The 72,089-nt window shown below is 43.1% G+C and overlaps 1 protein-coding gene across 2 annotated transcripts; it reads left to right on the forward strand.

Annotated features, from left to right (window-relative positions):
- Positions 1-502: 502 nt before the first annotated feature.
- PROS1 (protein S) lies at positions 503-44,342 on the forward strand. Of its 2 annotated transcripts, none has more exons than XM_030581566.1 (15): positions 503-870; positions 4,277-4,434; positions 6,233-6,257; positions 6,621-6,707; positions 9,925-10,047; positions 11,306-11,437; positions 12,911-13,036; positions 18,870-18,991; positions 22,803-22,921; positions 24,900-25,089; positions 29,280-29,447; positions 33,552-33,720; positions 34,650-34,798; positions 35,770-35,992; positions 41,565-44,342. In XM_030581566.1, exons 1-15 carry the CDS (start codon positions 792-794, stop codon positions 41,729-41,731), a joined length of 2,037 nt encoding a protein of 678 aa, XP_030437426.1. In that variant the 5' UTR covers positions 503-791; the 3' UTR covers positions 41,732-44,342. The 2 variants fall into 2 exon arrangements, with proteins under 2 accessions (XP_030437426.1, XP_030437432.1); XM_030581572.1 differs by having other exon boundaries at positions 790-870; positions 4,291-4,434.
- The last annotated feature ends 27,747 nt before the right edge of the window (positions 44,343-72,089 follow it).

A 72,089-nucleotide genomic window follows, 5' to 3' on the forward strand; every position in this document is an offset into this window, starting at 1 on the left:
CCCTAAGGGGCTGTCTATGGCTGGTGATCTGTGCCTGGGGTCCCTAAGGGTCTGTCTGTGGCTGGTGAACTGTGCCTGGGGTCCCTAAGGGGCTGTCTGTGGCTGGTGAGCTGTGCCTGGGGTCCCCAAGGGGCTGTCTGTGGCTGGTGAGCTGTGCCTGGGGTCCCTAAGGGGCTGTCTGTGGCTGGTGAGCTGTGCCTGGGGTCCCCAAAGGGCTGTCTGTGGCTGGTGACTTGTTCCTGGGGTCCCTAAGTGCTGTCTGTGGCTGATGAGCTGTGCCTGGGGTCTCTAAGGGGCTGTCTGGCTGGTGAGCTGTGCCTGGGGTCCCTAAGGGGCTGTCTGTGGCTGGTGAGCTGTGCCTGGGGTCCCTAAGTGCTGTCTGTGGCTGGGGAACGAAGCCCAGGAGTGAACTTTTGTAGGCTCCTGTTTTACTTTATGCGATTTCTTTCTCGCCCACCCCAGCTTTCCTGGCAGCTGTAAACTAGCGCTTGGCGCTCAGCAGCCTCCTGGCTCTGGCTGCACTGTAAACTTCGCGCATCCTGTTTATGCTGCATGAGAAACACTTAGGAATGCTTCCTGGAAGCGTCCAGCCCCCCCATTATCATTCCCTCCCCCAGCTCTCCAGGACGGCTGGAACCTAGCACCAGCTCTCCTGCTGCTGCGGTTCTGCTATTTCACAGAAGCTGCAGGCACACAGCGAAGCTGTGCTAACTAAGGCGACTTGTCTGTCCATATCTTCCCAGCACCAGCCACACGTGCCTGGTAACCCCTTCCAGCTGCTTTCTGTAAGAATGAGGCTGCTAGGCAGGCGCTGCGTCGCTTTCCACACTTGTTTGATTGTGGTGATTGCTCTCTCAGAGGCCAGGACATGTAAGTAAATTCGGCAACTTCAAAACTTAGGCAAAGTTCACACTTGCTTGTTTGTATGAATAATTCGGGTTGCTTTTGCCCCTTCCCTTATCCCTTGTTATGCACAGCACTTGGAAACTTACTATGCATAACAAGGCGATGGTGGCAGCCGTCTATTAATCTATAAGGCTCCTAGATTGCAGTCATAGAAAACAACATTACTGCTTTGTATATTTGTGGAAATAATTTGCTGCTTGCCTGTTTTCTCCTGAGGACAGATCAAGTGCCATTAAGATAGCAGAATTCAGAGTGAGTTAGGCCATTAGCCGCCATTTGTGTCAAGTTCTCTTCCAGTTTTTGCAAGGATAGTTCTAACTTCTTCCCCCGTTTTTTTACAGACGAAACAGACCCCTTATCATCTTTGTGCAATGCCTGAACTTTGAGCTTCAGCATTGCTGTTTTTCTTTTTCTTCAAAGTGCATTAATATGAGTTGGCAAACCAAAATAGACTCCCTGTACATTGTTTTCGCTAAATGCGGAGATAACTTTTGTTGCAGAAACAGGTTTATGTTGCTGATGTTTTTAGCACTAAAAATATGCAGTCCTGTGACTAAAGTAGTCTCTAAAGGAGACTTGTTGAATTCAAGTTGGGGCCCTTCTTTGCTCCTGGTCAATATTTTGAAAATTACTTACTTATTTCCAATGAATTGTTAATACAACTGTAGTGTTGAGAAAATGCTTTAGTACCGACAAGTTTTACTTTTGATTTATTATTCATTTGTTTTCTTAATTCAAATGACTGTGGTCTGAAGGTTGCCTGAGCAGCATAACTTCAAATCTGATGCTTTGAAATTAGGCAAATGCCACTGGTAATGTGGATTAGATGAAAAGACATGCCCATATAGGCTTTTGTTAACGTAGAGAGAGGAAAAATATTCTAGAAGTAATGGGGGTGGGGGTCAGTTTGCACTCAGGTCAAACATCACTTTTTTGCTGGTGCCAGAGTAAGAACATTCACAGGGAAGTAATTTGTGGCACTAGCAGAATTAACACCTTTAATATGTAAGCATGTTTATGACCTGTTTAATGATTAAACAGTTAGAAAAAAACCTAATATTTACCATTCAACCTTTTGTTTAAATGCTAGAGAATGATGAAAGCTCATTTTATACCTTATTTCTGTGCAGAGCCTAAAAAAAAACCATTTTTCATATGCCTTTTTCTTCTTTGTTCATGCCTTCCTGCTTAGTTTTCTCTCTTCCCTTACTCTCCCATGACATTACTCTCCCACTTATCTTTCCATGAACATTTATATTTGAAAATTAAAATTGCTTTCTAGGCTAGTATTCCAGTTCTGGCTCTAACCAATGTCAGGTGTTTTCAAAAGCATCCCCAATAATTCATCTTGTTGTTATGGACTCATTAAATTTAAATCCAGAAGGGACCTCCAGACCATCTAGTCTGACTTCCTTTTTCTCACAGGCCACCACAACCACCCAGCACCTGCCTAAACCCAACAACTGACATTTTACAGCCCACAAGTGACTAAACTAGGATGTGCCACAGGCAGAGAGTAGGAGGACCTGAAGTATTCTCAGGCCCCTATAATATCAGGAAATTCATCCTGCAATGGCAGAGAATTGTGTAATACTATAACCATCATGGAAAGTTTGCTTTTATGTATGGCTGCTAATCGGTTTACGCTTTGAAGCAAGAGGATGGCCAGCCCTTATAAATTTTGTTATACGTACTATAAATATTTATGCTGTTTAAATTCATATAAGTGGCTAAGCAATTTTAACTAAAATATTTTTCTCAATAATATCCTGCGGCAGTGAGCAGGATTAGTTAGTCCTCTTCAGAGCTGGTTGGGAATTTTCTGGTGAAACAAAGTGTCATCAGAAAATGCCAGCTAGTTGAGCTCAAAATATTTTGTGAAAACATCTTGGGTTTGCTAAACTTTCGTTGAATCACACCCAGGGTTCCATCAGAAACCTGCCCAGTTTCCTGGTGGGCTGCTTGGGACCCCAGCTCTTACAGGGCTTGTGGCTCTGGGACAACTGCTCTGTGCACTGCCCCAGGGCCACAGACCCCTGGGAGTCCTGGCAGCTGCTGATTGAAACTGATGCAATTCTTGTCAATTCCAACACTGCTTTACAGCAGTGGTGAAACTAAAGTCAACATAGTTCTTGTTAATCAACTGCTACTGGCGTCCTCTGTCTGACCATAAGTTACATCTGCCTGAACTGATTCTCATAGGACAGTAATTAATATTATGCACACCCTGTCTGATTATGCAGTGCAGGCCTCATACATTCATTCTAATCTGATAAGGTAAATTGTGAAAATGCTAATTAGTGCAATGCAGGTATAGAACGGTTGTGCCCATCAGCTAACATGTCAGCCTCACCCTCTAACCCTATGACTTGGACTTTTTCCAGGTTTGTTTATCCATATCTTTCTTGTTAACTAGGAATAGCCAAAAACAAATACAGCAACAGAAAAACCCTAGTCTAATTTAGGTGCTGTATCTGCAGTACCATGTGAGGAATGTATTAAGGGTTTGATTCAAAACTCATTCAAATTAGTGGGAGTTTTTCCACTTTGAATCAGATCCCAGTAGAATAGTGATTATTGCTACAACAAAATATTCTCCAACTAATTCATTTATTCACAAGAAATTTAAAATTAAAAGTCAGTAATAAGAGCAACATGGAGATGTTCAAAAAGTAAATAGTGATACACATGCAGCATTACACCTACAAAATATATAGATAGTCCGTAAGTATCTCCATTAACATTTGTAGAGGGACATGAATTTCCTTTCACAACATCAGCCCAAACATTTTTCAAGCTGTGCCACTAGTGTCATCTCCTGAGATTTTGCATTGTGTACTGGGTTGTTAACCTTAGGTTGTGAAGTGTTCATAAAGTATTTACTTTAGAAGTATTAGCAGGCTTCTCTTGGCTTATAAAAAGCACTTATAGCCTCATATAAAATAAGTGGTTCACAGAATACATTACTTATATGTAATTAAAACAAGTTATTCTAACATATTGTAAGATTCTGCATAATTTTTCATCCCGCTTGTCAAGTCTCTCCCTTTTTTTAGAATACCCAGGATTAAAACAATGTTTTCCAGTAACACAGTGACATTTAAATGATGCTTTGGGCATGGCTTTGTACAAAGAGATCTAAGAATCCCTGTAAATGTCAATCAGAATATTTATTTTGGCAACTAACACACAGACAAAGCAATCCTGAAATATCCTTCCTCTTTCCCACATTGCCTGACAATGTTGCACATGGCTACAGCATGACTACCAACTGAATTCTGATTTTTGTTCTAGCACCTCACTCTAAGTTAATTTTTACCCTACCACATTGCTGAGCTGTACAATGTGAACAATGTTTGGTTTTACAAAGTTTTGTCTCAGCAGTATGCCTCCGAGTTCCTGGTTAGGAAACGTCGAGCCAATTCTTTTATGGAAGAAAGTAAGAAGGGAAATTTAGAAAGAGAATGCATTGAAGAACTGTGCAATAAAGAAGAAGCCAGAGAAATATTTGAAAATAATCCTGAAACGGTAAGAATTTGATAAGCATTTGAGAACTGGAGAACAGTTTTGTGCAGAGGAGGAAGAAAAAAACCTGGAAATGCATAGGTTTCTATATAGTAGGGCTAAAAAGCATTCAGACCAGGAGTGAAATTCTTCCACGTGCAGAGTGCCAGCCCAGTGCATATGCACATTACCTATTAAGGGAGACAGATGAGATGCACAAAGTATGGCTGTGTGTACTTTCTTTTTATTTTATTTTTTAAAGGCACAAATTTCCCAGCACTCCATGCATGGAACACCCATTGGCCTCAAATGAGAATTCTACAGAGAGACCACTTGCACAACAAAACATCTCCTAACAAATTACTGGTGCAGCCATTTTTATCATAAAGATATTGGGCAGCCTTACTGGAGGACTTTCTTCTAAGTACAAGAGTCTAGTGCCTGAGTTCATACCCAGCACACTGGATCTACGATGTTAAATGTTTGAGACATTAAATTTGCATTACAGAATGGACCTTATTCGGTAGATATATAAAGTTAGAAAATGAATTATTTTATTTTTGGTTGTAAATAAAGTCTGTATTGTTTGCATGATCTGCCTTTGATCAAATAGCACAAGCTATTGGGCTACTTTTAGTGTTAGGATTATAGTTTTTAATTAAAAAATACCACATAAGGGTGCAGTATTATTAATCACTTTGTTAAATAAAAAGCCAAAACATTTTTCCATTTCATTTTAAATATAAATACATGTTCAAAACTAGATTTTTAGTACCTGTCATTATTAAGTGCAATTTTATTTCCAGGATTAATTTTGGGTGAAAATCTTGCCATATGGGGGCGGGGAGGGGGGGAGATTTTCAAAGGCAGAAAGGACAATTCTGTCCAGCTCCCATTAATTGCCCTTTATACCTTCGAAAATCTCCTTCTAGGCATCCAAATATCTGACTGCACCTGCAAATCAGGCACTTGTGTCTACAAAAAGACAGGTCAAGATTCCTTTGAAAAAAGTCTGAATTATTTCTCTTTTAGATCTTATCTGTTGTAAGGTTTGACTTGGACTGCCACTCTGTACAAGACTTTTAGGCAGGGCCGGCTTTGGCAAGTGCGGGACCCGATTCCTGGGGGATAGGGCTTGTACTCACCGGGCGGTGCTCCCAGTCTTCGGCAGCACTTTGGATTGCCAGCTGGGAGAGTGGGACCGTTGGGCTGCCGCGCTCTGGCCGGGGTCACGGGGCTTGCCGCGCTCTGGCCGGTGCTCTGGCCAGAGGAACGGGGCCACCAAAGAGTAAAAAAAATTCAAAAGGCACCTAAGGAGTGGGCCTTCTGAGGCGCAGGGCCCGATTCCTGGGAATCGGGAGAATCGGCCTAAAGCCAGCTTTGCTTTTAGGCACAAACAGTACAAAGACAATTTTGCACCTCGTGATTTTTGGGACTGCTATAGTGTGCGCTGACTCAGCAAAGGACAGACTGGTCCTTTCTCCCTCTCTGACACAGGGAGAGAAATGCTATTCAGTGCTGAATCCTAATCTCCAACTTGGAGAGCAGAACCATAAAGGCAGAGGATTCCTCACCCATTTTTTTCTGCCCCTCCCCTCCCTTTGGTAATCTGGAGCCCTGTGTTTGAATGTAAAAGCAAGTTTTATAGAAGATTCCTAGTTGATTCCATAGATGAAAGAAAGAAGAGGTCCATCAATTATCATTTTTATTCATCTCCTTTTTCAATTACAGCACAAATACCTTTCAGTAAGTGTCTAGTTAACATTTTATAATAATTCCAATTATCTTAAAACTTACTAAACTTCTCTTATTCTTTTTACAGGAATATTTTTACCCCAAATATTTAAGTAAGTACTAATCCCCATCAACCCATAAAAAACACACCTCCTTGCGTGCTGTACTTTATCATAGAGTTTGTATAATACTGAGGGCTTTCTTCCCACTTGCATACTATCAGTTGCAATAGCTGGGTGTTTTTCTTTTGAATTCTGATGTCCAGTAGCTCACAAGCTCTTCTGTACAGTTAGAACCTGACTGAGCCATTCAGAATGTGAGGCTGTGATTAGGTGTCCTTAATGTGTCAACTGGTTTTCTAGCTCAAACTGTGAGAATAAGCTCTTTGAAGGTGCAGTGCTTAATTTCTGTTGTGATGATTTCAGTCTAAATGGGTGTTTGGCCCATAAGCAGATTGTGTTGGTTTGTATTTACAGGCTGCCTCGGCTCCCATCGAGCAGGGATTTTCAGGATTACTGATGTTATTTCAGATTCCTCAACTGACCTGAGAAACTGTGTGAAAGGTAAGAATTTATGATATAAATTTCACAAACAGTACTGAGACAGAGTTATGGTGTATCTAATACTGATTTGGGTTTAAACATACACCCCTCCCTTCCCCGAGCAGTCCAGTTATCTAGAAAGTAAAATTATATTCAAAATAGTAGAGCAGGGGTCGGCAGCCTTTCAGAAGTGGTGTGCTGAGTCTTTATTTATTCACTCTGATTTAAGGTTTTGCATGCCAGTAATACATTTTAATGTTTTTAGAAGGTCTCTTTCTATAAGTCTATAATATATAACTAAACTATTGTTGTATGTAAAGTAAATAAGGTTTTTAAAATGTTTGAGAAGCTTCATTTAAAATTAAATTAAAATGCAGAGCCCCCCGGACCAGTGGCCAGGACCCGGACAGTGTGAGTGCCACTGAAAATCAGCTCGCATGTCACCTTCGGCATACGTGCCATAGGTTGCCTACCCCTGTAGTAGAGTTTACTCTCACTCTTGAGTAATACTCTGGGGGAATTCTGCACCAAAAAAAATAAAAATTCTGCCCACAGTATTTTAAAATTCTACATATTTTATTTGTCAAAATAACACAATATAATCATGACCGTTTCAATTATTTTGGTAATTTATTTCAAAATATCTGTCAGGAAGTATGTCTGTAATAATACAGACCCCAAAAAAGATTCTGGTAAATTTTTTTTGACAAATAGATTCTTTACTAGGCATATTAAAATAGAACTTGGCGTTAGTTAATTCACCCTATTCTCTCTTTCCTCATGCCCCCCCCCCCACCTCCCAATTCATCTCAGTCCTTCCATTCACCCACACTCACCCCTGCCAATCCAACCTACCCTCCCCTGGCTCAGAACCCCCATAAATTCCCAGTGATCTCTTCCTTCTATCCAATCTCCTCTTGCTCAGGAACACCCTTCCCTTTTAATTCCCCTCCCTCCACACATTTCCTGCCCATCAAGCTCACTTGTGGTTGGACCTAAGGAAACAGAAGGAAAGAGGCAGAAAGGAAGGTCTTTGGCTGCAGAAAGAATGTGTAGAAAGTCCCATAGCTTGCTTTTGTGGAGTTAATCTGTGTTAGCCACTCATCGGCCATATTCCCTTCCCTGTGCCTGCACCCTCTTCTGCCTGAGCTGGAGTCACCTATTTGCAGCAGGTAATACTGCACCCTGCAATGCAGCAGCCTTTCTATGGGTGCTATACCCTTTCTGTGGTGTGACATAATCAGTGGGGCTCACCTACAGCAACCACTCAATGACCAGCTGCCCCTGGATGTAATTGACAAATATGCAAACAAAAGATTGTTACTTTCTGTTTTTCAGTTCTTATGAGCAGGTTAAAGTCAATGGGGGTACTGCAGGGTTGGGTCTATATAATATGATGGTAACCATCCAATTCACTGTTCTGAATCATCTGATATAACCAATCCCTTTTTTCCTTCCCTTTCTATTATTACTAGGGTGACCAGATGTCCCGATTTTTGGGTCTTTTTCTTATATAGCCCTACTCATTGGAACCCTAACCCTATTACCCTCCACCGCATCCTGATTTTTCACATTTGCTGTCTGGTCACCTTAATTAGTACTTGTGTTTTAAAACACCACATTTTAAAAAGCAAGCCTCAAAAAGCTACAGGCCCACTCTTCACAAATATGTAATCCCAAAGTAGGAGCAAGACATTTGTAAATATGGGAGACCTTGGAAAAAACTAATCTGTAAAGCTATCAGCAAACTGAAGCAAGAATAAACTCATTCAGCACCCCAGCATGTTGATGTAAGGCAAAGAAAGCGGGAAAATAGTCAGAGTATAAACTTACCTACCAACTTAGGGGAGTACAGGGTAAAACGATAGGCTCTGCGTTCTCCCTGTGGTAGACATGTTGCACCTCGCTTTACATTGCCACGCAGGGATGCACACAGGAGCGGCGCCAGGGTTTCTGACGCCCTAGGCGGATGGCCATTTCGTCGCCCCCTGCGGGTCCGGTGGAGCTGCCGCAGTCATTTTGGTGGATGGTGCGCTGGTCTAAAGGCTCCAGCAGGTCTACCGCAGTCATGCCTGTGGCAGGTCCACCGGAGCCTTTAGACCAGCGGACCACCCGCCGGCATCACTGCCGCAGCTCCACTGGAGCCTTTCCAGCAGCGGACCGTCCGCCGGCATGACTGCGGTAGGTCCACTGGACCTGCATGCCGCCCCCCCCGGCAAAATAGTGCTCCCCAAAAATTCTGGCGCCCTAGGCCATTGCCTAGGTCACCTAAATTGTAGCACTGGCCCTGGATGCACAGAACGTTCTCGATTCCTCTCCATGCTCCAATTTTTTATTTTTGTAAGTGAATTTAAAGTTAGTGAAAGCTGCCAGTTGGATAGCACTGGGAAGTGAAGTTTCCAGTTTGTCAGTGGAGCATATACAGCACAGGCAGCAGGCGTGGGAGCTTCCACACAAATGCATCACCTCTAGCATGACAAAGGAATTGGTCTCTGTAACCTTTCAGACCTTGACCTCTGCTGAGACAACTGGGATGATGATTGATGATGCAGACAGCTATTGACTAAGAACAGACCTGAGACCTCTAGGTTAATTTACCTATGCCACTGAAGAGCCATCGTTTGGTAATGGCTTGCTGCTATTACCAACCTGGGCCTGTCTGCACCCACTAGTAACAAGCACTGTATACCAATTCCCATGAGCCATTCATTTCATAATGGTCTTCTCTTGGTGAGGGGAAAATGTTGCTGATCCATAACTGGTAATAGCAGCAAAGAGTCCGGTGGCACCTTATAGACTAACAGACATATTGGAGCATGAGCTTTCGTGGGTGAATACCCACTTTGTCGGATGCATGTGAATGCAACGAAGTGGGTATTCACCCACGAAAGCTCATGCTCCAATACGTCTGTTAGTCTATAAGGTGCCACAGGACTCTTTGCTGCTTTTACAGATGCAGACTAACACGGCTACCCCTCTGATACATAACTGGTAATGTTGTCTTTGGACTAGCTGCCAAAGGGGACAAAGTGCGTTGTAGCTTTTGAGGTAACTTATCTCTGGGCAGAATTAATAGAAGGACATGTGCTATGTGGATGCTTTTTCTTGTGTGACAAGCTTTTTCCTTCTTGTGAAGGGTGACTATCAGAGGAAAGGAGATAGAAAACAAGATTATGGAAAAGCAGAGTGTAAAAATCACCTTTTTTTCCACCTAATCTTTTCCCCTCTGCACACACAGAAATTTCAGACCAATGTAGCCCTCTGCCATGCAATGAAGATGGATATATGGAATGCATCGATGGGCAGGCCAAATACACATGTGTCTGTAAACCAGGCTGGCAAGGAGAGAGATGTGAAGAAGGTACAGTTCATATCGTGACTATGGGGGTAGTAACTGTTACTATGGCTGAAATTAGAGCATTATTAACAGTACCATATCTTTAAATACATAAAAGAAGCAGCAAATAGCCTATCTTAGATTAAGATTTCTTGGGCTCCCTCCCTCCCCTTCTGTGACATACCGGGGCACAATCCAGATAAATGAATTGCTGTGTTACCCCAGGTCTGTAACCCGGGGATGGAGGTGTCCTTCACAATGCCTTGCTGCTGTAGCCTCTAATCTGGACTGCTCACAAACTGCCCCCAGCTATGTCTGTATGTGCTGCAACCAGCCAGCTACAAATTGGCTCTTATCAGTCTTAAAGATTACCACAAGGTGATCCCGACACATTCCCAGTCCCAGATTTCCTCTCAGAAACATATGACCTGTACTGCCCAGCCCTCTCCTGGACAGTACAGATACATTGAGTCGATTATTCCTTTAAGGCAATGTTTCCCAAACTTGAGACGCTGCTTGTGTAGGGAAAGCCCCTCGTGAGCTGGGCCAGTTTTTTTACCTGCCATGTCCACAAGTTCGGCCACTGGGAGCCGCGATCGGCCAATCTTGCTGATGTGGCAGGTAAACAAACCAGCCCAGCCCGCCAGGGGCTTTCCCTGCACAAACGGCATCCCAAGTTTGGGAAACACTGCCTTAAAGGGAATTACATGCACAACTTTTTACCCTAAATGAAATTACTCAGACAGTTCAGTTTAAACACACTGGATTAGATAAAACAATAAAACAAATTTATTAACTACAAAGAGAGAGAGATCTTAAGTGAGTACAAGTAATGAAAGATAAAAGTCAGACATGTTTACAAGAAAAATAAAGACTAACTTAACAAACTATATTAGATTCAAAGCAAAGTTCTCTCATCTGTGTCAAAGGAAACTCCATGCTGTTTCTTTGCTAAGATGTAGATTTTTGCCCCTGCCCTCTTTCCTGTCAAAGAATGGCCACTTTGCTGGTAATTGTCCATCAACCCTGTGTACACCTGGCTGAGGCATCATCTTGCCTTTTGTCTCTGAGGGACTGATTTGATCACTCCCCAAATTCATCTGGAAAATATATTTTTAGTCATGATTTCAGTTTATAACTTCACATATCACGCTACTGCCATGACATTACCGATCAGCAAATTATGAGTTTTTAAATGATACTTCACAAGACATGACTTGTACAGAAGTTACTACAATAGTGTATGGGTGTGAACACGGATATATTCTGTTTCACCTTCTAGATATAAATGAATGTGAAGACCCAGCAAATAAAAATGGAGGTTGTAGCCACAGCTGTACTAATTTTCCTGGAAGCTATCGCTGTTCCTGTGACAATGGATACTATATGCTTCCAAATAAACAGGACTGCAAAGGTAAGAAATGACACTTAAAACATCATTGTATGAAAAGAAATTATGTTTGGATACTACCAATTAGAGAATTTAGGCTGAACTATAGCTACTGTCCCTTTACATTTTCCTCTCCTATTTCGAGCCAAATTTTGTTATCCGATGCATATTTGATTCCCATTGATATGCCCAACTTATTTCACTATTACGGTTGTGTAAGCCTTTTTACATGAACCCAGGCTAGTTAATTAATGAAACCTGGGCTTGGGTCACAAACCCCAGACTTAAACCAGTTTCATAGCCCAAGTCAAGTTTCTAGAATGCAAAGGGCAGTTAACGTTGTTAGCCTGAAACACAGTCTGTGAAAATCTGTGGCGTTGATTGGATTTCACTCTGAGTTTTGGATTCCTTCACTTGAAAGGAAAATATTAATGAATTCTGAGGATGCGCTTTATTAGGATGACCAGATGGCCAGATTTTACAGGGACAGTCCTAACATTTAGGGCTTTGTCTTATATAGGTGCCTATACCTCCCACTCCTGTCCTGAATTTTCACACTTGCTATCTGGTCATCCTATTCTTTATATAGGGAAAGGCTTGTGCTGCATTGCATCACTATAATTACTTGCAGGGTGTAGCCCAAAGGCCTTTTCATTGACTATAGATTTAAGTCTTTATTTTGGAATAAAATTCCAGGTAAAGGGCATGTGTTAATATAGTTAGCAGAAAAATGTCATGGCATTTTGGCAAGAAAATAGCTTACTTCATCCTAGTATTGCATTTCTTTACTATTCAAAATTTTTCTGTTGAACTGCACTAACTGGTATGGATACCGTCGTCAGGGGATAAAGGAACAGACGTTCAGGCTGGCTTTCACTGGACTTCTGTTTAGTGCATGTACTTTTGTGGACACAAATAATCAATGATATCGTGACTCCTGTATAATCCCATTGCAATACTGCAATCTGACAAATGCAGGCTCACAAGTTGGTTGAACGGAGCCTGTTCATATACTTTCCATCCTTTAGAGCTAGATTGTGCACCCTCTTGGCCCATGTTGGTGAGCCCTTGTTCACACAAGTAGTCCTTCTGATGCCAGAGAGGTTACCTGCCATTAATGAGGGCTCACCAATATGAGTAACAGCTGCACAATCTAGCTCTCAATCAGGAATGATGATGAACAGAGCATTACAGTAAACACATTTGTGCTACTTTTTCCCCTTTCAACCTCTGACACATTGTCCCTTTTCCTTGGATCCTTAGTACAGCCTACAGAGTATCAAGGTACATAGAAGGAGACCGCACTTGGGGGCAGGGTAAAATTTCCTGCAGAATCTTCTGGAAGTCTCCCTTACAAAGGAGACTATGCCAAACCTAGCAAGATCTGCCAGAATTGTGAGCCTTTTTTTGTTGTTTTTGTTTTGCCCTTACAATCTTGAGGCAGGGTAAAATGTCATGAGAAAAACTTTATTCTCAGTAACACTTCTGAATTTATAGACCGGGATGAATGTACGATACATCCAAACATCTGTGGGACAGCACAGTGCAAGAACAACCCTGGCAAATATAAATGTGAATGTGCAGAAGGCTACACATATAATTCAACTTCAAAGAATTGTGAAGGTAAAAGGTGTTTTTTTTTTGTTTTTTTTAAATAACTGCTCTGACAATTTGGGAAATCTGTCTATATGACGCTACAAATTCTAGTTGATTTTATGAAATTGTTGCATCATTAAATGCCTCTATGAACATGGAATCAGCCATCTGCTACCATCTCTCCCAGTTCAAGGACAATAGAGAGATAACTTAAACCAGTTCCCATTCAATAGGAGCAGGGTAGAACAATGGGCTGGCTAAAGTTTAGACAATCCAGTTATCTTATGTGCTTTGCAGAGAGTGGGGTTTGGAGCAGTGGAAGGGAACAAAGACACAGGATGTGTCAGAGTAGGGGTTTACAAACACAAAGGGTACACCCATCTCAGAGCCCAGGTCAAACTGACTCAGGCTTGTACTTTGGGGCTGAAAATAGCAGTGTAGATTGGAGGGTCAGCCCGAGCCCAAATATCTACACTGCTCTCTTAGCCCTGCAAGCCTGAGTCAGTTGACCCAGGCTCTGAGACTCTCTGTTGCAGGGGGGATTTTTTGTTTTTGTTTTTTTCTGCTGTGTAGATGTACCCAAAGGCTGAGCAGGGACTCAAAAGGGAAGCTTTTTGATTACCAGATCAACTGGAGGCGAAGGATACTGACTGCAGGGGTCAGGGAAAGATGCAGTAACTGGGAGAAGCCCTAAGCTGGGGGAGTGAAATTCAATACAAGGGACTTGGAGCCCTGACACAATACCAGCTGAAATCCCAAAGAATGCTCAAGGGTGGTGAGGAAACTGAAGAATGGCATACAGGTGGTTCATTGTTTTGCCTAGATCTGTATATCTTTTGTGCTGTCTAAAGTAAAGAGTGAGCGATTTAGAAATCCCTCTGCAAAGTCTGTTATTTGTTTGTGTTTCTGAAAGGGTGAACTATAAACCAGTGGGTGACTACTCACAAGACAAGCTCTAGGGAAGGGCTTTGCTTATACTACTGAAGTGTGTTGGGGGTCAGCACACGTGCTAAGGGCCGCGTGCAGCTGGGCTGTGCAGTCCATCCTCCATGCAGGGGTATATGAGACAGAGTTTGTGCCCAAAAAGTGTGCCAGAGAGTCTGCAGCCAGAGATTGTAGCTGGAGCCTACCCTGTGAACCTGGGGGGGGCTTCAAGGCACACAGGCCCAGCAAGTGGGTGTAACACAGCAGCCTGGTGAGGGTCCAGCAGGGGTATCTCAACCAGGGCTGTTACAATTGCTACAACATATAAAACAACTTTCTACACACTTCTATGGGTATATTAATCACCCCATTTTGTGTCACTATCCTTCAAATGTTGGGTGCTCGTTGATATTGAGTCAATCTGGCTACTCTTCATAAAGGGTGCAAATATAATACTGGAGGGATTCACTCTCAAAAAATTGGGACCTGAGACCGCCATTTAAAAATGGTCCATTCCTCTCCTCCACCCCCATTACACCTCCTCCATGCAATCTAATACACCTCTACCTCGATATAACGCTGTCCTTGGGAGCCAAAAAATCTTACCACGTTATAGGTGAAACCGTGTTATACTGAACTTGCTTTGACCCACCGGAGTGTGCAGCCTCCCCCTGGCCCCGAGCACTGCTTTACCGCCTTATATCCAAATTCGTGTTATATCGGGTAGCGTTATATCGAGGTAGCAGTATATATGAGTTGTCAGAAGAAGACTGTCCTTTCAGAAATTTTCTAGAGAGAGAAGAACATTTCTTTATGAAATCAGCATGTGGAAGAAAGCGTCCCTCCAGAGAAAGTTACCATAACTATTCATGCTGAAGGTGAATATATAATTTAGCTAGTGGTAGAGCTCTGAAAAGGCACTGTACAAATATTCAAATGTCTAATTTGCCTTTAAAAAATATTTGAGTATTTGCAGATTTGATTCTGGATCATTTTAATTTATCCCACCAGCTTTAATGTTTACTATACAGTGGAAATAATGAAATTCCAGCGGGTGGGAAAAGAAAAAAAAGAACTTTTAGGATTTTATCTTAGGAGGAAATTTGCCATGTTTGCAGTTTAACACAAGCTCTTTATAGCACAGAGAGTGCTGTAAACACAAATGGTGACCTGCAGATACTGCCTTTTTATTATCACACCAAAAATAAATAAATAAAGACAGACTTACAAATAGTTCTTTGCTAGCAGTGACATCTGTTCTCCCTTGCCCAATTACTGTGGAATTAAAGAGAGGATACTAACAGATTTGTAACTGTGTATACTGGGATAAAAAAAAGACACTATGGTTTCAAGGAACAATCTGAAATAGTTTCCCCCCTCCCCTCTTGTGTACATTTAGGTTGTGTGGGGTTCTCCTTAAGTGTAAATTTTACTTTTAAAATTGGGATCCTGAACAGTTGTGAGACTAGGGCCATGGCTACACTTACAGTTCTGCAGCGCTGGTAGTTACAGCTGTGGTCGTACAGCTGTTTAGGGCCAGCGCTGCAGTGTGGCCACATTTGCAGCATTTGCAGCGCTGTTGGGAGTGGTGCATTGTGGGCAGCTATCCCAGCATTCAAGTGGCTGCAACGTGCTTTTCAAAAGAGGGGGGTAGGGTGGAATGTGACAGGAGCGTGGGGGAGACAGAGAGAATGGATTTTTGGAGCTGACACTGTTCTCAGCTCCCTGCCTTGCAAGTTCTGAGGACTGGAAGACACACAGTGCCTACCTTCAATCATTTTAAAAGTTCTGACCCCTTCCCCCACCCCTCTCTCATTCACTAAATGCAAATTATGCACTCCTAAATAGCCATCAGACCAGATAAGCATCTGCTCAACATGGACTTCCCCCTCCCCCTCTGCCGTGTGAGCGTGCTGTTTCTCTCTTCAAGCAAACAGCTGTGAACATTCCAAAGTAATTCCCCTGCCTGCCTCCGCTCGCTCAGCAAACAGGAGCTGTGTTTGTTTTTTAAATAAGCAGTTTGGCTGAACTCCGAGCTCCCCCTTTCTTCCGGTTTGTTGTGGACAGGAATTCTGGGATACCTCCTTATACCCTGGAGGCCAATAAAAGCGCTGGTGGTGTCCACACTTGATGACTAGCGCTGCATCACCAGCGCTGGAATCGCTATACCCGAGGCACGACCGGGTGTACAGCCAGCGCTGCAACCAGGGAGTTGCAGTGCTGGCTGTGCTTTGCAAGTGTGGCCACATCCTGAGTTGCAGTGCTGTAACCCCCTCACCAGCGCTGCAACTCTCCAGGGTAGCCAAGCCCTAGGGATAGTAACAAAAGCAGGGTTGTGCAGATGGACAGCAACTTAGCCTGTCTGAAGGTTGGCAACATGTATGTTTCCATTGTCATGTTGAAGGGCCAGATTGACTCCTGTGGATTAGTGAAGTCTAAGTTACAGAAACACGCATATCTACACATAGAGGCTATAGTGGTAGCTGCTGCAGAGGGAGGAGGTAGGATTCTCCTCTCTTGCCCCTGGAGAGGGCAGCTGCAGTATCAGCATCTCCCTCTTCTGGGGGTTCTGTGGATGGAAAGCAGCTGTCAAATCCAGTCAGGGTTCATAAACATCCCTCCAGCAGAAACTGCCTAGATAGGTACTGACTTTGCTCATTCCCATCCGACCACTTGTGTGGCTCTACCAGCCCACTACAGACACTATGGCAAAGCAGGTCTTCCTGGAGACTAGCACTTGCTGCACCTCCTTGCCCTCCAAGCAGACATACCGGTTCTGAGGCCACAGTTTGCATTGTCAGAATCCTGGAGGTGAATCAAACCTGGGGTTTAAAACACAATAGAAGTTGTTTTAAAGAATAATGTAAGCCCACTACAGTTTAACTTGGATATTGATCGTGTCTTCAGCTCCACACATCTCTATCCTTCCTGAACAGACTGTTTCTCCTAAACAGGCCCTTGGTCAACTAAACAAACAGCAAAAGACAGTAAGATTGGGCATTTTAATAGGTATAGTGCCTTTCCTCCAAGCATCTCAAAACCCTTCAGAAGTATTAGTTGTCTAGTCCTCTCAACACACCAAGGAAGTATCTGCCACATAAATTATGGGGAACCTCTGGCACAGAGAGGTTAAATGACATATGCCAAGTCACTCAGTGAGTCAGTGTCAAGTACTAGAATCAAAGCCAGGAATCTTGGGAACTAGTTCCTGGTTCTGCCCAATACATTTTGCTCACCACTTTATAAAGTAGAGCGTAAAGAGGAGCTCTTGAATTTAATTTTTAAAAACCTTGCATGCTACAAAACCAAATCATGTTTTAAAAATATATTTACTAGCATGCTCTCATTTATTTACATCAAAAGGGCAGTGCATTTCAGAACCGGCATTGCAAAATTTCTTTATACATTTCCCTTAGCTCATGCCTACAAAGCCTCTCACCTCACGAGAGATTTTGCTTGTTTTCATATTAGAAATGTAACAATTAAATTTGCCTTTCACACAACCTCTCTTTCCTACATTATTTATTGCACATAGCCAACAACATGAAAAAGGTAGTGGGTTTACCTCCTTAACAGCCAAGTGGTTTTTGCTTTTAATCTCCCTAAGTTGGTCTCCATAGACTCCACTTGAACTGTCCGGGCTTTGCATCTTAGGAAGATTACTACATGTTAGTCAGAGTAGGTACCTCTCCCTCAGATGTGACTGTACAGAACTGATTTTGGCCTGATGTGAACAGACTCTGGGTATGTTTACACTTACCATTTAAAGCGCAAAAAGTCCCCTTTTTTCACTAAAACCGCAGGAGCGTCTACACTTGTTAATGACTTTTTGCGGTGAAACTCAGAAGTTTCATCGCAAAAATAAAACCACCTTCACAAGAGGCATACAGCTCTTACTGCTGTTCTTTTTGTGCTGCTGTGAAAGTGAAGACATGTTCTACCAGTGTAAACACCTTTTGGCCTCTGAAGGCTATCCCACAGTTCCAAAAACAACCACTCTGGTCAGCATCTCCACTGCTCCGATGCACGGACGTGCACCCCCTCCCCCTGTGTAAACCCCAGGAAGTTTGAAGCTTCCTTTCCCTTTGTTTGTAGATGTGGCGGGAAAGGAGACAGACTGCCAGACAGCAGGAGGTTTTTTTTAAAAAAAGAGCCATGGAAGAAACAAGGAAGTAATGGGGCTCCTGAGACATGAAGCAGGGCAGCACGGGGCACTGAGCAGGGACCCAGAATGCCTTCTGCTCCCTTCCCCCCCCGCCCCTCCCGCACAGGACCTATAGAGAGAGCTGCCCTGTGGGATAGCTGCCGTACAGCACTGCTGTCATGAGTGATGGAAGTGCTGGTAGTGTACACACTCTCTGATGCCTGAGGAATTGAGTGAGTACACAAACCAGCTCTTTACTTTCATTGGTTCCCTATCACTGATGAAACTTACAGCTCAAAAACTCTGTAAGTGTAGATATACCCTCTGTCTCTGCTCCACACAGTTGCTACGTATACTGTTAGGACGTTAGTAACTCTTGCAGCTTGTGAGCCCTTGGGTGGCAGAAGAGGAGAGTGGCCCAGAACAGGTAGTAGTGATAGACAGGTGGCAGAAGTTCATTTATGTCAACTCCGCTCTTCTGCATTGCTCTGTAATTCTCAACTATGCAGTTCAACTTCGTAGCATCTCACATATCTCAGCCTTGCCCTGCCTCACTGCACAGTTTCCATATCAGACTTGTTGCGATTGTTCATCCAGAAGGCAATATACATTTCAGCCTGGAGAGGGCCCTTTAATATTTTAACATATCATCATCACCACCACCACCACAGACAGGATTCACATTCCAATACAGAACTGTCTTGCCCATTGTTGCATTAACTTAATGTACTTTAGAAGATTACATGATTATTTAGTCTAAGTCTCATGCAATATGCTTCCGTTTCACTGCAGATGTGGATGAATGTGCTGAAAACACTTGTGCTCAAGAGTGTGTCAATTCTCCAGGAAGCTATGCCTGCTATTGTGATGGCAAGAAAGGGTTCAAACTTTCTAAGGACAGGAAGCACTGTGAGGTAAAACTGCATAATGTGAGCTTGCTGGAGAAATTGCAGAGTTGGGTGTTTCTCCATGACAGGATGAGGTAGATTAGGAAAAGTACCAAAGCCAGTTTCAAAATTGCTGGGAAAATGCTGCAGGCTTTGAGTTGGGGCAAGTTTCACAAAGCAAATTCAGCAGTATAATTTACAGGGATTTGGATATCATTCAGTCCAGGTTCAGTTCCAAGAAAAAGCATCAAGAGAAATCTGCCTCAACTAGCCCTTTTCTACCCCATCCCCCAAAATAAGCCCCGCGCCCTCCCCTCTAGAAGGTGGGTCCTCCTTGGCTTGGATGTTGACATGGAGGCCTCAGCGTCATTTTGAAAGCATGTTCACTTATTTCCCAGATTTTTCTTGCCATGAGAACCTCTTCCCACCTAGTCTCTCAGAATGACTCCTGGAAAAGCTGTTTGAGTTGATTGTTTTGCACAGTTTCAGTTGTCATGACTTTTTTTTTTAAAGGGCCAAGCAGCGAGTGAATGGTTTCACCAAGTGCTAAAAAACACATTTTCCATCCAAAAGAACTACTTTTAGACCCAAAGAATTTTCAAATTTATTCTTCTTAATGGAAGAAACAGTGGGACTTCAGAGCATTTCAATGAAAGCATTTCCTTGTGAAGGCTTTTCTTTATACTACTTTGGCAGGAGTGGGCAAGTTGAGACCTATAAGTATGTTCAAACACCTTCCACCAAAAACAAATCTTTGCCACAGTAGGATATAGTGGGGCTTAAATATTTCAAAGATCAAACCTCGCTATTGTGCTAGAACATATTTACTAGAACTTGGTATTTTAGTTGCAAAGATTTAATACTTAGACAACAAGGGAGTAATTCCATTCCCTACTGATAATGAAGTGGGAGGGCAGCTCCCTATGTCCCCCATTAAACATTACTCCTAACGCTGTTATATGAGAGAGAGGTTTAGTAACCCTTAGGATCAGTGGCAAAGCCAGGTTTTCAATGTAGGGGGAGCAAACATAAAAAAGGCGCCCTCCCTTGGCTCCTCCTCTGGCCACGCATCCCTTGGACCTCCACTGTCCACGCCCCCCAACCGGACACCCCCCCCCGCTCACTTTCCGTCCTGCACTGCTGCATGTCCCCGGCCTGCTCCCAGCGCTCGGCGCGTTCCACGTGGGGCTCGCCAGCCTGTTGCTGCCGCTCCTCTGGCTATGTTGCTGGTAGTGCCGGCCGGCAGGCGCTGCTTCCGTGCCTGCCGCCCTGAGGGGTAGCAGCTGCTTCCCTGAACCCCGCTAGGTATGCTACTGCTTAAGATTATGGGTATGTCTACACTTGCAGAGTTTTTGCACTGTAAATTTCACTAGTGATAGGGAACCAGTCAGAGTAACTGGTTTGTGTACTCGCTTAATTCCTCAGCCATCAGAGAGTGTTTACATTAGCAGCACTTCCATCTCCAATGAGAGCAGCACTCTAGGGCAGCTATCCCACAGTGCAACTCTCTCCAGTTTGACGATGGGTTTTTTGGGGGGGGGAGGGGTGATGGGGATTCCTGGGTCCCTGCACAGCCTCCTCTCCCCAAACACTGATAAGCTCCAATAGCTCAGCATTGCTCCAAGCAGGGGATTGTTTGGAGCAGGCATTGTCACCTGACCAGATAAGTGAGCACTTGCCAAGAAACAGGAGGGGGATTTTCAAAGTTCCCAGGGCTTTACAGGGGGAAGGGTGGATGTCTGTTTAGCTGACACCAGAGCAGCAGAGCTGCTGGCTAGAATGGCCACCTAGGCACTGTGGGATAGCCTCTGGAGGCTAAAAGCTGTGTAAACAGGAATAATGTGTCTTCACTTGCACATCACTGCAAAAGCATCACCAGTAAGAGCTGTACACCTCTCATGGAGGTGGTTTTCTTTTTGCGGTGAAACTTCTGAGTTTCGCTGCAAAAAGTCATTGGCAAGTGTAGACACTCCCATGGTTTTTGTGCAAAAAAGAGACTTTTCCCTCTTTAAATGGCAAGTGTAGACCTGCTCTAAGGCTTAAAAGGCTGACTCAGTATGTGGAAACCAATTGCAGATCTTTTAATTGGAATAAAATCTGTATTATCATGGCAAATCCCAAACGGATGTATCCTCTTTGCAGATCAAGTATTTCACCCGGTGTATAAAAAAATTCAGGTCCAATTCTTACATATAATTTTGTAATTCATTAGTTGTTCAACTACAGTCAATGGAATTGCTATACCATGAAAATTGTGTTAAATGAGAACCAAGCCCAAAGAATTTTGGGAAATGTAGCATTAGTTGTGAGTTAGACCAGTGGTTCTCAACCAGGATTATGCGTACCCCTGGGGGTATGCAGAGGTCTTCCAGGGGGTACAGCAACTCATTTAGATATTTGCCTAGTTTGACAGCTGGCTACATAAAAAGCACTACCAAAGTCAGTACAAACTAAAATTTCACACAGACAATGACTTGTTTATACTATACACTGGAATGTAAGTATAATATTTATATTCCAATTGATTTATTTTATAATTATATGGTAAAAATGAGAAAGTGAGCAATTTCTCACTAATAGTTGCTGTGACACTTTTGTATTTTGATGTCTGATTTTGTAAGCAAGTAGTTCTTAAGTGAGGTGAAACTTGAAGTACACAAGACACCTCAGACTCCTGAAAGGGGTACAGTAGTCTGGAAAGGTTGAGAGCCAGTGAGTTAGACTATCCAAGTGCAATGTGTATAATAAAACACAGTAGTGTTTCACACCCAATTGCTTTGGTTCTGCTGCATCTGTGTAAAACAAATTGTCTGATGTGAGATTAAATATAGGAGATTCAATCAAAAATAAGTTCCAACTGTCTTTTTACATCTGACATCATTGTGGCATGACAAGAGACTTAAAAACAGCAGTGCACATTGGGTAGTAGCTGAAATAGCAATATAGTCATACAATGTCTGACCTATTTGAACTAGAGTGAGCAGATAACAAGTGTGAAAAATTGGGACAGGATGGGAGGTAATATAAGACAAAGCCCTGAATATTGGGACATCTGGTCACCCTAATTTAAACTGATATATTATCCATATATACAAGGATCACTCTGTCTATCGCTGCAATACACAAAGTATGCAAACTTCATACACAACAACACTGTGAAACAATGTAGGCTAGGAAAGCTCAAAAGTTTAAATAGGCAGAATGTAATTACCCAAATTTGATTTTGGCCCGGACACCGGGATTAACCTAACAGTCTTACCTGGGATCACTAGTTGTGACTAGTGGCCAGGACCTAAAAACTTTTCATGTGTTCAGAGATGATACCACATCAAGAGACATTGTACTTCCCCTGCCACTATGCTGTATATTAGTTCAATTCTGCCTCAAAGGAAGGTGTGGTGCTTATTCAAAATCAAGACTAGTTTGTGTATCACCCTAGATGTTTTAAATTTCACCCATCCAACTATCAACACAACCAAACTGCTTAAATTAAGAGACTTGAGAATCCTAATGTAAAGCGGTAGGGATGCAGGTTGAAAGGAAATGGCTGTATGCCTTGATTCGAATATTAAACACAATGTAATTACCAACTCAGATGAAAGTTGGAATCTATGAAACTATGTTACGACATTTATAACCACCAATATTTTTGACGTGTGGATAATGTAGAAAAATAAAATTTTATTTGTACTTAAGTATTCAGATTATTCAAGTATACTAGGTATCAGGTGTTTCAGGAAAATGTAACGAGCTAAAAGCCACAAAGAACTGAGGTTAATCTCTGAAATATCACTACACAAAGTTGAGACATGGTGATTTTTCCCTTCATTATTTATAGGCTGTTCCAGTTTGTGTCCCTCTGAATCTTGAAAGGAATTATGAATTGCTTTACCTGGCAGAACAATTTATAGCGATCCCTGTGCTGTACTTAAGGTTTAGATTGCCAGAAGTCACCAGGTGAGCATTTGCCATTGATAACACTAGGGATGGAAGTTCTGGGGATTTGTTTCCATTAATTCTCAGAGGGTGGCAAAGGAACTGTGGATTGCATGTAGAGTAACCAGACAGCAAATGTGAAAAATCGGGATGGGGGGTGGTAATAGGAACCTATATAAGAAAAAGACCCAAAAATGGGGACTGTCCTTATAAAATCGGGACATCTGGTCACCCTAACTGCATGAAGAATTCACAGCATCATCTCGCTGGATAAAGACACCTTGTATCATGGTAGGGAGGACAAATGAACTTAGGTTCCTACATGTAATAGCACTCAGTGGAGACTGGAGTTATTTGAAAGTGGATGGACAGAAGTGAGGTGCTTAGAGCCACCTTACAGCACCACTTAGTAATCATATTTTATCCTTGAGCCGCATCTTTAGTATAGTTCCTTTCAGTAACTCATCTGCTCAACTGGATCTTAAGCAACCCTTTCCATCGGACAGGGGGCAGTAGCAGCTGACTGACGCACCTACATAGTGGAGCAGGCACCCCATTGGTGTGGTCTGTGGGAGAGTGCAGCAGCATCTGGGCCTGATCTCATCAGTGGGTGAAGAGCCAGATTTCTCCTACAGTGACAGCCAGTTGCTGCAGTTGAAGACAGAGATATAAGGACTGAAAAGGAAGCAAAAATAAACCTTGGGAGAAAGAGAATCAAAACAATCCTGAGACTGAATATGAAAAGGTAGAAAATGGATCAGAGGGGAGAGGAAGGAATATGAACTGGATGGAGGCCCCAGCAGTTTTTGGAGTGAATGAGATTTCTTAGGAGAGCAAGGAAGATGGTATCCCACAATGACAGAAGCTTGCTCCCCCTCTGAAGGGAAGAGAAAGACATGGAAGATGATGGCAGAGATGTAGAAGGATATTGCAGTCTTACAAACTCTAAATTGCACTTCAGTGTGCTCATTGTGACACCTGAAAATGCAGGGTTGCCTTTGAATCACTGTCTGAACAATTTCAGAGGAACCACCAGCAGAAGTTGTTGCATTTGTGATTTTTAGTGTCTCGGATTTGGAGCATAAATATTAAGACATGCCCTTGTGCCGTGAATCAAAGGCGACCTGGAATTAATGCTCTCCTGGAAGATTTTTGAAAAGTTTGAAAGTGTCCTTAGCAGCTAACATCTTAAATAGTTACTTATAAGCTCAAAATAAGGAGTTTTGATAGAACCATGTTCAAAAGTCAATGTGGTTTAGTGACTGGAGAGCTGAACCTGGAATCGGGGCACCTGTGTTCTGTTCCTAGTTCTGCCACCCACATGCTGTGCGCCTTTCACAAGTCACTTCACCTCTCTATGCCTTCATTTTCCCCTCAAGTCATTCCTCTGTCTTGTATATTTAGCCTGAAAGCTCTTTGGGGCAGAGAGCTTCTCTCATGTTTGCACAGCCCCCAGAGCACAAGAGAGTCTATAGATTCTACCATAGTAATAATTAATAATACCACCACTATTTATTATTTATATTCCCGTAGCTCCTAGGAGCCCTAGTTATGAACCAGGACCCCATTGTACTAAATACTGTACAAACACAGAACAAAAAGAGCTACAATTTATGCATGATCATCCAAATGCCACCAATATACAGATCTTGTTCCCTAAACAGAATAAGGGTAAAGACTGAAACTTTCAAAGTCAGTAATGATGAAGCACATTTATAGAAGATACTTGTGATAGATTTTTTTATGGCACTCCTTACCATAGTACTGGAACACCTCCCAAACAATTTACTTTTTCTTACAACACACCTGTAAAATAAGGGGAATTCTATAATTAATTCTATGATTAATCATAGGCATCCATTGGACCAGCTCGGATACAGAGTTGTCATTTGGAGATTAATATTTGCCTGCATAGCTAAATTATTAATGTATTACACTAAGCTCTTCGCTATCTCATGTATCCTCTTCTCATGATTATGGTCCCTCTCCCATGACTCAGATTTTCAGCAGAATTTGATTTCCGGACATATGATACAGAGGGTGTTATACTATATGCTGAATCCTCTGACAGCACAGCATGGTTCTTGCTTGCTCTTCGTGATGGGAAGATCGAGATTCAATTCAAGAATGAACTTGGAACAAAAGTCACCAGTGGTGGCAAAGCCATTAATGATGGTCTGTGGCATATAGTAAGTTTTTTTCCTAATACTCTGTGAATTGTTGGCACTCTCAGGTGAAGTTGGGAAAAATTGTTATAGTGACTTTAAAAAAAAAAAAAGTTCCAAAATGATTCCATAAAGATCCCAAATTTAAAGGCTGTTAAGAAAGGTACAGTGGCAACATTAGCAAAGTTCCGAATTTCTTTGTGATACAAAGAGCCACTTTCTGCATGGTGCTTGGGGTCTATGCAGTAATACCCAGTGCATGATTGTGTGTGTAAACATGTTTATTCTGATGCAAGTGGTCCAGGGGGTTGTTATTCCAAACACACTTGTTATTTTATGCTGGCCAATGCAGCTTGATCAATCAAATCAAGGCTAACTAAAGAAAATCCTTTTTTTTTTTTTAAATCCCCAATTGCTGAGCATGGTGTGCCCAGAGCTACTGTAACTCAAGTCAGTAGGAATCTTAACATGAACTTTAATGGGAACAGGGTCTATTCAATATACCTGCTATGTACAGAAAAAGAACACTAATGAGATTGCAAAGTCAGCTACTTAGAATTTAGGAAATGCCAGAATTAAGCTTAAATGGGCAACCTTAATTCTGGCAAAAAGAACAGGAGTAGTTGTGGCACCTTAGAGACTAACAAATTTATTTCAGCATGAGCTTTCGTGAGCTACAGCTCACTTCTTCGGATGCATAGCTGTAGCTCACGAAAGCTCATGCTGAAATAAATTTGTTAGTCTCTAAGGTGCCACAACTACTCCTGTTCTTTTTGCGGATACAGACTAACACGGCTGCTACTCTGAAAACTTAATTCTGGCATTTCCTCATTTTTGCATGCTTGACTTTGTAGCCTTCTTTTAAGGTTATTTGTGTAGATAATATGCTTTGTGTTTTTTAGAAAGAAAAAAATCAAACCTAAATAATTTTATGTGCAGTGCCCCCCGATGCATCAGCAAGCACTTTTGAACAGAGTACTTTCAGCCCTGTCTCTGCCACTCAAGTGCTAAACTATGCTAGCCACAAGAATATGCAGTTATCCTCTGTAACCATAGAGGAAGAGGCACAACACATGGAGATGTGTGGCTAGGCGTGTGTCTACACAGTGGGGAGAGTGCTTCCCAGTTTGGGTAGACAGACACACACTAGCTCTAGTTGAGCTAGCTCACTAAAAATAGCAACAAGGCTGCAGCGCCACAGGTCGGGGTAGCTCCCTGAGAACATACCCAGGGAATTCATAGATTCCAAGGCCAGAAAGGGACCATTGTGATCATCTAATCTGAGCTGCTGCATAACATAAATTGTTGAACTTCACTGCAATAATTTCTATAGCAGATATTTTGAAAAACTTCCAATCTTGATTTAAAACTTGTCAGTATTGGAGAATCCACCACAACCCTTGGTAAATTGTTCTAATACTTACTTTCACTGTAGAAGATGTATGCCTTATTTCCAGTCTGAATTTGTCTAGCTTTTCTCTGCTAGATTGAAGAGCTCATTGTTAAATATTTGTTCCCCACATAGGTGCTTACAAACTGTAATCAGGTCACCTCTTAACCTTCTCTTTGTTAAGCTAAATAGATTGAGCTTTTTGGGTCTATCTCTATAAGGCATGTTTTCTAATCCTTTAATCATTCTCCTGGCTCTTCTCTGAACCCTCTCCAGCTTTTCAACATCCTTCCTCAATTGTGGACAACAGAACTGGACACAGTAGTCTAGCACTGGTTGCACCAGTACCAAATACAGAGGTAAAATAGCCTCTGTATTTCTGCTTGAGATTCCCGTTTATGCATGCGAGGATCACATTAGCCCTGTTGGTTGCAGTAAAAGTTCATGTTCAGCCTATTATCCACCACACTCCCAAATCATTTTCAGATAGAGAGTCCCGCATCCTGTAAATATGGCCTGCAGTCTTTGTTCCAAGATGTATACAGCTGTATTTGGCCACATAAAAATGCACATTATTGCTTGCACCCAGTGTACCAAGCAATCCAGATTTCCCTGTGTTGGTGACCTGTCTTTTTCATTATTTACCACTCCCCCAATTTTTTTATCATTTTCAAACTTTATCAATGACATTTTTATGTTTTCTTCCAGGTCCTTTGATGTTAAATAGTGTAGGACCCAGAACAGATCCCTTCAGGACCCCACTAGAAACACACCTGTTCAGTGATGATTCCCCAATTAGAGTTGCATTTTGAGATCTATAAATTAGACAGTTTTTAATCCATTTAATATGTCCCATGTTAATTTTATATTGTTCTAGTTTTTTTAAATGAAAATGTTATGTGATACAACATCAAACATCTTATAGGTGTAAGTATTACTATAACCTTTATCAACCAAACTTGTAATCTAATAAAAAAAAGAGATATCAAGTTACTTTGACAAGATCTATTTTCAATAACTTATGTTGATTTGTATTACTATATTACCCTCCTTTAGTTCTTTATTGAGATCCATATTAACCACTGCATTATCTTGCCCAGGAACAATGTCAGGTTGACAGGCCTATAAAAACCTGGGTCATCACATTTACTCTTTTAAAAAATTGACACAACCATTAGCTTTCTTCCAGTCTTCTGGACCTTCCCTGGTGTTTTAAGCCTTACCGAAAATCAACATTAATGGTCCACCAACCTCTTCGGCCAATTTCTTTAGAACTCTTGAGTGCAAGTTATACTGACCTGCTGATTTTAAAAATGTCTAACTTGAGCAGCTGGGGTTTAACATCGTCCTAACATACTAGTGGAATGGAAAAAAAGTGTTATCATCATCATATGATGAGACTACAGTATGTTTATTCCAAATACAGAACAGAGATATTCATTGAATACTTCCACCCTTTCTGCATTGTTATGGGTAATTCTACCATTTACATCTAGTAATGATCCAATATTATTGTCAGGATTCTTTATCCTATTATACTTAAATGCCTCCTTAGTGTCCTGAACTCTGCTAGCCATAGATTTCTCCTTATGTCACTTTGCTTTCCCTATCAATTTTCTACAATTCCTAACTTTTGATTTATATTCAGTACTATCAACTTCCCGTTTCTTCCATTTGTTACATATTATTTTTAAAGTTTTTTATAGTTGCCTTCAGGTCCTTCTAAGCCAGGTTGTTTTTTAAACCAATATGGCCTTCTCCCTTGATTATGGCTTTTTGAGCATCTAGTAAAGTCCTGTTAAACAAGCCCCAATTAGCTATTCACATTTTCTGATTAAGTTCTTCCTCTCAGCTTATTTGGCTCATGATGGTTTTCACTTTTGTGAAATTGTCCCTTTTAAAGCACCAAGTTGGGCAGGATTGTACTTGGGCAGCTAGCGACTTGTGCTGCTACAGCCAGACTACTATTTTTAATATGCTAGCTTGAATAGAGCTGAACATACACCCCTACTCTGATATAACGCTATCCTCGGGAGCCAAAAATTCTTACTATGTTATATTGAACTTGCTTTGATCCACCAGAGTGCTCAGCTACCCTCTCACCCTCCCCGGAACGCTGCTTTACTGCATTACATCTGAATTTGTGTTATATCAGGTTGCGTTATATCGAGGTAGAGGTGTATGTATACGCACGCTGGGAAGCATCCTGTCAGCTGCTGTGTAGATGTACCCTAAATGGATTAGATTTAGTTCTCCCATATTGTTTCCTGGTCTCCAGTCCAGTGCACCTTTCCTTAGACCAAAAGGATTTTGGTGGGTAACATCAACAGCAGCAGATGAATCCTTTTGTTTTTTTTGTTTTTTTTTGTTTTTTAAATTTTGTCTGTGTTCCCTCAGGAGGTTCAGTTCTTTCTGGCAGGCTGAATGAGATCCAGAGGAGCATGCTCAATGTGGATGGAATGTTGACCAATTTTAGAAGCAAGCAACACAAACTGAAAAATTATGTTTTTCCAAAAACTGATCATTCAGCCATGTATAAGCTTTCCTATACAAAGCGAGAGATACTTTTGCCTTTAAAGTATTATCCCTCTGCTCAATTTCAAAATCTTGCTGCAAACCATTAGGAAAAAAAATTTACATATATTATATATGTATATATATATTTTTTTTTTTAAAAGAAAGGCAGATTTCTGGGTGGTGGGGTTTTGTTTTTTAAATACTGGGACATGTTAGGTAACCTTAACACAAGGCTCACTACTCCTCCCTCTGTAATCAGTATGTTCAACATATATATATATATATATAATATTATTTTTAATCCTAGGTCTCAGTGGAAGAATTAGAACACAGTATAAGTGTAAAAATAGCAAAAGAAGCAGTGATGAATATCAACAGCCCTAGAAGTCTGTTCAAACCATCAAATGGCTTCCTGGAAACTAAGGTGTACATTGCAGGATTACCTCGCAAAGTCGGCGAAACCCTCATTAAACCGGTAACTTAAAAATACCTCCTGGTTAAGGCTGCTTTCTTGTTTGCTTCTCCTTATATGGTGGTTACCCATGTGTCACTAGGGAGACAAAATACAGGGAGGTATGTAGGTAGAAAATGAAAATGCCATTGGTGCCATTTTCATTTGAAAATGAGTATGCACGAAGCTTTGCAGTCTGTCCATTTTCAGATTTTAATTATAGAATCACAGCATTTAAAGCAGTCTCAAGTAATCTAATCAATTTTCCAGGGTCCTATGCAGGATTGTGCCTCAGAGTACATTTCCTAATCTCATTTTAAAACTCCCAAGCTATATGGCCACCAGTAGTTATCTTGAGAGCATATTGTACAAATGTGTCCTTTCTTAGTGCCAGTTGTGCCTTGGTCTCGTGTGTCTGTGGTGGGAGTTGGGGGTGGGGTTGAAGGAAGAGCAAGGAGCCTTCATTTCTACCCTGCCCTACCCACCCTGCACAGGGGGCATGAATAGGGTGACCAGACAGCAAGTGTGAAAAATGGGGACAGGGGGTGGAGGTGGGGGGTAATAGGCACCTATATAAGAAAAAGCCCCAAATATCGGGATTGTCCCAATAAAATAGGGACATCTGGTCACCCTACGCATGAGTCACCTGACTCACCCTTCTCAGCAGCTGGAGGTCCGTGCAGTCACCTCTGGTGCAGACCCAGTAATTATCACAGTAACTGGCAATCTCAGCAGAGAGGCAACAAGTGAATAGATTATGAGGACTGAACTTTTTTTTTCCATGCTAGAGGAAGGAAGCCTCCATTACCGTTGCCCATACAGTATCTGTTCTTCATATGTGTAAAAGAATTTCTATCCAACACTTTGCATGTGGACTAGAAAATATTTTACATTTGAAAACAAGCCACCAGTCCACTAACAAAAAAAATTGCTTGTAATATTTCATTTTTTAAATAATCTGTTTTTGCTTGCAGTGTGACAGGGAGGCAAAAAGGTAAAAAAGTTTGACTGCTTCTCAATGAATATTCTCTTTCCCAATGTGAAATAATTCTAGAAATGTTGTTTGGGCTGATGAGTCAAACTCTCAGCCAACAAACAATACTAATAGCCATGGCCCCCTAGCTATAGCGCAGTAGACACAGCCAAGCTACAGTATGTTTGAACTTAAATTTTGACATTGTCTATTCTTTGCTTGCCAGTGGTACCAAATGAGAAAAGCTTATTGGCTCAGCAGTGCTGACTGAAAGCTGCCCTACTGTGTGTGCCTTTGATTTCAAAGAGACACAAAGTGAGTGCGGGTGACAAAATACTAGTGAAGTAATATCTTTTATTGGACCAACTTCTGTTGGTGAGAGATACAAGCTTTTGAGTGATACACAGCTCTTCTTTAGGTCTGGAAAAGGTAGGTACTCAGCCTGTCACAGCTAAATACAGAATGGAACAGATTGTTTAGCGTAAATTGTTAACATATATTCTAAAAGACTATTCAAGGTGAAGTGGTCCCTTAACACCATTCCAGTGATGGGATAATAAAGTGTGGAGGGAAGTTAGTGGGTTACAGATTTTTGTAATAAGCCATAAATCCAGTATCTTAATTAAGACCATGATTTTTAGAGTCTAGTAAAATGATGAATTTAAGCTCCCAGGCTCCTCTTTTCAAGGTACTGTGCAGGAGGACGAGGACTGAGAGGTCAGAAATGGAGTGACTGTTTTGAGAAAAAAGTGTTTGCCTTTGGGTAATACAGTGTTTTTATCTTTTTATCATTTTTTTTCTGTGCAAGGTCATTTGAGAGCATAGTGATTGTCTGGTTTCATCCACATAGTTGTTGGGGCATTTGGAGAAGTAGATCGCATAATAGAATGTGCCACCGAAACATCCCCGACAGAACCTGCTTCACTGAAGAAAAAAAACTCCTCTGATCGCTCATCTCTAGTTGTCACTTACCCCTCCACATTGGAAGCCATATGGAGTATCATTAAACAATTACAATCCATACTCAATGGGGACCACATCCCGAAAGAAATCTTCCCTCAACCCCCTTTTCCGGCCTTCAGATGACCCCCAACTTCATATCAGAAGCAAGTTTCCCCACAGACAAGGACTTAACTTAAAGCAGCACCAGACCCTGCCACAATAGATGGAAAACCTGCAGACATATCTCTACTGCTACAATGATCGCACTCCTCCCCCTCCCTCCCCGGCCACAACATATCATTCAAGATCCACGGGTCCCACCCAGAGCCATTTCTTTGGTAGGGCGAATCAGGGCGACCGCTCTGGGCCCCGCACTTTGGGGGGCCCCATGGGCTGGTGCAATTGACTGGCGCGGTCAGCCCCAGAAGAGACAAATTTGTCACTTCCTCCCTGGGCTCCGCACCCCACTAGGGACGGCGCTGGTCCTACCCATGCCTATCACAATGTGGTGTACCTCATCCAGTACACTAAATGCCCCCCAGTGATAAGAGACAAAAATACCACATTACCCAAAGGCAAACACATCTCACAAAATGATCACTCTATATCTGACCTCTCAGTCCTCATCCTCAAAGGAAAGATGCAAAACACTTTAAAAAAAGATGAGCCTGGGAACTTACATTCATAACTTTGCTAGACACTATAAATCAGGGGTGGGCAAACTTTTTGGCCTGAGGGCCACATTAGGGAATAGAAATTGTATGGAGGGCCATGAATGCTCACAAAATTGGGGTTGGGGTGTGGGAGGGGGTATGGGTTCTGGGTGGGGCTGAGGAGTTTTGAGCTTAGGAGGGTGTTCTGGGCTGGGACTCAGGGGTTCGAAGGGTGGGAGGAGAAGGATCAAGTCTGGGGCAGGGGTGCAGGAAAGGGTTCGGGCTCTGGCTAAGAGTGTGGTCTCTGGGGTGGGGCTGGGGATGAGAGGTTTGGAGTGCAGGAGGGTGCTCTGGGCTGGGATCCAGGGGTTTAGAGAGTGGCAGGGATCAAGGCTGGGACGGGGGTTGGGGCATGGGAAGAGGCTCAGGGGTGTAGCCCCCAATCCAACGCCCCCTCGGAGCGGGCTGAGCCGCGTGTTATGGCCCCAACCCAGCCCCCTGGGTGTAGCAGGGCTGAGCCACTTGGTGTGGCTCAGGGGCCAGCTGAAGATGGCCTGTGGTCCGTCGTTTGCCCACCCCTGCTATAAATCATGGTTTTAATAAAGACTCTGGGTTGGTGGTTTATTACAACAATCTATAACTCATGCACTAACCCGTTTTTTTTTTTGTCCCATGACTGGAGAGGTGTTAACGGACCACTTGACCTTGAATGGTCTCTTGGAATGTGTTAACTACTTATGCTAAACAGTCTGTTCCACCTTTTATTTATCTGTGAGACTGTGAGGGCAAGTCTGCACTAGAAAATTAAGCCACCACATGAATTACATCACTTTTGCATGGCCACATTACTCTCCTTATTTTGGTGGTGCGGGTCCTCACCAGGAGTGCTTGCACTGATTTAATTGTCAGTGTGGCGTGGTTTCTGAAAGGTTTCAACAGTTGATCTAAGCAACAACCTAATTACATCGACCTAAGTGCTACGCCTCTCTCAGAGGTGGAGTTATTAAGTCAGTGTAGTGGATACGTTACATTGGTGGGAGGTACATTTTAGCTCTGCACTACTGCTTATGTTGGCAAAACGTATATTGTTGAAGGGTGAGAAAAAGCTGCATTGGCACAGCTGTGCCACTGTAAGGTCTCTAGTGTAGACAAAGCCTCAGTGTAGATGGTTACAGAATTAGGTTAATTTGAGGCAGCTTATGTTGACCTCTCCCTGCAGTGTAGACCAGGCCTGAGTACTTTTCTCAGACCTGAAGAGAGCTCTTTGTAAGCTAAAAGCTTGTTTCTCATGCCAAAAGAAGTCAGTCCAATAAAAGATATTACGTCCTCCACCTTGTTCTCTCTAATATCCTGGGACCAACATGGCTACAACGCTGCAAACAATTTGATTCGAAGACAGCTCTGAAGATCAGTGCTGTAAGCTATGGCATTAATATAACTCTGCATTACTGTTCACCAGAAATAAATTGTCATATCAAGTAACTCATTCTCTATTGATTAACAATGTTTCTAGAGTAAATCTATATGCAACACAAAAATCTGAATGTAACTCTTCTGCAGCTTAACCCTCGACTAGATGGGTGCATTCGTGCCTGGAACCTGATGAATCAGGGAAGTTCAGGCATAAAAGAAGTTATTCAAGAAAAACAAAGCAAACACTGTTTAGTAACTGTGGGGAAAGGGTCCTACTACCCTGGCACTGGCCTGGCACAATTTCATATAAACTATAGTAAGTATTTTTCTGCCTTCTCCAACTTTTCTTTATGCTAGACTGATGATTGAACTAATGAATGGCAAAAGAGTATGGGCTTCCCTCATGCACCCTTGACTTGGGCAAGGTTCCCACTAATTTCAGAGGGAGTTTTGCTTGAGTAATGAGTGTAGGTTCTGGCCTCACACATTATCAGTTTAATTTCTGCAAAGGCCTCTATCAGCGTGGACTTGATCAAATGGGTCCTTTCCATCTCTCAAGGGTCTGATTCAGCTCCCATTTTATCAATGGAAGTTTTGCTATTGACATCACTGAGAGTGGTTTGAGCCCCAAATGAAATAGTCATATGGAATTAGATTCGAGCACGATACAGTGCGGGTGCTGATTATGATACTAAGTAACATGGTGCCTTATTAGTGTGAAATTAAAAAAAAAACAGTTAATAAATATGGGCATCCCTTTTAGCTGCTGAACTTGCAAACATTTTAGCACCTGTATAACTTTTACTCATGAGAATTCCCATTGGAGCAATGGAACTATTCCTGTGTGTGATGTTAAACGCGTGTTTAAGCTATCAACCTTCTGCTCAGTAGCAAAATTTTATGAGCAACCTGTCAGGCTTTTTCTGGCTTAACCTTATAAACAGCCCTCTTATGAATGTGGCAGAGAGAGAGATAATAAATAAAAAAAAGAAGACCAGCGAGCTGAAAAGGCAAGAAAAAAACCCAAGCTTAAAATGTCTCTTTCTATATGTTTAATATTAGAAATTTTGGGGAAAACTAGAAATGTAAAGCTCACCTTTTCACTGCAGATTTAGCTTTATTTTTCATAGTGGGAATATAGATTAAATTGTAGGGAGCAAATGCTTGTAAATAACTGAATAGTATTTGGATGCTTGTAAAAAGTGTTTTTCGGGTTCATTCATTTCATTCTTTTTTTTTAAACAGATAATTTTACCAATGACAAAGAATGGCTAATAAACATAACATTGACTATTCGCGCATCCACAGGCACTGGTGTGATGTTTGCCTTGGTCTCTGGCAAAACAGTGCCTCTTGCCTTGTCCATAGTAGACTCCAACTCCCCTAACTCACAGGTGATCTTACTGTTATCACAGTAACTCTGGGTCTGATCCTCATCTGGTGTAAATCAGCATAGCTCTTTTGACTTAAACTCTCTTCATTCTCTATGTGTAAAATGGAACTAATCTTAGCTACTTACTATACTTCATAAGGGCATTGTGAGGCTGAATTAATTGTTTGCAAGGTGCTCCACTAAAACAGTGATGAACTGCATAAAAAAGCCAATGTATATATAGGTCTTGCTGTCCTTGAATTCTCAGGGCTGGTCTACACTACGGGGGAAAATCGATCTTAGATACGCAACTTCAGCTACGTGAATAACGTAGCTGAAGTCGAAGTATCTAAGATTGAATTACTCACCGTCCTCACGGCGCGGGATCGATGTCCACGGCTCCCCCTGTCAATTCCGCAACTCCGTTCGGGTTGGTGGAGTTACGAAATCAATATAAGCATGTTCGGGGATCGATATATCGCGTCTAGATGAGACGCGATATATCGATCCCCGAGCAGTCGATTTCTACCCACCGATACAGCGGGTAGTGAAGACGTACCCGCAGTTGTGGCAAGTAGCATGACAGAAGGCCATATGTGCTTATATGTATATGACGGTCAATACATACTTCTTTTTTAAACTGCCTATAGTAGATACTGGGGTGAAATGTTGGCCTCGTTACAGTCAGTGTCAAAACTTCGATCGACTTCCACAGGACCAGGATTTAACCCCAGAAATCTAGATCAAGATTTTCTAACATGAATACCTAAAGAGAGACTCCTAAATATAAACAAGTGGCTTCGTTTTTCAAAAGTGCTGAACAACCCAGCAGCTTCTATTGACTTCAGTGGATTTCCCAGTTTCAAGCACCTGTTTTGAAAAACTTTGGCTGTAATGTTTCCTCCAGTTTCTCCTTACAAATGTAAAATGCATCATAACTAAATAAATAAGTGCTGGAGTTCTGTGTGAGATGTTTTTTATTCTGTTGCCTAGGAAATCATTGTGACTATTGAGAATGTCATTGTTGCCCGGCTGGAGTCAGAGAGGTTGTGTACCTCCAAAAGAATGCTGCTAGGACTCAGAGTAAACAAACAGCTGCTTGAACTGACTGCTGATTCACAAAAACAAAGCATCAATTCTGAGCAAGAGCAACAACTGTCCATCCTGGATCAAGTAATGAAGGGACCTATTGTTACCTACTTAGGTGGCATTCCAGGTGAATTTTATTTATTTTCATTGATGTGAATGAATTAGTCTTTCTTAAAATCCTGGGTTGTTGTGGTGGGGTTTTGTTTTTTTTTTAAACAATTACCTATTTTTATCCTTGTATTTTTGAATCAACTTGTATAGCTTTTGATGCAACCTGGTACTTCAATAGTAACATTAAGGCGCTATCTTAACAGCCCAGCAGCAGAGCTTCTCTCCAAAGGTCTATTTTTGGACATGACCCTATGGCACCTATTCCCAGGAGAAAATGGTGGTATTTTGTAAGGATTTTTATTTTCTATTTTTTTTTGTTTTGCTTAAGAGTGATGAGAACTCCTGAAGTGCCATCTACTGATAGTTTCAACAAACTGCAGCAGCTTTAGATATTGTCTAAACCATCCATTTAAAACTAATTGAAGGAGAGAAAGCTGGGAGGAGGAAACAGGGAAAATGGGGTTACAACAATCATACTTTCAAGTGGTGATTGACAGCCTCCAGGATAGCAGGAAATATGAAAGTTAAGTGGGTTAAAAAGACTCAATGTTTTGTTTAAACAATCTGTAAGTGAATTTTCAGCCTTACAACTCCTATTTTGTGCAACCATATCTGAGAAGGCATGCTATGGATGTGTATCAATGCCATGAGGCTTTGGATTTGGAAAATTATATGCTAACTTGAAACCTGGGGTGGGGGAGACACCTAAATCATAGGGTGGTTTTAGGGCTAAATTATTGTTGGTAAAAGTTTTTGACATCCTCTGGCTAAAAGGACTATAGGGAAAGACAAAGTATTAGCTTCCCAAGAGATCTTAGAAGTTTGACAGGCAGTTTTGAATTGGCATATACTTTTCTGTGTTGTATGTTTTGTAAAAACAAACCTGCCCCAAGGGGCATATCCAGCCCCCTTCTCTGTAGTTTCAGTGGGAGCAGGGTGAGTCAGCTGCGTGAGAGGTGTGGAGGGTAGGGTTGCCAATTTTGGTTTGATGTATTCCTGGAGGTTTCATCACATGACAGTCTTTAATTAAAGATTAATTTTTAATTCCTGGAGATTCCAGGACAATCCTGGAGGGCTGGCAACCCTAGTGCAGGGTTGGGGGTGGGAGAGAAGAAAGGGGAAGTGCATACCCTTTGCACGGCAGGGAAACTACCTGTACATGGGTTTCCGTCAAGACAGTGCACAGGTAAGGCCAGCACGTGAGCATCTGGGGCCAGAGAATCAACTGCTGCATCCTCTCCACCCTCCCACCATTGTAGAACAGTGGCTCTCAACCTTTCAGGATGACTATACCCCTTTCAGGAGTCTTATTTGTCTTGCATACCCCCAAGTTACTTAAAAATTACTTGCTTACAAAATCAGACATAAAAATACTAAAGTATCAGAGGGTAGCCGTGTTAGTCTGGATCTGTAAAAGCAGCAAAGAATCCTGTGGCACGTTATAGACTAACAGACGTTTTGGAGCATGAGCTTTCGTGGGTGAATACCCGCTTCGTCAGATGCATGTAGTGGAAATTTCCAGGGGCAGGTATATATATTCAGGCAAGCTAGAGATAATGATAACCTCATATCTCTAGCCCGATAACCTCATTATCTCTAGCTTGCCTGCATATATATACCTGTCCCTGGAAATTTCCACTACATGCATCTGTCGAAGCGGGTATTCACCCACGAAAGCTCATGCTCCAAAATGTCTGTTAGTCTATAAGGTGCCACAGAATTCTTTGCTGCTTTTAAAAATACTAAAGTGTCACAACTCTTATTACTGAAAAATGGCTCACTTTCTCATTTTACCATATAATTATAAAATAAATCAATTGGAATATAAATATATAGAGCAGTATAAACAAATCATGGTCTGTATGAAATTTTAGTTAGTGCTGGCTTCGCTAGTGCTTTTTATGTAGCTAGTTGTCAAAGTAGGCAAATATCTAGATGAGTTTCTGTACCCCCTGGAAGAGCTCTGCATACCCCTGATTGAGAACCACTGCTGTAGAGGAAGAACATTACAACTGCAGATGCTACTGCAACCTTGGGGCTGCATTGTCAGTCACCTCTGCAACCTCCTAGTGTGTGGGAGGAGAGGAAGAGATCTGTTCCCCACAAGTCTTATTGCACATCCTGGTAATGAGGGTGTGAATGTATTTCAGAATATAGGCACAAAAGAGGGTTACAAGAAGACATGGGAAGGATATTTGTCCTGTCTTAACTTTTGAATATGTATGCAATGGATTGAAAACCAAAATAAACTTAGCAGCAGCAAACTAGATTTGATCTTCACCATCCTCTATATTTAGACAAGAGAACATACCAAATACTGCACTAACATTAGTTACTGTGAGTGGTAAGCCATCAATGTTTTAATTGTGTCCACTGTGTCGAAACGAGATAAAGCCAGTGCTTATTAGTAGAGATCGGTAAATAGACTACTTGATCCACACTACGTTCTGAACAAGGAAGTTTCAGATAAAAGCCTTTTTAAAAAGATAACTGAAGAAAGAAACATAGTTGCTGTGAATTCCAAGAAGTTCTTTACCCAGTATTTAAACATAGCTATTACAAGCACAGTCAGACCCATTGACAGCAATTCCGGGCCCCAGGGCAGAACAGTCAGTGGACCCCCACACACACACAAGCCATGCCCTCATGGACAGGATCTGGCTGATATTTGGGCCGTGCTGCGCCTGCACTGGCTGGTGCCCAGCGAGCTGCTGACTGCGCTGCTGGGTGCGCTCTTCCAGCACAGGCAGGGATTCTACATGCCCACCCAGTAGGGTTGCCAACTGTATAATCACACAAACTCAAAGACTCTTTCCCCTCCCCTTCCATGAGACCACGCCCCTGTCCCATGCCTTCTCCGAGGCCCCACCCTCTGCTCACCCCATTCCTGCTCCCTGCATCACTTGCTCTCCCCCACCCTCACTCGCTTTCACCAGGCTGGTGCAATGGGTTGGGGTACGGGGTGCAAGCTCTGGGATGGAGTTTGGGTGTGAGAGCAGGTGCAGGCTCTCAGAGGGATTTGGGGTGCGGCTTTAGGCTGGGGCAGGGGGTTGGGGTGGAGGAGAAGGGCAGGGGGTCGGCACTTACCTCGGATGGCTCCTGAAAGCAACCGGCACACCCCTCTGGCAGCGGCTTCTAGGCAGGGGGATCCAGGGGGTCTCCATGTGCTGCTGCCTGCAGGCCCTGCCCCCACAGCTCCCACTGGCCACAGTTCCTGGCCAATGAGAGTTGCAGATTCGGCGCTTGGGGTGGGGGCAGTGCGTGGAGATCCCCTGTCCCGCAGCCCCCCAAGGGCCGCAGTGACGTGCAGGCCACTTCCGGGAAGAGTGCGGAGCGAGGGCCAGCAGGAAGCTTGTCTTAGCCTCTCTGCACTGCTGGCGGCAGTCAGGGGTCCCCGGGCCTTTTAAAAATCTCCTAGGCCCCCGGTCAGTTGCCCTATTTCCTCCCACCCCATTGTTGGCGGGCCTAAGCACAGTGCTAACTGCAGTGTAAACAAAGCTGTAGGAAATGAGATGCTGGTTTAAATCAAGTATCCCTATTGGCTAATGAGCCAACATTCACACTTGGAGAACGTGTACTTGGAGAACGGGGTACAAAATATATCGGAAGGACAGAACAGGTCATGCGGGGTGGAGGTAGAGAGTGGCACTATATGTGAAAGAGAATGTAGAATCAAGTGAAGTAAAAATCTTAAGTGAATCCACATGGGCCATAGAATCTCTATGGATAGTAATTCCATGCTCTAATAAGAATATAACAGTAGGGATCTATCATCGAGCACCTGACCAGGACAGTGATAGTGATGATGAAATGCTGAGGGAGATTAAAGAGGCTATCAAAATAAAGAAATAAAGTGGGGGGATTTCAGTTATCCCCATATTGACTGGGTACATGTCATCTCAGGACTTTGGGCCTTCATCCTCATGAAAAGGAGAGGGAAACAGTCTTTCAGTCTCAGCGACAGGCAGTCTCGGTTCCCACTCACCTGCATTGTTAAAGGCAAGGCTTAGTCCCTGGGGGTTACAACGGAAAAAACAGACCAGCCCATCTTCCTCAGAGGGCTCAGGCCAGCCTCATTCTCCAACTGTTCATCAGTTAGTAACACAGGACCCCAGTCTGGAGGCACTAGCTCTGCTTGTTTCAGAATATCATTCCAACTGTGCTGAATTGTTCCTTTTTAAGGGCCCTCCCCCAGGCCTGAGAAGCCACACAAATGCAGCCGGTTGGGGCTGACTGAAATCACAGGAATTAACCTCTTCTTGACTTGCGGGGTGGGGGTAATCTGCTCCTGGGAGAATCACAATCACTGAAAAACTTCATGGCAAGCCTGTATGATCATCAGCAATAAATTCTTTAGAGATAACCACATTGTGCAGGAGTGTTAGATGACATTCTTGACATCAGCTTCTAACCCAGTTGGTTCTAGTTGCTGAACGTGCTCATGACCAGATCCTCAAGGATATTTAGATTCCTAACTCCTATTAAAATCAGGTGAGTGAGTTACAGTCCTAAATCTCTTTGAGGATCCAGACCTTGGATCAGTTCCAACCTACCTCACAAGAAGTTTGTTGTACCCTATGACTCATAGTAATGCCTGCTTGAGCATTTGTAATGGAGTAAATGTATTGTTCGCTGACAATACATCATTGGTTGACATTGCCCTAGTTTATCACTGAATAGATTAGAAATGGAAGGTGTGGGACTTTTACAGAGAAGTCACTGGAAAGAAGAAATGATGAAACTAGTTTGTAGCATTCTCATAGGTCCCCTGTTTTTGAACAGTGGATTGGAATCCAGAGCAACCTTTTGGCCAGATAGAAAGATTATTCTAACAGTGAACTTTAAATACATAAACATCTGTTACTAGGTCAGGACAAGAAAACGGGGGATGCCAGGAAATATGGTATTAACACTCTCCAGTAAAGTATATATTATTTTGAAAATCTTCCATTTTGTTAGGTTTTTAGATTAGAGGAAGGTTCTAGTGCAGTGGTTCCCAAACTATTGGGCACGTTCGGGGTGGTGGGTGAGGCAGGGCCCAGGACAGCCACCATGAGGAGTGGGGAGGGAGCACCATACAGCCTTGCCCCCAGTTGCCAGTCCCCACCACCACGGTCCTGCTCCTGGATGCAGCCCTGGCTGCGGTTCCAGCCCCATCCCCGTCCCTGCCCTACCCTCGTCCCTGGCTCCCAGCCCAGCCACGACTCCAGCCTCAGCCTCGACTCCCTTACCCTTCTCCGTACCCTTCCCCCCTGCTCCCGGGAGCCGCAGCCCCAGCTTCCGGGCTGGGTGGTGTGGTGTGGACAGGGGTAAGGGGGGGCATGATGTGAAAAGTTTGGGGACCACTGTTCTAATGCATATTGCAAATCATCCTAACCTTCCTCAGTTTATGAACTTCATCTTAAACACTCAAACAAGGGGAAGAAGAATTTATGGAGTGAAGTGAAATGTTTCCTATTAAGCTGCCATTTCCTGCGATGGATCCTTGACTGATCAGAAATGGGAAGTTTCCATGTTTTTACTCATCTGAAAAGCACATAGCATGTTGGAAGCCTTGGCGTAATTCATTTAATGTGGTTTCTGTGCAGATGTTCCCGTTGGTGCTACGCTACTGACGGCCTTTTATAATGGCTGCATGGAGGTAAAGGTCAATGACGTACAGCTGGATCTGGATGAAGCCTTCTCTAAACACAATGACATTCGATCCCACTCATGCCCACTGATTGCAAATGAAATGAATGAATTCTTAAACTAGCATTCTCCCTTCAGATATAATTTGCATAATGAGTCTCATGTCATAATGAAACCTGTATTATTTTACTCAAGATGTTCTGAGAAAGGAGTTCAACTGGAGTGTTTCTATCTCCTTAATGTAATTTGGGACGATTAAAAAACTCCCACTTTTTTTAGCTATAAAAGGACATGATGAAGACTAAAATCCTGTGAAAATGTTCTTATCCGTGTCAGTGATTAAATCTAGTTTAAAGATATTAACATTTCTTTTGGGTGGAACCATCTTTTTTTCACCATTGTTGCGGTTCCCTTTTTGTATTTTACCCAGCTTGAAGAGTCAAATGAGGCCAGTCTGGCTGTCACTTTTAGTTCTGATGCTTTAGCACAAAGCTGTGGTGTTTGGGTGGCAAGCGCTACCAGCAAGTTTGAATCTAAACATTGTTTTCATTTAACTTTCTAAAACAAAATGTATGAAAATGTCTTAGAAGGTTTTGGAAAATGTGTGCTTTGAAAAGTCTAAAGTTATAAGCCCAAGGTCCCTGTCAGACTTCTGAGTCACAGCATTATTTTGGGGAGCAACATCCAACCCCAAGCTTTTATTAAATATCACATATTTTCTAAAAAGAAAGAAATTCGTAAAGTGGCTTTGTAATCCTTATAATGTACTGGACCAACTTTTCCACTCAAAGCCTCCTTTTATAGGTACATTTCAGCTTGTTTTACACACTTCCACAGAACATATCAAAATGACACAAAATGATATTTGATTACTCCTTGGGACAGACTAGCTTGGGGTTAACATTAATTCTTTCCATGTTTTCCATCAAGGAATCCCAGCATTGTACTTTGTTAGATTCAGAGCTCCGTTAAGAGGGACATACTGCCACACTTAAAAGTTAATTCAATACCATGCTATTATCAGAAAACAAAGGCCAGCAGTTTTATGCGGGTGAGTTGCACGGATGAAGCACCATCAGTCAGAGTTACAGGATACCAAATTGGAATTTACCAAATAAAGCTAGAGGCTTCACTGGCAAACGAACAGACTTCTCCATTCATGAGGAATCTCACAGTCCAGAATTTCCTAGTCATTCCTTCATACAGAAATCTGTCGAACTAGTTCTCTCCTCAGGCCAATCCCTCAATACTGGGGATAAAATCCCCATCACTTCTGCTTCTGGGGACCTATAGAGAGAGGGATACAGCTGCGTTTGAAAGCCATATTTCAGCAAGAGTTGTTTATTTACATGAAGCCCAAAATTTTACAGCCATGTCACACTTAAAGCCATATCCGCTCTCAGCCAGATTAACAAGGAAAGTTGATTAAGGCAGGAAGGAATGAGTTTTCTGGGAAATATCCAGTTCACACATTTCTGGCTTCCTTAATCTCCTCTGAGTGGGCTTTCCCTTCCCTGTCTCATTTTCACACAAGCAGTAATTCCGGCTGCTCTAGCATTTTAGTCAAGCTGAACAAACAAACAAAGGAGAGAACAGGCATAAGCAGTGACTACCTTTCACCTCCAATCACAAAACTATTATCTGTCAAAATACCTGAATTGGGGTTTGCTTCCTAGGGTCCTAATTGTAATATATTTGTTGCCCCAGGCTTAGAAATTTACTTACCAGGAGATGGATCATGCCATTCTTACTCACTTTGAGAACTACCTTAATTCCTCTGGGAATTCCACTAAAATAAACAGGTTTCCTTGTGGTGTGAGGTACTGCACAGTGTAAACGTACCTCAAAGCATAAAATCTGGGCCTAACTTTTCAACTGTCTTTTGTCAGCTGCTTTCCCACCTCCCTCTTTAACTTCACTTCTCACCCTGGCCTTATTATATAACATGATGAGTATAATGGATGAATGTTTGCTATGGTTTCCCAGGGAAGCCAGTCTCAGGTCCCTCACAGAGTTTGACTCAGCACCAGTACTGCTGCTCACTGATAAAAGGAAACCTTAAAGATCACTTGAAGCAAGTCTCCTATGGCTAATCACCAGTCAGCTAATGACCCACCACAGTGAAGTGTAACGATGCAAAATTGCTTAAGTTTCCATCTCCTTTAAATACTTATGGAAAAAATGCCAGCACCCACTGCACTTATCTTATTTGGACCCAATTCAGTAAAGCACTTAAGCACATGCTTAAGGCCAATTGAAATCCATTTGAATTACATGCTGAAATGGGGCTTTGGTGAAGCAGACAATCTAAACGTGCCATTAAATAATTACTGCATTTGCAATTTAGTAGCAAAAGCCCCAGAAACTCAAATTATCTTCAGGAAAGTAGATCTTATGCTTGTTCAGCTTCCTTATCTTCCACAACAATCATAGAAACATGAAATAAGAATGTCAACATGACAGACCTTTATGTCAACATGTGTACAACACAAGAAAAAAAGTTTGGATTTTTTGTTTTGTAAATCCTAGAGAGACAGGAAATTAAGGAACATAGGAAATAGTTAAGTCACACTAAATCACACAGGTTTCTGATCTGGGCACTATCTGTACAGGAAACAAAATACAGATACTTCAGTGTATTCTAGTCTTATGTAAAGCTCTGTTGGATTTATGAATGTGCAAGTGCCTCAATGTTTTAAAAATGCAATAAAGGCGTATCTAGACGTTTCTTTTCATTTCAAGGTGTATTTGCATATCTTTGATTCATTTAAGCTGTACACATCTTGTTTTGATGATAAAATGTCTTATTTAAGAATCTTTGGTAATCTTCAGTATAAAAAATTTCAATAACTCAAAGCTCATTTGCTGTTCAAATATGAATCCATGTTCCCTAAATTAATGGTGGGTTTTCTTAATGATTTAATATTGCCAGTATCAATTAAACTGGGTTGACGTTACAGGCAAGAAGTAAGATTAATGAGAAAAGTTTATCAGCTTCTGTATTTTCACATTTTGCATACAATATTTTGCACATTTTTCTAGCACCTGAAATCCAGATGTGGAGTTGAATTCTAATTTACATGAAGGCCCTTTAATACGTACATACACAACCGCTTAAGTGACTGAGAATCAGCCATATTGTTTAATTTTAGCCCAGGGATTGCCACCTTCAAGGAAACAAAAGAGACAGATCCAAACTTTCTTAATAATAAATTATACCATAATAATTCATAATAATTAGTATTGTTCTCAGCAACCCGAGTCCAGAAAAGCACTTAAGTATGTGTTTAACTTTAGTGGGACTACTCACATGCTTAAAACTAAGCATATGTTGGACTGGAGCTAGCTGCATCAGTTATTACCCCAGAATGACTCCACTGACTTCTGCTTTATTACACCAGTGTAAATCCACAGAATTTGGATCATGCATAAAAACAGCTTTTAAAAAAAATTATAATTCTTAAAACAATATTTGGTGTTAATAAATAAAGTACCAGGAGAACAAAAGGAGAAAAGAAAGCTCTCTGATTAAACAGAAAAAAATGAATACCATACCTCAAATAATAGGCTTTTCAATTGCTTTTCAAGGATGACAGCTCTAGCTGTTTTGGACATTCCAGGCACCAATTTTACATTGCCACTAACACATAGGATACCAGAATTGCCCTTTTCCAAGGTTTCATTAGTCATTTTCACCTTACAAAGCGAGTTCACTAAGGAATGCTGTTAGCTAGCCAGCGATCATGCAGTTGCTAAAAGCTTTGGGGATGCCATAAGATTGTCAATGGACAGAAACTGAATATCCAGCTGGTCCACTTTAAGGACCTAGCTAGAGGCTGACCTGGGCAGCTCAGTCTGCACGGAAACTACAATTTTCCAGGCACCATTATTTATAGTCACCAGAGGTGGCTTCAGGCACCAGCGCTCCAATCCTTCGGCAGCTTGCCTGTGGAGGGTCCACTGGTCCCGCGGCTTTGGTGGACCACCCGCAGGCATGCCTGCGGAGGGTCTGCTGGTCCCATGGCTTCAGCAGACCTCTCGCAGGCATGCCTGCAGGAGGTCCGCTGAAGCAGCGGGACCAGCGGACCCTCCATGCTTGGAGCGGCAAAATGTCTAGAGATGCCCCGATAGTCACAGTTCGTATCACTTGGATATTCATCTATCTGATGTGTGGGTGCAGTCCTGTGTAAGCAGAGTCAGGATAAGCTCTACCCTGACATCTGGTGGAAAGAATTTCAGAGAGTGTATTTGCCTAGGCACGCCTACCCTATCCCAGACTGCTGAGCTGTGGGACTGCTTGGTGACAAATGACTCACCCTCAGTTGGGTGGTACTTGCTAGACAAGGGACATGGGTTCCAAACCTAGTGAATTGAGAGAGGCTGGGGACAGGTATCTGTGCCTGGTGGTGCAGTTGCCTTGTGGAGCCAGAAGCACCAGTTCCACCCCCTCCTCTCTCCACTGTGGAATGTCAGAGTTGATTTTTATTCCCTCAATAATCTAAATACAGGTTACTGAGCTGAATTCACTTTGGGCTAATGGTGCACTAGCACTGGGGCTCCCCCACTAAGAGCTGAGATCACTAAGAGTTAAAATCACTAAAGAGCTGAAATAACTGAGCTGAGAGCACTGAGTACTGTGCTAACTAGTGGGGGAGCCTGAAGATACACTGTGGAACAGAGCAGCTGGTGGAGTGAAGCAGTTGCGGGGACGGCTGGAGCGGATCACGGGACAGCTGGTGGCAGCAGAGTGGCTGGCAGAGCGGAGTAGCTGTGGGGTGGGTGGAGCGGCCCACAGAGCAAGCAGAGCAGAGCCGAGCAGTTTGCAGAGCAGCTCATGGAACAGAGCAGCTGGTGGAGCGGAGCAGTTCCCGAGGACGACTGGAGGAGCAGAGTGGAGCAGCTGGTAAAGCGGAGCAGTTCGTGGAGAAGGCAGAAGCAGAACCCACGGAGAGGCAGGGCAGTTGGCCCCGGACCACGTAAGGTGCCCCTTTCTATCCAGGCTGGGGGGAGGGACCTCTACAGATAAACTCTCGAACTCTGGGGTGGCATTGACCAGAGACTTTTGGGTTGTTGGACTTTGGGGTGATTGGACTTAAAACCCTAAGGGGAAAAAGGACAGTGCCAAACGTACTCGGAGGTGGGTTTTTGTTTATGGTTTGTGTTATAACCCGGTTTGTGGTGTTTCTCCAATGGGATGCCGCATTGATTCCTCCCTTTATTAAAAAGATTTTGCTACACTCAGACTCCGTGCTTGCGAGAGAGGAAGTATTGCCTCCTAGAGGCGCCGAGGGGAGTGTGGTATGTGAGTGTCCCAGGTCACTGGGTGGGGGCTCGAGCCGGTTATGCATTGTGTTACTGAAACGGAACCCCTGGATACTGAACCCGGCCCTTGTTGCTGCCAACTCAGAGGGGCAGAAGGGTTACATCTGTAAGGTACTTGCATAACATGAGTGGCACCCACAGATAATAGTTCCTGCAATTATTTGCTCTTCAGACTTTAGAGAGAACCTAGTGTGTTTTAGGTGCTAACAGAATCTAGGTAGGGATCATTATGATTAATACCAACATATTGCAAGTGCAGAAAAATGGAGGGCGGGTTATAAAAATCTGCACCGAGATGTTTTAGGGCAAACATTGTGAGAGTAAAGTTTATGCTGGTGTTTTTAGCCAATATTTCCCCTCCACTCAGTGACTATGCCCCAATTGTTGATCTGGTCTCCTCCCTTCACTCTAGGAGTGGTTACATTGCAGTGGTGTTATATGGGTAAGGGACTAAATTTTGCCTAAGTTGGCTCTGCAAGAGGGAGCAGGAAGCTAGCATTTGTATCTCTGGTCTTAGACAGACTTCTAAAACTCCTTTCTTCATAGAGGTTATCATTTACAAACTGCACTGCAGTTCTTTATTCAGAAGAGTGAGTTATGGCTCTCTAAGAAGATACATTCTACTAATACTTTAGGGATCTGAATTGCATCTGAACAAACTAATCAAGTGGGTGAAGGCAGATAAATGTCCAGAATTATATACCATATATCCATGGAATCGCACATACACCTCTTCCCCACACAATATTTGCTGGCTAGTAAAAGGTGCTAAAAAGGATATGACAAAATATTTCTCCTCTGTAACAGGTCAGAGGCACACATGCAAAAAATTCACCAAATGAAAACACTCCTGGCAAATTTTAACATCTAACATCACTCAAACTTTCTCACAGTAATAGTGAATCATCCAACGCTGTAAACCTTGCCAGGGCTTTGTCAAAGGCAACACACTGCTTTTGTATCAGTTTCAAACACTTTTTGATTTCAAAAGGTATTAAAAGATAGAAAGCCAGCACAGTTCCACCAGGACTAGCTGAAATGCTTTCTAAAAAAAAAATCTAGCTATCTGCAATTAATGTTTTTTTTCTACTGATTTTTTTTCCCAACATTAAAATGTTCTTTAAAGTTTGCACCATATATTTTCCTACTTTTACTGATGTGGTGCTTCCTCCTGCCCCTCCAATGTGGATTTCACAATAAGCACTATTATTTGTTTGGTTTACAGATGGCCAGGCTTGCAAATGCATTTACCTGCATACCCAAGTCAGCCATGCACACTTAAATTTCACAGGAGTTTATGAAGCATCTATCATTAATCCGGTAGCTAGGAGAAGATACTAGATGAGATAGTCTCTGATCTGCAATGTGATCATCTAGCCAGACCTGCCAAACATCAGATATCTCGCACATGACTGCAATGGAAGGAGAATAGGGCCAACGCTACCCATATGTCCAAGACCCAGGGCTTTCATATAAGGAAGTGCTCTGCTTCTTTAAACCTAGTAGAATGTTACACCTTCTCTTTCTTTCCAGTCCGGGTCTGGGCTAAGAAAACACAGCGCTCCATGCTGCAACCACAAAGGGAGATCTTGTTGGCTTTTCAAGATACTGGGCCAGATTCCCACCTCTATTACATCAGTTTGAATCCAAAATAAATGACTTCAATGGAATTAAACAGCTATGAACCTGAGTAACATCGGAATCAGTCCCCAAATGGTCCTTCACCAGTGGGCATTAACTAAGAGCACTGACCCTGTGTTCTGCCCTTGACCGGGAATGGAATTAACCTCATGTCACGCATAATATTGATGTCCTGTCTGTTGAAGTAAAGGTTGCTTTTGCAAGCATTTTACTTTGTAGACAAAGATTAATGACTGACCATCTCAAAAACGCTCCATTTGAGAAATTCATTTCTTTAAATAATTAATGGCAAGAAACAAACCTTCTGAACAGGATACGATGCAGTTACAATATTGCTGGGTTTCTTTAAAGCATTAATGAGCATGCATCATTCTTCTTTGAACTCACTTGGCAGTGAAGCATTTTACAGAAACAAAAGAACTCTCTGATACTGACCAAATGTTAAAAGGATGGGTTGAAGTTTTCAGATCCGGGGTGTTTCAGAGGGAGTAGCTGCAGCTACAGACTCTATGTTTGGAAGTAGCAGGATTTGGTGAGCAGTATGTTTGGTCCATCTGTGGATTGTTTATTTGATTGTTTGTTTGTTCTCTGTGTACAGGCTCCATAACTGGGCCATGGGCCATTGAGTAAGCCCTTGGAGCTCTGATCAGTGCCTTGCTAGTAAATAGCTGGCTAGTAAATAGTGTGGAGTGTAGGGCTTAGGTTTTGTGGAACATTAGTCCACCTTCTGTGGGAGTGAGTGAGCTGTATAGTTTGATGGCTTCTACCTCAGTAGAAGGGTGTCCAATCTTCTCGGAGACAGGCTGGCAAGAGCAGGCGGAAGATGGGTAAACTAATAGCAAAAGGGGAGAGTAAAAAGATGGAAGAGATGAGCGCTCAGTTAGCACAAAATCCAAGATGTGTAGAAGAAAATTAATCAAGGAACCAGAGGACATGAAGAGAAGAAATTCTTGAATTGCCTAGACACCAATGCTAATAGCCTGGGTAACAAACAGCTGGCATTGGAACTCATTTATGAGCATAAATTAGGTCTAATTGGTATTACTGAAACCTGGTTAGATGATTCGCACAATTAGAATGTTAGACTAGATGGTTATAAACTATTTAGGAAGGATTGAGTGGGCATATGGAATGGGGAGTGGCACTCTAGGTCAAAAATGGAATTACCTGTTTCTGAGTCACTGCTAACTCAGAAAAAAAATGATCTTGGATGCTTATGGATCAATATTCTAACAGATAAAGCACAAGATGGGGTATTAGTTGATGTCTGCTACAGACCACAAAATCACACTAGGGAACAGGATGACCACTTCCTTACACACTTATCTACAACGTGAAGGGGAAAAAACCCTGTGACATCATGGGGGACTTCAATTTGAGTGCCATATGGTGGAGGTCTCATGATGCTAGTAGTAAAACATCCTTGGACTGTCTACATATTATAGATCAGTGATCTTCACTATTTTTGAAGCGGGGGACCAGTTTGGCAAAAAACCTTCAGTGTGAGAGCCACATCAACTACTAAATTATCACATTGCTTACTACTCCTTGATGTAATGTTACAGAGCCACTTAACTAAAACAAAGTCTACTTGTACAATAAAATGATACTCCTTTTATAAAATAATAACCAGGAAAATATATGGATTAAAAAGGCACCTACACAAGTAAACTTTTTAAGAGCAGAATAGTGCAAAACTTACTTTAAAAACTGGATGAGCAAAAGTGTGCATGTTCCTCCTTGACTTTGTTCATGCAGTATTTGTAATCTGTCATCGCAATCCTAGTAAGGCAGTCCAAATGTCCGTTGGTCAATTTGTTCCTCTGTTTTTTTTTTCACAATATTCATTTTTGAAAATGTAGATTCGCAGGTATACGTACTGACAAAAAATGACAGCATTTTTTGCACACAATGTTTCAGAAATGGGTATTGTGTATCAGGGACCATGTTCCAGAAATGATAAACACCTGTCTTAAGTTCAGACTTCACGATGTCATTTGTCTAAAGTTCCACAATTTCACTCTCCAGTTCAGCACAGTCAGAACAAATGTTGGTGATAACTGGTGACAGAGATGTCATTGATACATGGAAGAGGTTCTCAGTTAAATTAAAAAACTTCTTGTACTCCATTACATCTTTGAATCAGGACTTGAATTCCACCCTCAATTCTCCCAACACCTGTACAAATGAATTGTAATTGAAATGTTTCAAAAGCTTGGGATTTTCTGAGGTGATTGCTCTAAGTTTTAGAAAGTGAACAAACTGCGTGTTGGGAATGAATAATGTTGTAATCTTGTTTTGAAAAGCAGTTGCAACACGCAACATGTTACTAGGAAGTTTCTGTTTCCCTTGCAACTAGAGATTTAGTGCATTCAAATGGCAAGTGATATCAGTCAAAAATGCCTGCTTAATTATCCACTCTGGATTTTCAAATCTTTCTCCTTCTTCCCATTGCTTTCAAGAAATTCATGAATCTGAGGAAGGAGACTCAAAAATCTTTCAAGGACTCTGCCATGAGATAACTGTCCACTTCATTGTGCATCACCAGGTCATCATACTCTGTCTCGAATTCTTCCAATAATGCTTGACACTGCCGGTGATTCAGCATTCTTGAAACAATAAAATTGACCACCTTTACAACCAACTGCATGGCACTTTGCATTTCACTGTTTTTTTAGTTTACCCAGAATTGCTTCTTGGTGTATAATGCAATGAAACACAGTGAATTTGGGTATTTCCTTTCATTTCCTCATCAGGCCAATCAATCCATTCTTTTTCCCTAGCATATCTGGTGCACCCGGAAGTTAACTTTGTCCAGCCCAAGTTATTCTCAGCAAAACAATTGAATAGGGCAGTATAGTGAGGTGGTGGAATACCCCACAGCCCCGCTGAGAGATGAGCCTCCCCTAACACCAGTGTGGGCAGAGTCACTGGGTCCTGCGCCCGCCCCTCAGAGGTCACGGCGCAGACCCGGAAGTATAAAAGCTCACTGGCAGAGCTCAGTGGAGAACCAACCGCCGCAGAGACCAGACGTCTGCGACCGAGCTCCCTCTTGGAGACAGCAGCAGGCTGCAGCCAGCTGGAGCTCGCTCCCTGCCAGCTGAGCCTGCCCCGTGCTCGCTATCCCGAGGAGGAGTGGATAAGCCAGCCCCTTCCTAATTACCCCGAGGAGGAGCCGAGCCTGCCCCGTACCAGCTACCCCGAGGAGGAGCCGAGCCTGCCCCGTACCAGCTACCCTGAGGAGGAGCCAAGCCTGCCCTTCGCTGCATACCCCAAGGAACCGATTCTGTTCAAGACAGCCGAGGACACTAGCATGACCCAGGTACCCTATGAGGGGGAGTTAGGAAGTAGCCTGGGGGCAGCCGACCCCAGTCTGGCTGCAGCACTGCCTCAACCTATGTCAGTGTGTTGCAACCAGGATCCCCACTGACAGCAGCGAGTCTTTGCTGCTGCTAGGGCCCCGGGCTGGGATGCAGTGGAGTGGGAGGGCCTGTGTCCCCCCTGCCACCCACTCCTTGGGTGGCAGACTCCCCTTTTCCCTGGCCTGGAGAGGCTAAGACTTTCTGTTACGTAACTACTGACTCGGCCCCTTATTATAACCTAGTCCCAGATTTGGACCTTAGCGTCCAAAATATGGGAGTTAGCATGAAAACCTCCAAGCTTAGTTACCAGCTTGGACCTGGTAAAGCTGCCACCACCCAAAAAATTAGAGTGTTTTGGGGCACTCTGGTCCCCCAAAAAACCTTCCCTGGGGACCCCAAGACCCAAATCCCTTGAGTCTCACAACAAAGGGAAATAAACCATTTCCCTTCCCCCCTCCAGGTGTTTTCTCCCTGGGTTCCTGGAGAGATACACAGAAGCAAGCTCCATGAATCTAAACAGAGGGATTCCACCCTCTCTATTTCCAGTCCTGGACACAGAAGTACTTCCCTCTTCACCCAGAGGGTATGCAAAGTCAGGCTAGTAAATCTAACACACACAGATTTCCCCCTGACTTCTTCCTCCCACCAATTCCTGGTGAGCACAGACTCAATTCCCTGGAGTCCCCCACTAAAGAAAAACTCCAACAGGTCTTAAAAAGAAAGCTTTATATAAAAAGAAAGGAAAAGTACATAAAAATGGTCTCTCTGTATTAAGGTGACAAATACAGGGTCATTTGCTTAAAAGAATATTGAATAAACAGCCTTATTCAAAAAGAATACAATTCAAAGTACTCCAGCCACTATAGACATGTAAATACAAAACAACAAACCATCTTTGTACTCACAACTTGGAAACAGAAGATTAGAAAGCAGGAAATAGAAATCCCCTCATAGCCGAGAGAGAGTCAGACAGAAGACCAGAACAAAGGACTCAGACACAAACTTCCCTCCCCGCAGATTTGAAAAAGTCCTGTTTCCTGATTGGTCCTCTGGTCAGGTGTTTCAGATTACTTCTTTCCAGGTGAAAGAGACGTTAACCCTTAGCTATCTGTTTATGACACCCTTGCTTAAAGGCCTGAGTCCCTGACTGTTTGTTTGCTGCCCTGCCCTGACCTAGGGTCTGGGCTGCTATTAAATCTCCTGTTATTGAACTGCTGACTCAGCCCCTGCCTAAGGGCCTGAGTCTCTAACTGTTTGCTTGTTGCCCCACCCTGATCTAGGGCCTGGGCTGATATTTGGACTCTTGACTCAGTCCCCACTTAAAGGCCTGAGTCTCTGACTATTTGCTGGCTGCCCCACCCTGACCTAGGGCCTGGGACGCCATTTGACTATTGACTCAGCCCCTGCTCCAAGGGCCTGAGCCCCTAACCGAGTGTGCATTATTCCCCCCAACCGCAGAGCCGACGGCCGGCAGACTAGAGTGAGGCGGTGGGATACCCCACAGCCCCGCTGAGAGATGAACTGCGGCAAAGCCGCACCATGGGCAGTCAAAATGTTTTCCCCTTTTGTTTGACCCTTCAAAGGTATTAAACACAGCAATTCGCCCCAGAATAATTCTTCATTGGGAAAACGTACCCAGACACACAATTGTGAAATATCACAGATATCTGTACTTTCATCCACCACTATGCTAAAATACAGTGCTGCCAAAATATCTGCAGTTACCAGTTGCTGGATTTCTTTTCTGATTTCCTCCACCCTTCTGATTATGGTTGTGTCAGACAGTTGCAGCCCTTTTATTTGCTTTAAGGTTGCATTTTTGTTATTGAAATCAGCATACAGGATTTCCACAGAAGCCAGAAAACACTCCAATGATCTCTGCATCAGTAAACGCCTTTTTATGTCTTGCTAAAATCCATGCAATTTCAAAAGATGCCTCTGTCAAACATTCTCCAATGGACCTCAAGCTCTGTATTATTTTTTGCTGGCCTTTTAGTGAAGCAGCAAGTTGTTCAATTTTACTTTTTCTTAAGTTACTTCCAGGTGGGTAATTTTCACTGAAATTTGCATGTGCTATTGTGTAATGGAGTTCTAAATTGCTGCGCTTAAAAGTGGAACATGTCTGCTGACAAATTAAACAAACAGGCTTCATGAATGTTTCATTAAGCACAAAAGAAAACTCATCAGTCCACTTTTCTTCAAATTTTTGTTTTTCATCTTCTTAAGCATGTACCTTTCTCTTTTTTTTTTGGCTGACTCTAGGAGGGGTTTGGGGTGCAGGAGGAGATATGGGGGGCTGGTCCCAGGAGGCTAGATATTGGGTGGTGGAAGAGAAATGCTGGTCTAGTATAGCTAGGCCTGCTGTACTCATGCTACTCCTGGTCTTAATGCTGCAGTTATTCAGAACCTGCCCACTGAAAGGGGTGGCATTTACTTCGGGCGGCTCCGGTCCCGGCCCCATGCCCCTCCCGGAAGAGGCCAACATGCCCCTAAGGCCCTGGAAATGAAAGCAGCTATGAAAAGTAAAAAAATAATATGTAACAAATGAAAGAAAGGAGAAGTTGACAGTAATGAATATAAATCAGAAGTTAAGAATTATAAGACATCAATAAGGGAAGCTAAGGGACATAAGGCAAAATGTATGGCCAGCAGAGTTAAGGACAATAAGGAATTTTTATAAAGTAAACAACAACAAAAATCCTGGCAATTGTATTGGTCCATTACAAGATGGAAATTGTAGAATTACCAATAATATTAAAGAAAAGTCAGAGGTGTTCAATAAATATTTCTGTTCTGCATTTGGGGGAAAAAACAAATGATGCAGACTCATCATGTGGAGTTGATAACACTAATTCCATTCCACTAGTATCCATGGAAGATGTTAATCGGAAACTACTAAAGTCAGACATTTTTAAATTGGTAGGTCCAGATAACATGCATTTAAGAATTTTTAAAGAGTTGACTGAGGAACTCACGGGACCGTTCATGTTGATTTTCAATAAAGTTTGGAACACCAGGGAAATTCCAGAAGACTGTAATAAAGATAATATGCCAATTTTTAAAAGGGTAAGCAGGGTGATCTGGGTAATTATAGGCCTGTCAGCCTGACACTGATCCCAGGCTAGATAATGGAGCAGCTAATATAGGACTTGATTAATAATGAACTAAATGAGGGTAATGTAATTAACACAAATAAACATGGGTTTATGGAAAATAGATCCTGTCAAACTAACTTACCCTCCAAGTCGCATACGTTAATGTTCAGAGATTTGAGAGCCGGGCTCACCTGCCAGGGCTTGGGTCTTCTGCTCTGCAGCAGGGTGGTGGGGCTCTTGCTGAAGCCCAAAGCTGTGGCAGGCACCTCCTGCGATGCGGAAACCCTTAGACCCTCCTCCCTGCTGGGCAGAAGCCCCAGACCCTGAGCTCCCCCTCCCCAGTCTGGTAGGCAGAGAATGAGCGGGATGTGGGGGTTCCATGAGCCACATTTTAACTCGCATTTGACTTGGTGCTACATGACATTTTGATTAAAAAATTGGAACAATATGAAATTAACGTGGCACATTTTAAATGGATTAAAAACTGACAGGTTTCAAAACGTAGCTGTAAATGGGGAATTGTCACTAAGCAGGTCTGTTTCCAGTGGGGTCCTGTGAGGTTTGGTTCTTGGCCATAAGCTAGTTTACATTTTTATCAATGACCTGGAAGAGAACATAAAACCATCACTGATACAGTTTGCAGATACAAAAATTGAGGGAGTGCTAAATAATGAAGAAGTCAGGTCACTGATTCAGAGTGATCTAGATCGCTTGGTAAACTGGGCACAAGCAAACACTAAGTGTTTTAAGACAGCAAAATGTAAATGTACAGGATGGGGGACTCTATCCTGGAAAGCAGTGACTCTGAAAAAGATTTGTGGAACATGGTGAATAATCAGCTGAACATGATCTCCCAGTGTAACACTGTGGACAAAAGAGTTAATGTATTCCTGGGTTGCATAAACAGAAGAATCTCAAGTATCCACAGAAAAGTTATGGTAGCTCTGTATTTGGCACTGGTGCAACCACTGCTAGAATACTGAATGCAGTTCTGGTCCCCACAATTCAAGGAGGATGCTGATAAGCTGAGAGGGTTCAGAGACGCACCAGAAGAATGATTAAAGGATTGGAAAACAAGCCTTATATTGCTAGACATAAGAAGGTCAATCTATGCTAAAGAGAAGGTAAAGGAGTGACTTGCTTGCAGTCTATAGGTACTTACATTGGGAACAAATATTTAACATTGGACTCATCAATGTAGGAGAGAAAGGTGTAACATGATCCAATGGCAGGAAGTTGAAGCTAGACAAATTCAGATTGGAAATACGGTATGAATTATTAATGGCAAGAGTAATTAATTACTGGAACAATTTACCAGGGGTCATGGTGGATTCTTCATCACTGACAATTTTAAAATCAAGACTGGATGTTTTTCCTAAAAGACATGCTCTAGCTGGAATTATTTGGGGGAATTTCTGTGGCCTGTGCTATACAGGAGTTCAGACTAGATGATCACAATGGTCCCTTCCGGCCTTAGAATCTATGAATCAGTGCAGAGAATTTAATCACATTAATTCTAAAGAAAGATGGGTAGCTAAATCCCCTGCACTAAAAATCCTAACCATGCATCTTAAACTATGTTAACATTCCTTTAATACCTTTACCTCATTTCATTTATCGCAATAATAAGTATTTCACTCCCCTAGTGTGTATCTTTCCATTGCTGGGAGTGCAGTTAGATAGCCAACTAGGCCTTGAAACATTCATCATCTCAATTATTTGTACTATGATAGTGATTTGACTCTTGAACTGGCTTTGCACTTGTAACAAGAAATGAAGATACCAGAGTTCATGTGGTTGTCACAGTTAACATCAGCAGGTGATGCATGCAGCTGCTCCTTGTTCTGCTTTAGGTGTTAGTGATGTCACCGGCTGTTGCCAGAGAAGAAGAGCTGCGAACTCTGATCTTGGCAGGTGAAAAAGTATTTTAGTTCATCTGGTAAGAAATGATGAACTGGTGTCTGCCAGCACTTCAGATGTACTGCTGCTGCTGCCAGAAACCCAAGATACTGTAGCTAACGGAGGATGAAATTGATTCAATTAGACGTATCTACAGTATGTTGCAGGGCATTATAAACAATGGCAGTGAAACTTCTAAAATGGGCATTAGTTTTTCAAGAATATGCACTGTGAATATTAAACAGACCCAAGGAGCACTTTGTGTGCCTGCCCAGAACCAATTGTTTCTTCTCCATTATGTGCACTCATTTCCCCCTACTAATATTGTCCTTGACTCTAACATTGCCCATGACTTTGTGTGTAGGCAGATGAGGCACTGACAAGATATTAAAGCAAAGGAAGATTTCTAAGGTGCAAAGGAGAGTTAGGCACCAAACTGCCATTAAAGGTCACACACACACACACACACACACACACACACACACACACACACACACACACACACACACACACACACACACACAGTTCCCCTTTGTGTCTTTGAAAAATCTTCCCATGAGTTACTTCTGCACAAACAGCAGAGTCCCACCTAAATGCAAAATCTTATTAGAAGTATTGCACCCCAAAATTGAATTTAGGGCAATATTTTGTTTTATCATGGCAAAAATCTAGGTTATTGTAAGTATAAAGGTATACAACCTAAAAATCATCTTAATGAGGAAATACAATACATTCCAGAGCAACATTAAATGCTGTTATATTGCACATATGCACTATTGTTATTATTTGTATTACATTTATTTGACTATCAGAGGGGTAGCCGTGTTAGTCTGGATCTGTAAAAGCAGCAAAGAATCCTGTGGCACCTTTAGACTAACAGACGTATTGGAGCATGAGCTTTCGTGGGTGAATACCCACTTTGTTGCATCCAATGAAGTGGGTATTCACCCATGAAAGCTCATGCTCCAATACGTCTGTTAGTCTGCAAGGTGCCACAGGACTCTTTGCTGCATTTATTTGACTGGGACTCATTGTGCTAGGCACTGTACAAACACATGGCAAGAAGAAGTCTCTGCTCCAAATTGTTTACAGTCTAATTATTTTTTACTCCTGTTATTCAAACTAAACACATACCTTAGCATTATCCCTGTTAAAGTCAGAAATTTGTATCATAAACCATACAGAAAATGCCACAGAGCCAAGCTAAAATGGTTGCAGACACTTTCTTGTCCTAATATTTGGTCCCTATCTACAAATATAAAGTTGCATTAACTCTAGTACTATTTGCAAATTATATATATAAAATTTGCGAAAAGTATTAATGTTAATGCTATTTTATACACACACACCCTCTCGCGGTAGTAGTAAGACTGTTTGGATTGCAACATGCTGATGAAATCTATCTCCCCATTTGCATGACTGGAATTCAAAAGTCTTGGAAGGTTGAGTGACTAATGTCTGGCTAAGACTGAGTGTTAGATAAAAGCTAGCTGGCTGCTTCTCAATTCCAATAAAACAGAAGTGATCCTGGTTGGCTGTGAGAAGCAAGCAGAAGAACAAGCAAGAACAGATGGTATTTGTCCACTTGTTTGAAGGAATACACTTCCCTTCTGTTACAAAAGTTTGCCATCTTTGGGTGTTATTGGCTCTTTATCTGTAGGTTCAGATAGTAGCCACAAGTATATTTCCCACATATTTAGCTAAGCAGTTGCAACATCTCTTTTTGTATGTGGGTCTTGTCATGCTTATCCAGGCCTTTGTCATCTCTGCACTGGATTACTGCAATCAGCTCAACATGGGACTACATCTGATGATTACATGGACACTGTACCTAGCACAGTGTGGTGGCCTACTTTCTCAGCAATGTTTAGTGCATGGAGTACGTTAAATCTGGGCTTTACAAACTTTCAGGACCACTCTCAGGGCAAAGTCAACTGCTGTGTTCGCAATGCCCTCTATGGGTTGATCCCTTTGTATCATACAATCCACCTGTCATAAACAGATAAGTAAGAGTTAATAGAACAGAAGGACTTCATATCTCTTTTGCCTGTAAAGGGTTAACAAAATCAGTGAGCCTGGCTGTCACTTGACCAAAGGAGCAATCAGGGGACAGGATACTTTCAAATCTTGAGGGAGGGAAGTTTTTGTGTGTGTTGTTAGTTTTTGGTTGTTATTCTCTCTGGGTTCAGACGTGCAACCAGGTTTCTCTCCAATCTCCCTGATATACGTTCTTATGGATTCAAAATAGTAAGTACTAGGTGATAAGGCGAGTTAGGCTTATGTTTGTTTTCTTTATTTGCAAATGTGTATTTGACTGGAAGGAGTTCAAATGTGTATTTGGCTGGAAGGAGTTCAAATGTGTATTTGGCTGGAAGGATTTTAATTTGTATTTGTATACTTAGGCTGGGAGGGTATTCCCAGTGTGTATAGCTGAAAGACCCTGTAACATATTCCATCTTAAATTTACAAAGATAATTTTTACTGTTTTTTTCTTTCTTTAATTAAAAGCTTTTCTTGTTTAAGAACCTGATTGTTTTTTCATTCTGGTGAGACCCCAGGGGACTGGGTCTGGATCCACCAAGGAATTGGTGGGGAGAAAGAAGGGAAGGGGGAGAGAAAGGTTAATTTTCCCTCTGTGTTAGGATTACGTTCTCTCTCAGGGAGAGTCTGGGAGGGGGAGAGAGAAGGAGGGGGGAAGGTGAAGTTTCCTCTCTGTTTTAAGATTCAAGGAGTTTGAATAGCAGTAATCTTCCAGGGTAACCCAGGGACGGGAAGCCTGGTAGAGGCAACGGTGAGGGAAAGGGTTTACTTTCCTTGTGTTAAGATCCAGAGGAACTGGGTCTTGGGGTCCCCAGGCAAGGTTTTGGGGGGACCAGAGTGTACCAGGCACTGGAATTCATGGTTGGTGGCAGCGCTCCAGGTTCTAAGCTGGTAATTACGCTTAGAGGAATTCATGCTGGTACCTCATCTTTTGGACGCTAAGGTTCAGAGTGGGGAATTATACCATGACACCACCTCTCTGTTTTTCTGCCATTCCTGCCACAGAGACCCTGAAGCCTGGATTGACTCAGTATTAACGTTACACCCATGACTCCTATACAACCTTCAGGGAGGGAAATTCTCATACTGTTGGACCTTTGAGAACATACACTATATGTGGAATTGATCTATCTGCTAGTGTCCTCCATAGTTATGCAGGGAGGAAGCTTTTCTGATGCTGCTGCTCCTCTGAAGACCCTGCATCCTGGCTCCATCCATGGAAGTGATCCATGTTGATTCCTAGCTGGCTACTGTGGGGTTGTGCAGTTGCGGTCACTGCTAAATACTATATTCGCCATTGTGGAACACTGAGCCTTGGCAGCTGGAATGGCCCATGTAACGCCTATCTGCTGAATTTAGGGGCAGAGGAAAAGAATGAAAAAAAAGCCACACTGATTCCAGCAGGAAAGGTGCATTTGGGGCTCTTCTTCCCATTTGTTCCATTTGGACCCCGGCCAGCTGCTTGTTTGCTTTTGCTCTGAAAGCTCTTTGTCTTGTTTTCTATAAGGTGTCACTTCCTTTTCTATTGTAGGGTCTTTGCAGTGACTGGGGCTGGGGCGGGAGGTCACTCAGTTGTGGTTTCTCTTTCCCCGACTACCACTGCATTGCAATGGAGTAAAGGCTGAGAGAACACATTAGTATTTTAGGGGGGAAAGACATATTATAGGGATGTTTTAATTCTCTCCAAAAGAAGCCTTATGCCTAGCATGATCTGAGTTAAACTGAAAAGAAATCAAGATCTGAGACTGCCTAGGGATGGCACCTAAAGGACCCTATCTCTATCCTGCAGTAAGTGATATTAGGAAGGAAACAATATGAAAACAACTCTTTAAACATCAGTTTAATTTCCACTGGGATCATAAAAACCATTATGCATCTACTTTAATTGTATAGTTGATGCACAGCCTTACTACAGGGCAGAGTTCATGTTCTTTGGGGCTTTTTCATGAACCAATTCCAAAAAAATTTGGTTCACAGCACCCCAATATGAACAGAAACCATTCGGATTGCTGTCCTCTTTCCTGATCAGAGTCAAACGTAGTAGTTCACTTCTAGTTCTAAATTTTGTGTGAGGATCCTTGGTATCAGGTGCCCCCAATGTAACTCAATACACTCACAATAATACACATGCTCTCCTTCGGCTAGTATGTGAGGGGTGAGGATGGGGGTGTCACAACAGAGTAACAGCAGATGACATCGGTGCAATTTGATGTCCACACCATCATCACTAATGATTCTGCCATTGGAATTTAGTTGACAAGTCTCTTGCTGCTCCATAAATCAGGAAGGACTCCAGTTCACATCCCAGAGCTGTGCTGGTTTTGTTACAGGCTGGGAATCATTTGGTTGACATTGTGTCAGCTCTGAGTTTGTGATTTTGTTCTTTTGAATACTGGTTTTTCATGCTCCATGAGTTAGGATAAGTGCATTTTAAGATGGAGGACAGTTGGAGAGTTCCAAATCTAAAACCCTATTGTCTTCCCTGTAAACAATGGGTTTTCTCAAAAAGCTGTCCATCTGTGACAAAAGCCCCTGTGATTGATAGCGTTTCACCACTTACTAGCCTCCTCAGAATACGCAGCTGGTCGGAAGAGCTGCAGTTTGCAAGCAGAGTTTTCACCCTCCTCTGGGGAATGGACAGAAGATTTTGGGTAAGAGAGGAGGTTGAGGAAGGATCGGATACCATTTTCACAAGGGAGTTGCGGGGAAGACACAGCAAGAGCCCAGCAACTCTCAGAGGCTCTACCTCCTTCTCCACCCACTCCCCATGACAAATCGGATTGGTTCCTCTTCTCTCCTCCCCCTACGTAACATCAGTGTAGTGGGGCAGTTACCCTGCTCCTGGGGAAAAAGGTAGCCTGACACAGCTCTGCCCTGCAATTAGTGATATCATGGGGGGTGAGGGGGAGAAACACAGGAAGATAATGCAGTTTTAACATCAGATTAAACTGATGAGCAACTACAAATACCAAAATGTTTTAACTGAAATTGTGTAGTTAGTACATAGCAGCACTACAGGGCAGAGTTAAGGTTGTCTAGGAGTCTTACCTGGGCATTTCCATGAATTAATATTTGGATTGCTCTTACACTCAAATTTATCTCAGAATTTTATGGATTTATAATGCTTGATTTGGGGATAATTACACTGTCCCTATAATACATTTTTCCCTGAATCTCAAGTATGTGTCACCACCTTAACTTCATTTTTACAGTTTTTCTTGGGAATATTAATTGTACTACTGCATTCAGGGGTTTTGTGATGTAGTTCTATATTATGTCAAGAGAACCTAGCGCATATGCAGAGGCACCAACTTTATCATTTGCATAAAGCTAAATAAATAGATATCCCAGCGTCCATTTTCTCCCACACTCTCCTTAGAGAAAGCCCATCCACCACTTTGGTTTACCCCCAACCTCATTACATTCCATACAAAGGCCCCTCTCTATCCCCAACAGGCTCAACCTGTCCCTTTCTGCCCCCTCCTCCACCACCTGACAACAATCTGAATACAGGAGGATGATGACATCACAGACCCCATTTTGTTTCTATGGTAGCTGGTTGAAAAAGTTGCCCTTCCCCAGATAATTTCTCTCTTGTATCCAAAGTGATCAGTTTGATTCTAATTGGGTTGTAATAATGTCTGCGGTAGTTCTCCATTTGAACCTCGGATCTCTTCCGGTACAGGACAGCAGCCAAGGTACAAGCCTACAAAGATGGGTCTGGACTAAACCCTGGGTTTGAACATTCCTGAATTCATGGGGAGTTTGGATCCCCTGGAACTTGAGCTTAACTCTAGGATTGGACAGGCCTCACTGGGAACCAAAGGGAATGTGATGAGCAGCAGGTCATACAGAAAGGGTGGGGGGAGAAAGGGGTAGGGCCTCCATCATTTAAGAAAGAGGCTGAGTTGTTAGATGGGAACAACTCTCCCTTCTTGACAGCACAAAAGGGATGGAGAACTGGAGCATGGAAATGACCTTGGGTGAATTAAACTGTTGATTCTATTCACCCTGTTTATGGAATCAGTGGGGAGGGGTCAATAACATCATTTCTTCTGGAGTATGTAGAAATGACCAGAGCTGCCCACAATACACTGGGGTAGAGTTAGAACTGGGGGCATGATGCTTCCCATTAAGGCCTTGGGGCTGAGGGAGGTATGGTGGGGGGAGTGGGTATTACAGATGCACTTGGCTCTATGGTTTAGAGTTTTTTTACTCGCCACAAGACACAATTACTGACACCAAAGTGAAGCTCATTAATCAGACTACAGCCTGGTGAGACCCAAAACCCCCTTAATGCTAACTAGCAAAGGGATTATGGGAATGCCCTGATTCTGGTCTGTATCTGGTCCCTGTTTGTGTTTGTCTCCCCCTGCAGGCACAGAAATCCTACCAACTCCCAGTCCCTCCTCCTGGGCAGCCAACTCCAGTGGGGCCCCTGCTCTCTGCCATGTGTGCAGAGGCAGTGGGGAAGCTCTCAGGGTGTGGCAGGGGGAGGCCTATTGTCACCTGGGCCGGTACAGGTGCTTTGGAGACCTGCCGCTTTACAACTGCCATGGAGATGCACTGAAAGGATGCCCACCAGGCACCAAGAGGCTCCATGCTTATGTGGAGCCCGATATTGCACCTGAAGGCAGCCCAACCCCCAAAAAGAGGAGGCTCACGGTGTTAGGGGCCTGGCTTCCTGGTGGCCTTCCCAGGCCTGAGAGAGCTCCCAGGAACTGAAGGAGGAGATGTGAGATACCAAAATCTCCTCCCTGGCCTTGAACATCAGGCCCAATTGTGGCCAATTCCCACCTCTGCCCCTTTAGATCAGTTGCTTTGCCTTGTCCCTCCCCCGTAGAGGCTCCTTCCCCATCTGTCCCTCACACCAGCCCCCTCATCCTCACTTCCTCCAGTTTAACCCCTAAAATGATCTCAGCGCTGTGGTTCCTTCTCCATTCCCTACTGCCAGCCCCGTATGTGTCTCCTTCTTTGACCTGCCTCCAAACGCCAGCCCTGAAATGTGGCTTCTCTCCTTCCACTGCACTAACCACAATCCCTACTGGAGGCTCCTCTTCTTCCAGGGCCTGAATCTCAGCCCTCTCAGCTTCTTCTACACCTCCATGTGCCAGAACATCAACCTTTCTGTGCGTCTCCTCTCCCGCCACACCCCTCACACTACCTCCTCTTCCTCACTGCTGCCAGTAACACTAGGCCACGCAAAGCAGGGACCAAAGAGCCATCTGAGGAGGCCATCATTGTCAGGACCTGGATGAGAGGGATATGCTGCTGCAAGGCAAGAATGAGGCCTGGCTTCATCCCTAAATTTAACATCAATGTCAGGTTGCTGTATAGCACCGCAAGGAGAAAATCTCTACAGCTTCTCCAGAGAGCCTGGTTTCTGCTTCCATCTCCCATATTAACATCAATGTCAGTTTAGATCAACGAAGGGACACTCTGCTCCCATCCCCAAGATCCTGAGGTCTGGCTCCATCCTCTATTTTTACATTAATGCAAGACTGGATTGCAGCCTGGCAGTGATGGATGTTCTGCTGATGCTACAAAGATCCTCAAGCCTGACTCCATCTGCCAAATTACATTTATGCAAAGATTGCTAGATACAGCCAAGGATAGTCTGCTAGTGGTGGTGGTGAGAATCTAAGGCCTGCTTCCATCCCAAAACTGGACACTGTTCATGTGCTCCTATATAGCCCTACAGGCTGCTTGCATGGGTAACTTGATCCTGGTTGTATCCCCTCTAGTGCCATGTAGCATGGCAGAGAGGGGTGCTCTACTGCTGAGGAGAGTTTGAGGTTCCTCCAGCACAATTCATTCCTTGCCATACTGCCATATAGTCCTGCAGGAAGCCATACTGCTGTGTAGATTGTGAGGGGGAATGTTCACCCTCTTTTATGTGTGTGGAGGAATAGCTTAGTGGTTTGAGCATTGGCCTCCTAAGCCCAGGGCTGTAAATTCAATCCTTGAGGGGCCCATTTAGAGATCTAGGGCAAAAATTGGGGATTGGTCCTGCTTTGAGCAGGGGGTTGGACTAGATGACCTCCTGAAGTCCCCTCCACCCCTGTGATTCTGTGTCCTTTTGGCCTGACTCTACAGGTGAAATTGACCTAACTTCTGGGCTCTTATATAGCTCTATATGGTGGGATGCTCAATCTACTATTTGCGGCTTGGCTTCAACCTCTCCATTGACCTTGTTGCTGGGTTTCCTCTATAGATTGTCTTGGAGGGATGAGCTTCAGCGCTGCTGCTGGGGAAAAGATGAGGTCTTCCTCCACCCTTTCTAGTGCTCAATAGCCCAACAGAGAGGAACACTCTGTTACTGGGGAGAGTCTGGGCTCTATATCCAGAAGTCAATCATTGCCATGATGCAGTACAGCCCAGCAGGGAAGGATGCTCTGCTATGGTGCTCCCACAGGGACCATGCCACCTCAATATTAACATTACTGCCAGATGCCTCTATAGCCCTACAGGGAGGGATGTTCTCCTGCTGTGGACTGCCTGAGGTCTGGCACTATGTGTGAAATTGTTCTAATTGCTGGAGTCCCCCACAGCCTTGCAGGGAGGGAAATTCTGTGTTGCTGCTGTTGTTTCTCTGAAGACCCTGCATTCTGGCTTCATCCACAGAAGCCATATTTGTGGGTTCCTGCTGTGGGGGTTGTGCTCCTGTGGTGGTGGTAATTACCCCATTCCCCACTGTGGATCATATTGACTGGTTGCTGTTGGAACTGGCCCTTTGCCCCTCCTACCTGCCAAGGCGTGGGGCAGAGGAAGAAAATTTTATATATATAAATTGTATATATATAAAAATCTCCAACACTGAATTCCCCAAGAAAGCTGCATTTGGGGACTACTCCTCCCAACCTGTCCCAGTGGGACACTGAGCGGCTGCATGCTTCTTGTTCATCTGGAAAACCCTTTGCCTTGTTTTCAATAAAATGTTACTTCGTTTTCTATCGTAGGGTCTTTGCAGTGGCCGTGATTGGGTCAGGGGATCTCCAGTTTGTGTTTTTTACTTTCCAAACACTGAATTACCAAGGGGTAAAGTTTGAGACCTAATTAATAATTTAGGCGGGAAACACAAATTATAGACAGGAAGCATTATGTCCTAGCAAGTTCAGAGTTAAGCAAACTTAAAAAAAGTTAACAGGTTAATGTTTGGAAATGCCCAGTACAGGCTTCCAATGGATCCTAACTGCACTGCATGAGAGATGTCAAGAGGAAAAAATGTTTTAAAATCATTTTAATATTATCTGGGATTGCAAACACTGCTATGCATTGATTTTAATTGTATGGTTGGCGTACAACATCATTACAGGGAAAAGTTCATGTTCTTTTCGGGTATTTACATAAACCAAATCCAATAAAAATTGGCTCACACCTTCTTAGTCTGAATTGAAACCAGAGTTTTTTAGAGTTTCACACACTGCACTGCTGGTCTAGCTCCTGATTAGAATAGAAAGTTAAATACTGTAATGACTCTGAATTTCTGATGAGGGTCAGAACTATTCTTGGTGACTATTCTAGGGGTCCTAAAAGTCTTTCAATACGCTCAACAATACTCAAACTCTCCTTCTCCCACTAACCCAGTGTGAAGATTAGGGTTCAGGATGACATAGCCGTCAAATGTATTTACCACCTGAGTCTGTAATTCTTTCTACAGTGATGGGTTCTCTGCTTCCCAAAGTTAGGGCTGTGATGCTGGCAGGCCAGATGCCAGCTCTTGCCCAGGCTACGGATATTAGCTCAGAACTGACAACCTCGTAGCTGGAGACCAGGCCAGGTGACCTGCATGTTAGTTTTCCTCAAAATAGGTATTAGTCTTATAGGAAGATATTTAGTGAAATGCTTGTATGTTGCTGTGTGTATCAATCTCACTTATAATAGCTATATTACAAAGTAATATTGAAGTGTTTGCTCTGAAACTGTAACCCCTCTGAGTCAGGACAGAAACATTACCAGGTATGAAATACTAGTTTGCCACAAGAGCTGTTATCTCCTGCCCAACAAAAGAAGGCAGTACCTCTGTCTCACTGTATTAGCTATGAAGGCCAGTCCAGCTAGAAGCAGGGAGTGGCTCACTCAATGACTGCCTATTACTGTTCCTCTGGAGCACCTGGCATTGGACACTGTCAGAAGACAATACTTGTAACAGGCCTTGTGGAGAAAGAGTGAGAAAACAACCCATGGACATTGCGAGATTTCTGCCTCTGAAGCAGAAGAGAATTTCACCTCATCTTGTTCTAAAGACAGTAGCCCTTCACTGTGCTAGGCCCATTCTTTCAGGTTCTCTGTTTCCCATTCTTCACTCATGCAGTTGGGTTACCAACTTCCTAATCGCAAAAAAATGAACGCCTTAGCCCTGCCCCTTCCCCAAGGCCCTGCCCCACCCCCTCCTCACTAATTCCTCCCTCAGTGGCTCACTCTTCCCCACTTTCACTCACTTTCACTGGGCTGGGACATGGGATTGGAGTGCAGGAGGGGGTGTGGCTCTGGGCTGGGAGTGCAGGCTCTATGGTGGGGCCAGGGATGAGGAGTTTGGGGTGCAGGAGGGGGGTCTAGGTTGGGGGGCTCAGGGCTGGGGCAGGGGGTTGAGGCTTGGGTGCAGGCTTACCTCAGGTGGCTCCCGAGTCAGTGGCACAGTGTGGCTAAAGCAGGCTCCCTGCCTGTCCTGGCTCCGCATTGCACCCGAGGAAGTGGCCAGTAGGTCTGGCTCCTAGGCGGGTGGGGAGGGTGCTGCCTTTGCCTGCAGGCACTGCCTCTCTCAGCTCCCACTGGCCGTGGTTCCTGGCCAATGGGAGTGTGGAGCTGGTGTTCGGGGCAGGGGCATCACACGTAGCCCCATGACCCTCCCCCCTGCTTAGGAGCCAGACCTGCTGTCCACTTCTGGAGCACAGCATGGTGCCAGAGAGGTAGGGACTAGCCTGACTTAGCTCTGCAGCACCACCAACTGGACTTTTAATGGCTCGGTGCTGATCGGCACCTCCAGTGCTGATTGGAGCCTCCAGTATCTCTTTTTGACCGGGTGTTGATATTGATATTCACTGTATGTTCACTCTGAAGACCAACTGGGTAGTAAGTTTGGAGTATTGTATCTGATTTGCACAACTCACTACTAAAATGATGGCTATTTAATTGCCAGCCCAGCAACTTCATTCTGGAATCTGACAGGATAGGTTCATTCAGGTTTATGTATCACTAATAGCTAGACTCCAGTGGGAGAAATTGTAACAATTCTCTCTCTCCCATAAACCAGAAGAGGATTCCATTCCCTTTCTCTGAGCTGTGTTGTCATGGCAGTGCTAACCGTAGAGCTGGGCAGGCGGTGTCATTTTGTTCACAAAAACAATTGTGCTTTTCTGTAAATTTTTTATTTCAAACCTACCAAAAATTAGAAATGCTAAATTTTCTCCAGGAAGGCAAAATTCAGGGAGTTCCTCTTTGGAAGAACCAAAATGAATTTTCAAAAAATTTCCAGCCCAGAGAGGGGCCCTCCTGGGAAGAATGACCAGTGGAATTGCTCTGGAATCCATGCCAACCTGCCTTCCTGGCGTCTGTCAAAAGTTTTGATGGAATAGGCACATTTCCATGGAATGTTTTAATTCTATCTAATCAGCATGTTTCACCAGAAAACTTTAATCAGAAAGTTTCCAACTAACTCTAGCTAACAGGAACGTCAAGTGCTCTTGGGCAGACTCTCCAGAGGTCCCACCTTTCTCCTAACTGGTCTCCCTCTATTCATCTCACATCAGCCCAGTCCATCAACTTAACCTAAAATGAGTCAATCAACCCTTAAACTCCAGGGTCTGCAGTTTTTCTTTATCTCCTGTCAGTTTCTTGGAGGCAGCCTGGCACAGGCTTTTCTGCCTCCACTATCCCAGGCCTCTCTGCCTCCCCATCTCTGTCTGTTCTCATTCCAATTTCCTTATTGGTCCCAGCCCAAGGCGCATGCCTCCATGATTGGCAGTTCAGGCAGCTGTTTTGGGGAGTGGTCAGTCTGGGAAGAGTCTCCTTTCTCTTCTATCTATGCTCAGTACAGGATTTGTAAACCCCTTCACAAAGAGTAAGAAATAGTTTTCAGTACAGTAAATGGACAGAAGACAAACAGAGCGCAGATGTTTTGAGTAATATAACACTTTGATTTACATTTTTCATAGGGAATGCCAATGGGCACTTCAAGTCTCATTCAGATCAAGTCATGTTCATGTTCTGGGTCCATTTCTTTTCAATATATTCATCAATGCTTTAGATAATGGCATAGAGAGTACACTATGACGTATAAAGTTTGCGGACGATACAAGCTGGGTGGTGTTGCAAGTGCTTTGGAGGATAGGATTAAAATTCAAAATGATCTGGACAAACTGGATAAATGGTCTGAAGTAAACAGGATGAAATTCAAATGCAGAGTACTCCACTTAAGAAGGAACAATCAGTTGCACACATACAAAATGGGAAATGACTGCCTAGGAAGGAGTACTGCGGAAAGGGATCTAGGATCATAATGGACCACAAGCTAAATATGGGTCAACACTGTAACACTTTTGCCAAAAAAGCAAACATCCTTCTGGGATTTATTAGCAGGAGTGATGTAAGCAAGACACGAGAAGTAATTCTTCTGTTCTACTCTGCACTAATTAGGCCTCAACTGGAGTATTGTGTCCAGTGCTGGGCGCCACATTTCAGGAAAGATGTGGACAAATTGGAAAATGTCCAGAGAAGAGCAACAAAAGTTATTAAAGGTCTAGAAAACATGACCTATGAGGGAAGATCAAAAAAATTGGGTTTATTTAGTCTGAAAAAGAGATGACTGAGAAGGGGCATGATAACAGTTTTCAAGTATATAAAAGGTTGTTACAAAAAGGAGGGAGAAGAATTGTTCTTAACCTCTGAGGATAGGACAAGAAGCAATGGCCTTAAATTGCAGCAAAGGCAGTTTAGGTTGGACACAAGGAAAAATTTCCTAACTGTCAGGGTGGTTAAGCACTGGAATAAATTGCCTAGGGAGGTTGTGGAATCTTCATTATGGGAGATTTTTAAGAGCAGGTTAGACAAATATCTGTCAGGGATGGTGTAAATAATACTTGTCCTTCCATGAGTGCAGGGGACTGGACTAAACAATCTCTAGATGTCCCTGCCAGTCCTATGATTCTATGTTTTCTGCTAAAGTGCACTTACCATATTATATGTTTCATTTTACCATTCCATCTAATTATATGTTTAGGAGCTTAAGATTAAAAACACCAAGTCACACAGTACTTCTGATACCCATAAAACTGTAATTTCTGAAAATCTAACCTTAGAAGTATATTTAAGACAAGCTGTTACCTGATTGGAAACCACAAGGTGGAGCTAAATGATTGTACAGTAGTAATACAAAATTGAAGTATGTTGCAATGAGCAGTCTGCTTTCCACTGTTATATTTAAGTAACTAAATAAACTTGTAGGTTGACTGCAGGAGCGGTAATGTTCTTATTCTGTGGTCCCTCTGCAATTTACAAATATCTTGTTGAATTGCATTTCAAAGTAAGAAAAAGATGATCAAGGGTGACTTCTCCAGTCTTCCAAAACAATTGTTAAAGGGAACTGATTAATCCTTCTGGAAGATACAACAGAATTTGTTTACACTGTCATCAAAATAACCCCCATTTAATTTATTATAATTGTTTAGGGTTGTCTTCCTGACTTCTGTGCACCAGTCTTCCAAAATTCTTTGCATTTTTGTTGAGGGGTGAAATATTCTTTATTCATTACCATATCTGTTAAGATTGGAAAGTGGGTTTTGTTTCTGGGCTGGTAAACTTTCATGACAATGTTGCATGTTTCTCACTTTAGAATAATTACAGTGTGTCTGAAGTGCTCATGATAGACTCCTCCCTTCCAACTACTTGCATTACTCTCAAGGTGAAGGAAATTAAGAGAATGGTTTACTCAGTTCTAACAATTAAAAACTGCAAACCAAGTATGAAGAACAGAGGATAAAATCGGAGGGAACTTTACACATATGGAGGAAGAACATTTGAAATAATTTATTAAACCAAGATTAATGACAGTTCTTACCTAAGCCTGTATCCATTAGAAAAAGCATCACCAACAGATTCCTATAGTAAATCTTAGGCATCAATTAAGTGTCCTCCAGGTCTATTTTTAAGTCATTAGCGATTCCCCAAATTAATTCCTATCCATTTCAGGCACTCTTAACTCTTTTCACTACCCAATGAATTTAACATTCACCTGCTGGATTCAGGTGACCTGCCTTCAGATAGCTTTGTGTCTAGCCTTAGAGGAGGGGTTGGCAAACTTTTTGGCCCAAGGGCTACATCTCGGTATGGAAATTGTATGGCGGGCAACGAACGCTCATGAAATTGGGGCTAGGGTGCAGGAGGGGGTGAGTGCTCTGGCTGGGGGTGTGGGTTCTGGGGTGAAGCCAGAAATGAGGAGTTCATGGTAAGGGAGGGGGCTCTGGGCTGGGGCAGGGATGTGGGGGTGGGCTGAAGGCTTCAGCTGAGGGTACAGGCCAGGGTGGGGCTGGGGATGAGGGGTCTGGGGTATAGGAGAGTGCTCCGGACTAGAACTGAGGGGTTTAGAGGGTGGGAGGGGGATCAGGGCTGGGGCAGCGGATGAGGGCATGGGGAGCAGGAGGGTGCACCAGGCTGAGACCAAGGAGTTTGAAGGCTGGGAGGAGGATCAGGGCTGGAGTGTCGGGGGTGGTGGCTCATGGGTGCAGGCTCTGGGTGGCGCTTACCTCTAGCAGATCCTGGAAGCATGGGCCCCAGCAGGCAACAACACCCCTGGCCCTCTTCTGCTTCCCAAAGGCTTTGGCTGCAGAAACAGCCCTGGCCCTCCTCACCTGCCCTTGCCCAGCAGGCCGCCTTTTACGGCCTACACAGCTCCTCACACAACACCCACCTGGGACCTTGCCCTCACCTACCAGCTCAGCAGCACCTTTTTCCTCTCAAAACCTCCTCTTGATACCATCCCCCTTCCACACTTCACACTCACCTCACCACAAACTCACCCACGGACCCTTTGGCTTTTCAAGCGCCTCTGGAGGCTCGCAGCTTCCCAGCCACGCAGATCCTTCCGTTCAACGCGCACTGGACGGACATTCGAAACACAGCCCTTTCC

This window comes from Gopherus evgoodei, chromosome 1 (genome assembly GCF_007399415.2).
Source record: "Gopherus evgoodei ecotype Sinaloan lineage chromosome 1, rGopEvg1_v1.p, whole genome shotgun sequence".
Taxonomy (NCBI): domain Eukaryota; kingdom Metazoa; phylum Chordata; order Testudines; family Testudinidae; genus Gopherus; species Gopherus evgoodei.

What these genes read in the sequence shown, in the direction of transcription:
- PROS1 (XM_030581566.1), top strand. Translation starts at nt 792, where the DNA reads ATGAGGCTGCTAGGCAGGCGCTGCGTCGCTTTCCACACTTGTTTGATT. An exon ending in AGGACAGGAAGCACTGTGAG is followed by an intron (nt 18,992 to 22,802) that starts GTAAAACTGCAT and finishes CATTATTTATAG; the next exon opens with GCTGTTCCAGTTTGTGTCCC. An exon ending in GCGAAACCCTCATTAAACCG is followed by an intron (nt 29,448 to 33,551) that starts GTAACTTAAAAA and finishes ACTCTTCTGCAG; the next exon opens with CTTAACCCTCGACTAGATGG.